Here is a 72,089-nt window from a genome sequence, read left to right as displayed (position 1 = left end):
TGAAACTGAAATTAAACTGGGATACCAATTTTATCCAATCAGGATAGAGAACACAGTCAGGATACAGATTAAACTAGAAATGCACTCTGCCGAGCTGCCAACTGGCGCTTTGCACACAAGTTGGCCATGAATGGCCTACTTGTGCGCAAGCAGAGTGCGCAACTTACCTCTGACTCTTGTCAACTTACCGTCCCTCCCCACCTTCTGTTCTGCCACCAGTGTGACAGACTGGTCTATAGAGCGTCGCAGTCCCGCCCCCTACCATGGACCAGGAAATGAATCCCAATGCATTTTTCCCATAGACATTTAAAAAAGTATTTATTTAAAGACGGTTACGCCACGGACAAAGCCAACTCGAGTCGTGACAACTCATGACAACACAAACAATATTTTGGACCAAACAAATAATTACAAAGAAGAAAAACAACAAAAAAAGTGTTGTAACCTGCCGTTTTTTTCTTCTTTCTAATTATTTGTTCGGCCCAAAAATTTGTGTTTGTTGTCATGATTTGTCACGACTCGAGTTGGCTTTGTCCGCGGCGTAAACGTCTTTAAATAAATACTTTCTGAAATGTCTATGAGGAAAATGAACGGAGAATCATTTCCTGGTCCATGGTAGGGGGCGGGACTGCGACGCTCTATTCTAGACCACACTACGTGCGAGCATGTCTTGCCTGTATACTGTATGTATGTTCTCCTTCCCATTGTAAATTGCAAGCTTCTTTAGCAAATGGGCAAATAGAAACAGACAGTATCAGCATCCATGCACTTTTTAATTTATGTCAAATCAATTTAATTTCCCATAAGCAGACAATGAAATTATTGAAACATCTGAGTTATATGTCTATAATTATCCCGTTCCAGATATCCACTACAACGGGTTCTAAATGTATTTTTTACGTGTCCGTTTGAAAGTCAAATTGGTTCCGTCATCCACATCGGTGTTGTCGCTCGGCCAATCAGGGTTTGTGTGTTTTTGGTGGCGTCGCTCGGGCCAATCGGATCGCTGCGTATGTCGGTGGCCCCCTCAGCCAATTGGATGGGCTCCGTATGTTGGTGCTGTCGCTCGGCCAATCGGGGATTGACTGATGACGTAACTATGTATGTTTATGTAAACACGGTGGTTCCTGATTGGCCGAGGGTGTCACCAAAAATAGGCTACACAATCCTTGATTGGCAGAGGGAGTCACCGACATACGCAGCTGAAAACAGTACTTGCTGGACTGGAAATTGGAACTGGAACATTATAGAAAATTGAGCTCATAACTAGCTACTCTCTCCTGATTGGTTGAACGTTTGTCACCTACCTGAAAACATATTTTCTGTTTATTAAAGAGCTGGAGAGACAGGGAGACCTCTGTTACTGAACAAACACTCTAGCAATGATTACTATCAGAATATAGTGATTTAACCTTTTGACTAAAAAACGTTTTGTTTTAACCACAATATCACTTTCCTATCAGATTCTACAAAATGCCTTCTAAATCCCAACAGTTTTCTGAAAGACCAGTGATGCAAATAGCCTGCATCCTTAGACTCACTAAATGGAGAAAGGACGCAATCATGTCACCCTCCGGGGGTCCAAGATTAAATACTGTACTCGGTACTGTACTCTAACGTCGTTGAAGTAGGACTCATAAAATGTCCCTGGCTGGGACCCATCTAAAAGACCACTCCTGGGTTCCGGGACCCATTTCATTGAAAACCTATTTACATCACTGAAAAACGTATGTTGCTCAATCAGTGGTGCTCAAACATTTTCATGTCAAGGACTCCCAAAATGATGATGTATGATCATGTATTTGGCCACCAACCCCCACGTCAAAATATTCTGTTCCAGGGACAGGGAATGAGTTTAAAACATGTTTCATCTTGTAATGTAATAACGGCATAAGATCGAAATAAACCATTCATTCATTCAGACCTCCTCCAGAATCTCTCTCTCTCTCTCTCTCTCTCTCTCTCTCTCTCTCTCTCTCTCTCTCTCTCCGTTCATTTTCCTCATAGACATTTCAGAAAGTATTTATTTAAAGACGTTTACGCCGCGGACAAAGCCAACTCGAGTCGTGACAAATCATGACAACAAACACAGTTTTTTGGGCCGAACAAATAATTAGAAAGAAGAAAAAAATGGCAGGTTACAACACTTTTGTTGTTTTTCTTCTTTGTAATTATTTGTTTGGTCCAAAATATTGTTTGTGTTGTCATGAGTTGTCACGACTCGAGTTGGCTTTGTCCGCGGCGTAACCGTCTTTAAATAAATACTTTTTGAAATGTCTATGGGAAAAATGCATTGGGATTCATTTCCTGGGCCATGGTAGGGGGCGGGACTGCGACGCTCTATAGGCCTATCTCACAGCATTTCCCCTCCCCCTTTCCACGCCCCCTTTTTGAGCTAGTGGTGTTATTGTTTCAGCGGTCCATAGGCTTCCATGTTAAAATGTTGTTATACCATTGTGTTTTATTCATATTATTATTGGTCTAATATCGGTTATCGGTTATCGGTTTCCTACATGTACATGTACATGTAGGAAATGTACTTAGATTCTCCAGAGAAAAAAAGTGTAAATGCTAATGGTTAAATAACACCACTAGCTCCAAAAGGGGGCATGGAAAGGGGGTGGGGAAATATGGGCCAACTTGTGAAAGCTGCATGCTTTTATTGTGAAGGGTCTCAGTTCATACAGCCTGCAAGCTCACAGCCTCACAGCCACAGTCTACGAGCTTGTAGATCAGCTATTTTCAGCATGGAACACGTGTACGACGAAGAATAAATCAGGCATCATTGCGCTTCTGTGGAGGGAGGGAGAAATTTTGTTGGCCGAACGAGGCGATCATGTATGGACAGTTGGACACATACAGTACGACATACCTCATCGACGCAAAAATAAAAAGCAATTGGAATCTATTTTTCTTGGCACATTATAAACAAGTTTACTTTACCTCCTCAGTGTTTGGGTCGGGACATGTAGGACTGTATGTGTCTGCTGTCTGCGTGCATATGCGCGCTGTGCGCTCCAGTGAAATTGTGCGGCTTGAGAAAGATTAGTTAATTTGTGTTGGATAAGGGCTTATTGGTGGGTTTTCCGCTATATTAAGGACTGGTTAGGGTGTGTTTTAGCGGGGGTTTCGCCTGGAAGGCTCACTCACTTTTGAACGAAGTTGAACGTGAGAAAGTGACGTTCACACACGCCAGAAATGAACGCGTTCACAATGACGTTCATCAGGCAGAAATACAGTACGTTCAGTTCACGTTCAGCTGAAATAGGAACGCGTTCGTGAACTATCGTTCTTTGAACGCGTTCGGGTACAACACTGTGTGTGTGTGTATGATTATTATGATTATTATTTAATTATTTGTATCATAGATTTATTAATTTTTGTATTTATATGGGTGGGTGGTGTTCAACAACACAGCCAATGCAAAATAGCATTGACAGCTTTAGTTTAGCAACTAGTTGCTAAACAATTTGGATTGGCATTGGACAATCGCTTTGCTTTTGGGGTGGGGGGTTTAGCAAAGGGTCCATTAAAAAGTGTTTCAAATCTTCTGATCTGCCTCTTCTACCTCAAGTAGGTGTCACTGTTTCCTTCATTTCATTCATTACGGGATGACTAACTGGGGGGGGATGTCCAGCCAGGCCATGCCTTGGTTTGCAGTGTCTTTAGGCCCTGTACTGGTCTAGATTAAGATGCCTTGGTCTGTAGTGTCTTAAGGCCCTGTACTGGGTCTAGATTAAGATGCCTTGGTCTGCAGTGTCTTAAGGCCCTGTACTGGATCTACTGGTCTAGATTAAGATGCCTTGGTCTGCAGTGTCTTAAGGCCCTGTACTGGATCTACTGGTCTAGATTAAGATGCCTTGGTCTGTAGTGTCTTAAGGCCCTGTACTGGGTCTAGATTAAGATGCCTTGGTCTGCAGTGTCTTTAGGCCCTGTACTGGGTCTAGATTAAGATGCCTTGGTCTGCAGTGTCTTTAGGCCCTGTACTGGGTCTAGATTAAGATGCCTTGGTCTGTAGTGTCTTAAGGCCCTGTACTGGGTCTAGATTAAGATGCCTTGGTCTGTAGTGTCTTTAGGCCCTGTACTGGTCTAGATTAAGATGCCTTGGTCTGCAGTGTCTTAAGGCCCTGTACTGGGTCTAGATTAAGATGCCTTGGTCTGTAGTGTCTTTAGGCCCTGTACTGGGTCTACTGGTCTAGATTAAGATGCCTTGGTCTGCAGTGTCTTTAGGCCCTGTACTGGGTCTACTGGTCTAGATTAAGATGCCTTGGTCTGCAGTGTCTTAAGGCCCTGTACTGGATCTACTGGGTCTAGATTAAGATGCCTTGGTCTGCAGTGTCTTTAGGCCCTGTACTGGGTCTAGATTAAGATGCCTTGGTCTGCAGTGTCTTAAGGCCCTGTACTGGGTCTAGATTAAGATGCCTTGGTCTGCAGTGTCTTTAGGCCCTGTACTGGGTCTAGATTAAGATGCCTTGGTCTGCAGTGTCTTAAGGCCCTGTACTGGATCTACTGGTCTAGATTAAGATGCCTTGGTCTGCAGTGTCTTTAGGCCCTGTACTGGATCTACTGGTCTAGATTAAGATGCCTTGGTCTGCAGTGTCTTTAGGCCCTGTACTGGGTCTAGATTAAGATGCCTTGGTCTGCAGTGTCTTAAGGCCCTGTACTGGGTCTAGATTAAGATGCCTTGGTCTGCAGTGTCTTTAGGCCCTGTACTGGATCTACTGGGTCTAGATTAAGATGCCTTGGTCTGCAGTGTTTTAAGGCCCTGTACTGGGTCTAGATTAAGATGCCTTGGTCTGCAGTGTCTTTAGGCCCTGTACTGGATCTACTGGGTCTAGATTAAGATGCCTTGGTCTGCAGTGTCTTAAGGCCCTGTACTGGGTCTAGATTAAGATGCCTTGGTCTGCAGTGTCTTAAGGCCCTGTACTGGGTCTAGATTAAGATGCCTTGGTCTGCAGTGTCTTTAGGCCCTGTACTGGGTCTAGATTAAGATGCCTTGGTCTGCAGTGTCTTTAGGCCCTGTACTGGGTCTAGATTAAGATGCCTTGGTCTGTAGTGTCTTAAGGCCCTGTACTGGGTCTAGATTAAGATGCCTTGGTCTGCAGTGTCTTAAGGCCCTGTACTGGGTCTAGATTAAGATGCCTTGGTCTGTAGTGTCTTAAGGCCCTGTACTGGGTCTAGATTAAGATGCCTTGGTCTGTAGTGTCTTAAGGCCCTGTACTGGGTCTAGATTAAGATGCCTTGGTCTGCAGTGTCTTAAGGCCCTGTACTGGGTCTAGATTAAGATGCCTTGGTCTGCAGTGTCTTTAGGCCCTGTACTGGGTCTAGATTAAGATGCCTTGGTCTGTAGTGTCTTAAGGCCCTGTACTGGGTCTAGATTAAGATGCCTTGGTCTGCAGTGTCTTTAGGCCCTGTACTGGTCTAGATTAAGATGCCTTGGTCTGCAGTGTCTTAAGGCCCTGTACTGGGTCTAGATTAAGATGCCTTGGTCTGCAGTGTCTTTAGGCCCTGTACTGGGTCTAGATTAAGATGCCTTGGTCTGCAGTGTCTTAAGGCCCTGTACTGGGTCTAGATTAAGATGCCTTGGTCTGCAGTGTCTTTAGGCCCTGTACTGGGTCTAGATTAAGATGCCTTGGTCTGCAGTGTCTTAAGGCCCTGTACTGGGTCTAGATTAAGATGCCTTGGTCTGCAGTGTCTTTAGGCCCTGTACTGGTCTAGATTAAGATGCCTTGGTCTGCAGTGTCTTTAGGCCCTGTACTGGGTCTAGATTAAGATGCCTTGGTCTGCAGTGTCTTTAGGCCCTGTACTGGGTCTAGATTAAGATGCCTTGGTCTGTAGTGTCTTAAGGCCCTGTACTGGTCTAGATTAAGATGCCTTGGTCTGCAGTGTCTTAAGGCCCTGTACTGGTCTAGATTAAGATGCCTTGGTCTGTAGTGTCTTAAGGCCCTGTACTGGGTCTAGATTAAGATGCCTTGGTCTGTAGTGTCTTAAGGCCCTGTACTGGGTCTAGATTAAGATGCCTTGGTCTGCAGTGTCTTTAGGCCCTGTACTGGGTCTACTGGGTCTAGATTAAGATGCCTTGGTCTGCAGTGTCTTTAGGCCCTGTACTGGATCTACTGGGTCTAGATTAAGATGCCTTGGTCTGTAGTGTCTTAAGGCCCTGTACTGGGTCTAGATTAAGATGCCTTGGTCTGCAGTGTCTTTAGGCCCTGTACTGGGTCTACTGGGTCTAGATTAAGATGCCTTGGTCTGCAGTGTCTTAAGGCCCTGTACTGGGTCTAGATTAAGATGCCTTGGTCTGCAGTGTCTTTAGGCCCTGTACTGGGTCTAGATTAAGATGCCTTGGTCTGCAGTGTCTTAAGGCCCTGTACTGGTCTAGATTAAGATGCCTTGGTCTGCAGTGTCTTTAGGCCCTGTACTGGGTCTAGATTAAGATGCCTTGGTCTGTAGTGTCTTAAGGCCCTGTACTGGGTCTACTGGGTCTAGATTAAGATGCCTTGGTCTGTAGTGTCTTAAGGCCCTGTACTGGGTCTAGATTAAGATGCCTTGGTCTGCAGTGTCTTTAGGCCCTGTACTGGGTCTAGATTAAGATGCCTTGGTCTGTAGTGTCTTAAGGCCCTGTACTGGGTCTAGATTAAGATGCCTTGGTCTGCAGTGTCTTTAGGCCCTGTACTGGGTCTAGATTAAGATGCCTTGGTCTGCAGTGTCTTTAGGCCCTGTACTGGGTCTAGATTAAGATGCCTTGGTCTGCAGTGTCTTAAGGCCCTGTACTGGGTCTAGATTAAGATGCCTTGGTCTGCAGTGTCTTTAGGCCCTGTACTGGATCTAGATTAAGATGCCTTGGTCTGCAGTGTCTTTAGGCCCTGTACTGGGTCTAGATTAAGATGCCTTGGTCTGCAGTGTCTTTAGGCCCTGTACTGGGTCTAGATTAAGATGCCTTGGTCTGCAGTGTCTTTAGGCCCTGTACTGGGTCTAGATTAAGATGCCTTGGTCTGCAGTGTCTTTAGGCCCTGTACTGGGTCTAGATTAAGATGCCTTGGTCTGCAGTGTCTTTAGGCCCTGTACTGGGTCTAGATTAAGATGCCTTGGTCTGCAGTGTCTTTAGGCCCTGTACTGGATCTAGATTAAGATGCCTTGGTCTGCAGTGTCTTTAGGCCCTGTACTGGGTCTAGATTAAGATGCCTTGGTCTGCAGTGTCTTTAGGCCCTGTACTGGGTCTAGATTAAGATGCCTTGGTCTGCAGTGTCTTTAGGCCCTGTACTGGGTCTAGATTAAGATGCCTTGGTCTGCAGTGTCTTTAGGCCCTGTACTGGGTCTAGATTAAGATGCCTTGGTCTGCAGTGTCTTAAGGCCCTGTACTGGATCTAGATTAAGATGCCTTGGTCTGCAGTGTTTTAAGGCCCTGTACTGGGTCTAGATTAAGATGCCTTGGTCTGTAGTGTCTTAAGGCCCTGTACTGGGTCTAGATTAAGATGCCTTGGTCTGTAGTGTCTTTAGGCCCTGTACTGGGTCTAGATTAAGATGCCTTGGTCTGTAGTGTCTTTAGGCCCTGTACTGGGTCTAGATTAAGATGCCTTGGTCTGTAGTGTCTTAAGGCCCTGTACTGGGTCTACTGGGTCTAGATTAAGATGCCTTGGTCTGCAGTGTCTTTAGGCCCTGTACTGGGTCTAGATTAAGATGCCTTGGTCTGCAGTGTCTTTAGGCCCTGTACTGGGTCTAGATTAAGATGCCTTGGTCTGTAGTGTCTTAAGGCCCTGTACTGGGTCTACTGGGTCTAGATTAAGATGCCTTGGTCTGTAGTGTCTTAAGGCCCTGTACTGGGTCTACTGGGTCTAGATTAAGATGCCTTGGTCTGCAGTGTCTTTAGGCCCTGTACTGGGTCTAGATTAAGATGCCTTGGTCTGTAGTGTCTTTAGGCCCTGTACTGGGTCTACTGGGTCTAGATTAAGATGCCTTGGTCTGCAGTGTCTTTAGGCCCTGTACTGGGTCTAGATTAAGATGCCTTGGTCTGCAGTGTCTTAAGGCCCTGTACTGGGTCTAGATTAAGATGCCTTGGTCTGTAGTGTCTTAAGGCCCTGTACTGGGTCTAGATTAAGATGCCTTGGTCTGTAGTGTCTTTAGGCCCTGTACTGGGTCTAGATTAAGATGCCTTGGTCTGCAGTGTCTTAAGGCCCTGTACTGGATCTACTGGGTCTAGATTAAGATGCCTTGGTCTGCAGTGTCTTAAGGCCCTGTACTGGGTCTACTGGGTCTAGATTAAGATGCCTTGGTCTGTAGTGTCTTTAGGCCCTGTACTGGGTCTACTGGGTCTAGATTAAGATGCCTTGGTCTGCAGTGTCTTTAGGCCCTGTACTGGGTCTAGATTAAGATGCCTTGGTCTGCAGTGTCTTAAGGCCCTGTACTGGGTCTAGATTAAGATGCCTTGGTCTGTAGTGTCTTTAGGCCCTGTACTGGGTCTAGATTAAGATGCCTTGGTCTGCAGTGTCTTAAGGCCCTGTACTGGATCTACTGGGTCTAGATTAAGATGCCTTGGTCTGCAGTGTCTTAAGGCCCTGTACTGGGTCTACTGGGTCTAGATTAAGATGCCTTGGTCTGCAGTGTCTTAAGGCCCTGTACTGGGTCTAGATTAAGATGCCTTGGTCTGTAGTGTCTTAAGGCCCTGTACTGGGTCTAGATTAAGATGCCTTGGTCTGCAGTGTCTTTAGGCCCTGTACTGGGTCTAGATTAAGATGCCTTGGTCTGTAGTGTCTTTAGGCCCTGTACTGGGTCTAGATTAAGATGCCTTGGTCTGTAGTGTCTTTAGGCCCTGTACTGGGTCTAGATTAAGATGCCTTGGTCTGTTGTGTTTTAAGGCCCTGTACTGGGTCTAGATTAAGATGCCTTGGTCTGTAGTGTCTTAAGGCCCTGTACTGGGTCTAGATTAAGATGCCTTGGTCTGTAGTGTCTTTAGGCCCTGTACTGGGTCTAGATTAAGATGCCTTGGTCTGTAGTGTCTTTAGGCCCTGTACTGGGTCTAGATTAAGATGCCTTGGTCTGTTGTGTCTTAAGGCCCTGTACTGGGTCTAGATTAAGATGCCTTGGTCTGTAGTGTCTTAAGGCCCTGTACTGGGTCTAGATTAAGATGCCTTGGTCTGTAGTGTCTTAAGGCCCTGTACTGGGTCTAGATTAAGATGCCTTGGTCTGCAGTGTCTTTAGGCCCTGTACTGGGTCTAGATTAAGATGCCTTGGTCTGTAGTGTCTTAAGGCCCTGTACTGGGTCTAGATTAAGATGCCTTGGTCTGCAGTGTCTTAAGGCCCTGTACTGGGTCTACTGGTCTAGATTAAGATGCCTTGGTCTGCAGTGTCTTTAGGCCCTGTACTGGGTCTAGATTAAGATGCCTTGGTCTGCAGTGTCTTTAGGCCCTGTACTGGGTCTAGATTAAGATGCCTTGGTCTGCAGTGTCTTTAGGCCCTGTACTGGATCTACTGGTCTAGATTAAGATGCCTTGGTCTGCAGTGTCTTTAGGCCCTGTACTGGGTCTAGATTAAGATGCCTTGGTCTGTAGTGTCTTTAGGCCCTGTACTGGGTCTAGATTAAGATGCCTTGGTCTGTAGTGTCTTAAGGCCCTGTACTGGGTCTAGATTAAGATGCCTTGGTCTGTAGTGTCTTAAGGCCCTGTACTGGTCTAGATTAAGATGCCTTGGTCTGCAGTGTCTTTAGGCCCTGTACTGGGTCTAGATTAAGATGCCTTGGTCTGCAGTGTTTTAAGGCCCTGTACTGGGTCTAGATTAAGATGCCTTGGTCTGCAGTGTTTTAAGGCCCTGTACTGGGTCTAGATTAAGATGCCTTGGTCTGCAGTGTCTTAAGGCCCTGTACTGGGTCTACTGGGTCTAGATTAAGATGCCTTGGTCTGTAGTGTCTTTAGGCCCTGTACTGGGTCTAGATTAAGATGCCTTGGTCTGCAGTGTCTTTAGGCCCTGTACTGGGTCTAGATTAAGATGCCTTGGTCTGCAGTGTCTTAAGGCCCTGTACTGGGTCTAGATTAAGATGCCTTGGTCTGCAGTGTCTTTAGGCCCTGTACTGGGTCTAGATTAAGATGCCTTGGTCTGTAGTGTCTTTAGGCCCTGTACTGGGTCTAGATTAAGATGCCTTGGTCTGCAGTGTCTTTAGGCCCTGTACTGGGTCTAGATTAAGATGCCTTGGTCTGCAGTGTCTTTAGGCCCTGTACTGGGTCTAGATTAAGATGCCTTGGTCTGCAGTGTCTTTAGGCCCTGTACTGGGTCTAGATTAAGATGCCTTGGTCTGCAGTGTCTTTAGGCCCTGTACTGGGTCTAGATTAAGATGCCTTGGTCTGCAGTGTCTTTAGGCCCTGTACTGGGTCTAGATTAAGATGCCTTGGTCTGCAGTGTCTTTAGGCCCTGTACTGGGTCTAGATTAAGATGCCTTGGTCTGTAGTGTCTTAAGGCCCTGTACTGGGTCTAGATTAAGATGCCTTGGTCTGTAGTGTCTTTAGGCCCTGTACTGGGTCTAGATTAAGATGCCTTGGTCTGTAGTGTCTTAAGGCCCTGTACTGGGTCTAGATTAAGATGCCTTGGTCTGCAGTGTCTTAAGGCCCTGTACTGGGTCTAGATTAAGATGCCTTGGTCTGCAGTGTTTTAAGGCCCTGTACTGGGTCTAGATTAAGATGCCTTGGTCTGCAGTGTCTTTAGGCCCTGTACTGGGTCTAGATTAAGATGCCTTGGTCTGCAGTGTCTTAAGGCCCTGTACTGGGTCTAGATTAAGATGCCTTGGTCTGTAGTGTCTTTAGGCCCTGTACTGGTCTAGATTAAGATGCCTTGGTCTGCAGTGTCTTTAGGCCCTGTACTGGGTCTAGATTAAGATGCCTTGGTCTGCAGTGTCTTTAGGCCCTGTACTGGGTCTAGATTAAGATGCCTTGGTCTGCAGTGTCTTAAGGCCCTGTACTGGGTCTAGATTAAGATGCCTTGGTCTGCAGTGTCTTAAGGCCCTGTACTGGTCTAGATTAAGATGCCTTGGTCTGCAGTGTCTTAAGGCCCTGTACTGGGTCTACTGGTCTAGATTAAGATGCCTTGGTCTGCAGTGTCTTTAGGCCCTGTACTGGGTCTAGATTAAAGCCAAAACCACACCAAAGGGTCGGGTTGGGACAACACTGTTTCTAAGGTAGACCACACCAATGCAATTCATTGCAACTCAATGAGTTGCATTGGCGTGGTTTACCTTAAAAACGTTTTGTCCCAACCCGACCCTTTGGTGTGGTTTGGGACCCGACCCTTCTCATCATCAGACAAGTCACAGAGTGTGCTGGTTCCTGTTGTCTGTTAGTGTTAGCGTTTCTGTACCGTCTGTCTAAATGACAAGGTCAACCCTGGATCTATCTTTGATGCCATGCCGGCTCAGAGTATCCCCATCTTCTGGGACCAGTACCCTTCCATCAAATATCAACAGTATCTCGTCTCGTTTGACCTGGAACCTTTTGGCTATCTCTGCTTTGAACTGTGCGACGGAGGCACCCTCCGAGATTACCATCAGTTCCGTATTTTTCAGGGTTTCGACAGTGACCACGATCTGCGCGGCTTGCGCGACGTCTTTATTGCCTTTAGAGTTCATGGTACGCTACCTTCGCCTGCGCTCTGCCACACTGTACAGTGAATTGATCACGGTAAACCGAACGGATCATATTTCCAAGCCACTACCAACTGTCTTTTATACTTAACAGTTCTACCTCTCTGACGCACCGTCATCATGAACAACTGTGATGACATCATCCACCTCAAATCCCTGTGATTGGCTGTGGTCAACCAGAGTTGATTCGGCTTTCAGCCAATGACATCAGTAGAGTTTGCAATATGCCTATATTTGGTGAACGTTAGTAGAGATTGCCGCTACTCATCATTAGTGACGTTCTTTAGATATTTGAATCCATTTTTGTCAGTATTAATGCCATCAGTACTGTTTATACAACAAGGGAGTGGCAGTATAAGAGTTGAAGAGTGTAGAACTGTGCTGTGAGGCGGAGCAGGAACACGAGCTACCGAAAGTCGCCGAGGACGCAAACAAGGTCCTGGAAAAGCTAGAGAGGAGATGCGAGGTGCCAAAGACAACGCTACCGGGCTGTACACGGCCTACGGGGAGGACCAGAAACAGCTGCAGTTGAAGCTCCTGGATGACATGGTGCAGGACCTGGAGGCCAAGGCTCCAATCTTTAGAGAACGGAGAGACGAAGACAAGAAGTTGCTGGAACGGGCCGTGAAGGAGGCGCACCGTCTGCAGAGGGAGACGGACGAGGCCAACAAACGCTCCTCCGTGCTGGAGAGGGACGTCCGGAGGTGTGAGCTGCTGCTGGCGGACATGGCTCGGCAGGTGCGCGTGCTCCTGCTGGAGCTGGAGGAGGCCCGCGGGAACCACGTGGTCCTGGAGGAGAAGCCGAGCCGGGCCGACGGCAACGGCACATCATCATCGGAGGTGATCACCCAGCACCTGGTGACCTTCCGCGGCGTGGAGGAGTTGCAGCAGCAGAACCAGCGCCTCCTGGTGGCCATCAGGGATCTCAGCGAAGCCCAGGAGCAAGAGGAGCTGGAGACCGCGGCAGACACCAAGTTCAGTGAGATGGAGCGCAGGCTGGAGAAGTCCCGATCTGAGCTGGAGAAAACCCAATCCGAGCTGGAGGCTCGCAAGGAGCAGTGTGACCGGCATATGCAGGTGGTCGAGTCCATTGGCAGGCAGAGGGACATGTGCCACCGAATACTTGTACAGGCAACCGGAGTGGGCTTCCCACAGCAAGGGACAGGACAACTGGAGCTGTCCCTGACCTTCCCCACTGGCCACTCACTGGCTACCACGCCAACCGCTGCCATGCTCACCGCACCGGTCTCCATGGCCACAGAGTCGGCTGTGGAGGCCAAGGCCGCCCTGCTGAAGTTACAGGAGGAGTTGTCCACCTACAAGAAGGAGTGCGCGGAGAGCGACAAGGCTCTGGCAGAGCAGAATGAGAAAATGAAGGCCCTCAGGGAGAAGGGACAGAAGACAGAGGAGACAATTCACACCATGACGCAAGACCTGAGGGCCGCACAGGACAAACTGACCATGGCTGAGGGTCGCGTTGAGAGCCTGCGTAAGGATAATGAGTCCAGACTGATGCAGGAGGAAACCGTCTGCAGCCAGCAGAGGGACCAGAATGTACTGCTCGCCAACCTCCAGACCATCCAGGCCACTCTGGAACGTTCAGAGACGGACACCCGACAGCGTCTCAACAGCTACGTGGAGAAGCAGGAGAGGGAGATCTCCCAGCTGGAGAAGAGGCTGGAGCACGAGTTGGAGCAGCACCGTGTGCTCAGCAAGAATCACGATATCCAGTTGAAGGATGCCAAGAAGCAGCTGGAGAGCGAACTGGCTCTTCACCAGGAGACCAGGGAGCTTCTCAACGCCACCCAGCTGGAGATCAACACCCTCAGGGAGCACCAAGGAAGTGGAGACACACGGCAGGTGTCGGACCAGGACAGCGAGGAGCTGCGCAGCCTCCTGCGGCAGGCCGAGACCCGGGCAGAGGAGCTGGCAGAGAGTCTGAAGGAGTCCAGCTCCAGCATAGAGCAGTACAGAGCCATGGAGGAGTCACTGAACAAAGAAAAGCAGCTGACAGAGCAGGTGCGCTGGTCTATGGAGGCCCGTGTGAAGGAGGGCGAGGAGCAGCGCATGCAACTGGACAGAAAGCTTCTGGAGGTGGAAAACGAGAAGCAGGAGGCGGAGGAGGAGAAGAGGAGCGCCCTGGCATCTGTGGAGGAGCAGATGAGCGAGCAGAGGAGGAGTCTGAGCCGTGTCGAGGCAGACCACCAGGAGGCATTGCAGAGAGCCGCCGTGGCCGAGGCCCGGCAGGCTAAGCTGGCATCTGAGGCCCAGGATAAATACGAGCGGGAGATGGAGGCCCTACAAGTAGCCAAGGCCCAGGCCCTGCAGGCGGCCGAGCTCAAGCAACAGCAGTCAGAAGGGAACGCCCAGAGAGCCATTGCACAGCTGCAGGCGGCCAGCGTGTCCTGGCAGGAGCAAGAGGGGAGCTTAACGGAAGAGATGTCGAAGCTGGAGGGCCGCTCTGAGGAGCTGCAGAGACGGAACACACTCCAACACGAGCAGATCCAGCAGCTCACAGAGGAGAACAGCCGCCTGGAAGCAGAGGTGTCCAGCAGCAGTGGTTCAGTGACCTCCCTGCAGAGCCAGGTGCAGAACCTGCATGAGAACATGGGCAAGGTGACCGAGGAGACCAACGACCTGAGGAAGGAGCTGGAGGCCAAGCATCAGGAGCTGCAGGACAAGGACAGTACCTTGACCCAGATCAAGACCCAGTATGACGAGCTCAAGATAGAACATGACAAGATGGTGACCGAGGCATCCCAGGACGTGGAGGCCCGTCAGGCCTCGGTCCAACAGGAGCTTCAGGGCCTGAGAGGTTCCCTGGCCCAGGCCGAAACCAGAACCAGAGAGCTACAGACACAGCTGGAGAACCTCAACATGGCACTGAGCGAACGTGACGCGGAGGTGCTTGCGTCCCAGGAGCAGTCGTCCCGGCTGCTGGCGGAGATGGGCACGGTGGGACAAGAGTTGCACGGGAAGGTTACCGATGACGACGCGCTGAGGCAGCAGATGGCCGACGGGGAGGAAAAGACCAGGAAAGCTTTAGTGGGCTTCAAGCAGCAGATGAATCGGCTCACAGCCACCAAGGACCTTTTACAGAAGGAAAATGAGGAGCTTAAGCAGCAGCGAGAGGAGCTGGAGGTGCAGATGAGCACGCTCAGATCCCAGTACGAGGACCATCTGGGCCAACAGGAGAGAGAGGTCCCAGAGCTCCCGGCCCATCTGGGCCGACAGGAGAGAGAGGTCCCAGAGCTCCCGGCCCATCTGGGCCGACAGGAGAGAGAGGTCCCAGAGCTCCCGGCCCATCTGGGCCGACAGAAGAGAGAGGTCCCAGAGCTCTCAGACCATCTGGGCCGACAGGAGAGAGAGGTCCCAGAGCTCCCGGCCCATCTGGGCCGACAGGAGAGAGAGGTCCCAGAGCTCCCGGCCCATCCGGGCCCCTCCTCCTCCTTCGTGTCCAAGAGGCCTCGCGAGGAGGAGGACCCGGCTGGTTCCTCGTTGGTCACCGACACGGAGCAGGAGGACCTCTCTAGACTCCCCGTTCCCAAGAAGTCACGCGTCACGGCCGCTACGGCCCGCAAGCAGCCTGTCAACCCAGGCGACAGGCCCGCCACAAGGGCCCGCGCCAGAGCCATGAACGCTCTCTCCACCCTGGCATCCGCCACCGCTGTCGTGCCCGCGACGCAGGTGGAGAACCATGAAGCCATGCAGTCCATCGAGGGTCCTCCAGTGGAGCATATTGTGGACGGCAGCGGCTTGGTGAGTTCCACCAGCCCCGACATCCAGAGCTCTCCGGCCGGCCCCATCCTGACGGCGCAGCAGAGCCCGGAGCACGTCATCACAGCGCGTGTTCAACCGATGGAACAGCAGAGGGAGCCTGACGCCCAGGAACAACCACCGCTCGTTGTGATGGAGGCTGAACCCAGCACCACCCAGGAGGCTGAACACAGCACCACCCAGGAGGCTGAACACAGCACCACCCAGGAGGCTGAACACAGCACCACCCAGGAGGCTGAACACAGCACCACCCAGGAGGCTGAACACAGCACCACCCAGGAGGCTGAACCCAGCACCTCCCAGGAACCACCGCCTGTTGTGATGGAGGCTGAACCCAGCACCACCCATGAGGCTGAACCCAGCACCACCCAGGAACCACCGCTCGTTGTGATGGAGGCTGGACCCAGCACCACCCAGGAGGCTGAACCCAGCACCACCCATGAGGCTGAACCCAGCACCACCCAGGAACCACCGCCTGTTGTGATGGAGGCTGAACCCAGCACCACCCATGAGGCTGAACCCAGCACCACCCAGGAACCACCGCTCGTTGTGATGGAGGCTGGACCCAGCACCACCCAGGAGGCTGAACCCAGCACCACCCATGAGGCTGAACCCAGCACCACCCAGGAACCACCGCCTGTTGTGATGGAGGCTGAACCCAGCACCACCCATGAGGCTGAACCCAGCACCACCCAGGAACCACCGCTCGTTGTGATGGAGGCTGAACCCAGCACCACCCATGAGGCTGAACCCAGCACCACCCAGGAGGCTGAACCCAGCACCACCCAGGAACCACCGCCTGTTGTGATGGAGGCTGAACCCAGCACCACCCAGGAGGCTGAACCCAGCACCACCCAGGAACCACCGCCTGTTGTGATGGAGGCTGAACCCAGCACCACCCATGAGGCTGAACCCAGCACCACCCAGGAGGCTGAACCCAGCACCACCCAGGAACCACCGCTCGTTGTGATGGAGGCTGAACCCAGCACCACCCAGGAGGCTGAACCCAGCACCACCCAGGAGGCTGAACACAGCACCACCCAGGAGGCTGAACCCAGCACCACCCAGGAGGCTGAACCCAGCACCACCCAGGAACCACCGCCTGTTGTGATGGAGGCTGGACCCAGCACCACCCAGGAGGCTGGACCCAGCACCACCCAGGAGGCTGAACCCAGCACCACCCAGGAGGCTGAACCCAGCACCACCCAGGAACCACCGCCTGTTGTGATGGAGGCTGGACCCAGCACCACCCAGGAGGCTGGACCCAGCACCACCCAGGAGGCTGGACCCAGCACCACCCAGGAGGCTGGACCCAGCACCACCCAGGAGGCTGGACCCAGCACCACCCAGAAACCACCGTCTGTTGTGATGGAGGCTGGACCCAGCACCTCCCAGGAGGCTGGACCCAGCACCACCCAGGAGGCTGGACCCAGCACCACCCAGGAGGCTGGACCCAGCACCACCCAGGAGGCTGGACCCAGCACCACCCAGGAGGCTGGACCCAGCACCACCCAGAAACCACCGTCCGTTGTGATGGAGGCTGAACCCAGCACCACCCAGGAGCCACAGCTCGTTGTGACGGACGCAGCACCCAGCGGCTCACCGCAGGTGGAGAAGCCTTCGACGTCCTCTGCTGCCGCGTTCGACACCGCTTCGGCTACGCCGGGCTCCTCCTCCTCCTTCGTGTCCAAGAGGCCTCACGAGGGGGAGGACCCGGCTGGTTCCTCGCTGGTCACCGACACGGAGCAGGAAGACCTCTCCGGATTCCCCGTTCCCAAGAAGTTACGGGTCATTCAGAGGGCGGGGCCTAAGGAGGAGAAGGTGCTGGATGAGGACAGTACTGAGGCCAGAGGGCGTGATGCCAAAGGAGGAGGGCGTGGCGCCAAAAGAGGGCCGGGAAGACCCGCCAAAAGACAGCCGGGAAGACCCAGGAAGACTGGGCGAAGGCGATAAGGAGGGGGCTTCTCGAGGGGCTATACATGGTACCGACATCCCACGTCTGAACAAACTTCTCATGGCCCTGCACAAGAAATAAGACCTTATTGACAAGACAGCTTCGATACTGCACACTTCCAACCGAACTGATCAGAGGAATCAGATGGAATTAATCACATCTGTGTGTAGTCTCGAGCCGCTGGAGCAAGTTTGTGTACATCTAGCGTGGTTTTTAGAGGGGCCTCCTATATACAGCTTTTGTCCCCACAATGAAAGGGGAATTCAGGTCAAATGTCCGCTAAATCTTGTCCCCACACGTCTCAATATTTGCCATTGACAATGAAAGGAGATTATTAGGTAAAATTTCCGCCACATATGACGTAAATTAAACATCAAAACATTAAACGCCATCGACAATGAAGGGAAAATCTACGTCGTATGCAGACGAGCAAATGGGCTAACCAATCACATGTCGGTGGGAACGCTTGGCCAATAAGGGACCACCATTCTTGATGATGATGTACGATGATGATGATGATGATGAGCGCCCCTCACTTCACACGGGTGTGATTTTTGTTTTGCTGTTCCTCACGACAGCTTGTGTGCCCAAAATAGTCTTATTGACGTCATTCTGCAGTAGTTAGAACCTAATTGAACTAGCCTGCATGTCAGTCTGTCCACATAATCATAACAACCAACACAGAGACAGAGGAAGAAATGCCACTTGAAAAAATTAAACTCAGCCTCATGGTGGCGCTATAACAGGCCAATTCATGTTTTCACCGGGTATAACTGCACCGATCTGTGTACAACTTTGTATGCGCATTACTAAACATTATGAATACACTGTTACGTGTTATATCTTTATTTTTATTGCCCTGTTACACAACCACCAGATGACAGATTATTTCAAAAATATTACTTCAAACATCACAAACGCTATTATCCTGGTGGAGTCTGACCTGTGCCCTGAGTTTTCTATTACTCCTTCAGCTTTTATCCAAATTTCACACAAATCGGTACGCATGATCTCTATAGTCATATGATTAATATGGGTTTGTTTGATTTCTCATATTCCATCCTGATTGGCTAAGATTGGCTTCCAAGGTTTTCAGGAGTGGCCTGTTTTGTACAAAATGCCAGCAAATCATCAACGCTGCGTCCGATTGCGGTGAAACTGTGCACGCACATTCCCACTAGGCTCGAGGCACAAATGCCACTTGACATTTTTCAAATCAGCCTGATGGTGGCGCTATAACCGGCCGAGTCGCGTCTTCACATAAAACTGCACGATCTGCGTAAAACTGTGTATGCACACTCCCCTGCAGCCCTTTCATTCCTTTTCGAGCAGCGCCACCAGGAGGCGCCACCAGGAGGCCCATTTATGTGCAACACTTTTTTATATTTTTGTTTTGTTTTGTGTAGCTTTTTCCAAAAATGTAATGAAATGTCTGGCATGTATTCTTAACCCCTCCTCATGAGACTGTAATCCCAAAGAGCTCAACGACATTCCGTTCTGAATAATGACTATTATATTATGCACTAGGCCTGTCACAATATAGGTTATAGATTAGGTGATTATTACATAATTATTACATAATCACCTAATCGCAATTAGTTGAGATATAATCGCAATTATTTTTGCATAATCGTTTCCATGTTGATATAAATGTCCATACATTTTGAAAACTAGCAGAAATAGCAGATCTACAAGCTTACAACACGTCACTTCAGATGTATGGAGAACCTGGATGACTGCATGCGACGATGGAGGGCTCGTCTGAGGACCACCTAGAGAGACTTCATGGGTCCCAGATGACAGTGAAGTAACAATTTAACGACATTTAATAGTAGACCCTTTAATACCTCAAAAATAAGAATCACACCCGTGTGAAGTGAGGGGGCTCTCTTATCTTTGCTCGGACACATATGATGTAAATTCTCCATCATTGTCAATGGGAATTTAATCTTTGTGTATAAAAATAGCCGATTTGCTCGTCCACATGTGACGTAAATTATCCATTCATTGTCAATGAAACAACAGATTATACTATATAAAAATCACACCTGTGTGAAGTGAGGGACGCTATTATATTAAAGTCTAACTCATGTTGATTAGGTGATGTAATGGTGATGTAAAACAAACACCACCATTAAACGCCATTAACAATAAAGAGACAATATGACGTAATGAGGCACATTATGACGTACATTTTCCCTTCATTGTCAATGTGTTTACAAAACAAACATTGAACTAAAGAGTCAAGACAAACATTAAACCTGTGTATAGGAGGGGCTAGCGCCCCTCAAAAACTGCTCAAACATTCGCCAAATTTCCAAATAATAGAAGAGGAAAAAACCACGAGGCATTGTGATCTTGTAGATCGGCTGTTTTCACAATATTTACGTATGTGTGCAACCGAGTCAAACTAAACGGAATGCCTCAACTCAACTTCTAACTTCCATGCTTGTCGGGGTGGGGGGGTCCCCAGGGGGGGGTCCCCAGTTCAAATATGATTATTTTGGTCTGTTCCCAGTTCAAATATGATTATTTTGGTCGGTTCCCAGTTCAAATATGATTATTATAGGTGCGGTAGGTCACATTAATGTTAATCAAAACCAGCGTGAGGACATCAATGTATATATAACATATTGATGTCAATGCTGGAACGTTTGAGGAATCTGTATACGCACAAAATACCCAAATATGAAGATGACATCATATTGATGAGGTCAGGCACCCGACATATGGAGCTTCACACATTTCCAGACTGGCTTCTGCAAGAACTGTGATATGCCCAAATACGTAGATGACTCCCATCATGCTGATGATGTCACAGTGATGCAGAAACATCCATCCGTTACTGTCGCAACATCAAATATGATGTCAGTCTTGCCCAAATAAGGAGTTCCACACGGTCCCAGACTGGCCACCAAATGGACACGTTAGCGAGCTCATTGGCTGAAGGCTGAATTGACTCTGGCTGACCGCAAGCCAATCACGGGGCGGGTTCGAGGCAGATGATGTCATCATGACGTGTCAGAGGCAGCCAATCATGGGGGGTTGTGAGGCAGATGATGTCATCATGACCTTTTAGAGGCAGCCAATCACAGGGGAGTTTGAGGCTCTATGATGTCATCATGACGTGTCAGAGGCAGCCAATCACGGGGGGTTTTGAGGCAGATGATGTCACCATGACGCGTCAGAGTGGCTGAAGTGTGAGGCATAAAAGACATGGCATTAGTAGCAGTGAATAACAGTGGCAAAGCGAACACCATGGATAGCATTCAGGGCAGCAACAACCAGGAGAACAACCAGGATGGACAACGTGCACAGATCACCGTCACGGTCAGAACCCAGAAGGAGAGACAACAGATCCCCATCCCGGAGGACGCCTCCGTCACCCAGTTCAAAGACGAGATCGCCAAGAGGTTCCAGGTCAAACAAGAGCAGGTCACGTTGATATTCGCCGGGAAGATCCTGAAAGACGGCGACACTCTGAGCCAGCACGGCATCAAAGATGGATTCAGCGTTCATCTCGTCCTGAGGAAGCCCCCCTCCTCTCCTTCCTCCGCCTCCTCATCATCATCTCAGGCCAGCAGCACCACTACTGGCTCAGCAGACACAACAACAGGACCCGCGCCGTTCGCAGCACCGCGCGGGACATCACTGGCCGGGTTCGGGCTCGGCGGCCTCAACCCCGTGGCCAGCATCTCCATCGCGGTAGGGGGCGCCGACGTGCTCGGCAGCCCCGCCATGCAGGGCGTGATGCAACAGCTCACACAACAGCTCACGCAGAACATGCAACAGCTGGCGCAGAACATGCAGCCCAACATGATGCATTCGTCCATGCCGCAGAATCCCAACCTGGCGTCCGGGGCGGCGACACTGAACCAACAACAGCCCCTGTTTGTGGGCAGCCCGCAGCAACTCCAGGACGTCCTTCAGGCGCTTCTGCCCCAGGTCCTTGCTCCCGCCGCAGGGGGCGGTGGTGGTGGCGCCCCCGCATTGGCTACGCATAATAACTTCTCTGCCGCAGCTCCAGGATCCAATCCGGCTTCGGCCACCGGTTCCCCCCAACAACAACAACAACAACAACAACTACCACAGCAGCTCATGCAGCAGATGCTACAAATGTTTGCCGGAGGCGTTCCGTCGGCGGCCCACCAGAGCGCCGGGGCCCACCAGAGCCCCGGGGGGGCCCAGAGCCCAGACGTACGCTTCCAGCAGCAGCTGGAGCAGCTCAACACCATGGGCTTTGTCAACCGCGAGGCCAACCTACAGGCGCTCATCACCACGGGAGGCGATATCAACGCCGCCATCGAGAGGCTCCTGGGATCCCATTAGGCCCTCTCTCGATCCCATTAGGCCCTCCCATTAGGCCCTCTCTCGATCCCATTAGGCCCTCTCTCGATCCCATTAGGCCCCTCCCTCTCTCTTCTTGGACACCACGATCCCCGAGCGTCTCCCATTTATACGTCGCGACACATTTTGTGAGCTCATAGATCGGTTATTTATTTTCGACTACAGGTTTTTGGTGTGGACGGACGGGGGAAAGAGAGAGAGAGAGGAAGAACATCCCTGACTACCTTTCCCGTAATCCACTGACATCCATATGCACTCGACAGTAATTGGAGTGACTTTACTTTTTTTCCCCCATTTCCCTCCCTCAGAGAGGGGACATTGTCTTTTTGTTTGTCTTTTTGTAATTTGTGTACAAAAATAATAATAAAAAATAATTTAGTACAAAAAAAATGGCGACTCCATATGAAATATGATTATGCCAGCCACCCAACCAAGTAGCCAGCTTTCTCACTGTGTCATTTTCTTTGAAAAACTTTAAAAAACTAGAGCAAAAATATCTAAGTGAAAAACAAACAAACAAACAAACAAAAATAATTATCAGGAAGAATGTTGTGCTGGTGCTACCCCACGGGTACAGATTACATGGCTTGGTGTAATGCTTGATTCTGATTGGTTAATCACTGATTCAGAGGTCTGTTATTTCTTAATAGCCCCGCTCTATAACCAGACCGATGTCTAATCAAAGCCTCGGAGCACCTGGTGCACTCCCCTTGATTTACTGCTGTTTTCAACATGACAGCCATGTAAACACACGCGCACACACGCACGCACACACATACACACATACACACACAATGTCATTTACAGCTAAACATTGCTCTCAAAAATGTTTTTGATAAGATTTGAGCGAGAAATAGACGAAGCAGTACCCGGAAATGGATTCTATTTGATCAACTCACTTCCTTGTTTTCCAACAGTGCTGCAGCTGGGCAGACGCCGGCCAGCACGACACTTATGGAATACTTTCATTACCGCAAGCAAGGAAATATCGTTTTGTTGTGTTTTGGGTCAATTTATTAATTTATGTATTAAAGCTGCTATAAGCAATAATATGTCAAAATGTTAACACTCCGACCTTTTTGACCTTTTTGACCTTTTTATTTTCATTTGTTTTGGTATTCAGACAGCCAGCAATCGGTAAAACGCTCCCCAAAACAATTTAGTCTCTGTGACACATCTAGGGGCCACAATCTGCATTCAAAGATTTTTCCTAGAAGCTTTGTCAATGGTCGATTTGCCTGTCTACTTCCTGATTGGTTACTCATTTCGACCTGGTTCTTTTTGACAAATGACAAAGCTTCTAGGAACATCTTTGAATGCAGATTGTGGCCCCTATGTGTCACAGAGACTACATTTCTTGGGGAGCGTTCTACTCATTGCTGGCTGTCTGAATACCAAAAAATAAATAGAAAACAAAGTCTTTACATTTTTGACATATTATTGCTTATAGCAGCTTTAAGTAGCCATGTAATAAGCGGGATAATATCTGCCTAGGCGGTCATTGTCGGGATATAATTCACCTTCAACGTGATTAACCACCGACGCGAAACCCTTCTGTGAATTATCTCCCGACAATGACCACCTATAGGCAGACATCATCCCTTACATATTCAGTCATCGCCAAACATGTTGCTTAGAATAATGATGACTCAAAAAAATAAAAGTAGGGTTTTTTTGGGGTCTAATACTCGGGGCTCGTTCCCACTCTTGGCCTGTACCTTGTCGTGGGGTCTAATACTCGGGGCTCGTTCCCACTCTTGGCCTGTACCTTGTCGTGGGGTCTAATACCTCGGGGCTCGTTCCCACTCTTGGCCTGTACCTTGTCGTGGGGTCTAATACTCGGGGCTCGTTCCCACTCTTGGCCTGTACCTTGTCGTGGGGTCTAATACTCGGGGCTCGTTCCCACTCTTGGCCTGTACCTTGTCGTGGGGTCTAATACCTCGGGGCTCGTTCCCACTCTTGGCCTGTACCTTGTCGTGGTGAGTGGGCTTTAAACCAAAACAGGCTGTAACTTTAGTTTTCTGCTCAGAGGCTGTAGTTTTTTGAGGGGCGCTATAGAGAGTCGCAGTCCCACCTCGTTCATTTTCCTCATAGACTTTTCAGAAGGTATTTATTTAAAGACGTTTACGCCGCGGACAAAGCCAACTCTTGTCATGACAAATCATGACAACAAACACAATTTTTCGGGCTGAACAAATAATTAGAAAGTAGAAAAAAACGGCAGGTTACACTTTTTGTTGTTTTTCTTCTTTGTAATTATTTGTTTGGTCCAAAATATTGTGTTGTCATGATTTGTCACTAATCGAGTTGGCTTCGTACGACGCTTAAAAGGTCTTTAAATAAATACTTTTTGAAATGTCTATGGGGAAAAATGCATTGGGAATTATTTCCTGGGCCTGGCGTCGTCATGAAAGGGGGTGGGCCTGGCGTCGTCATGAAAGGGGGCGGGCCTGGCATCGTCATGAAAGTTGGCAGGCCTGGCGTCGTCATGAAAGGGGGCGGGACTGAGCCTGGCGTCGTCATGAAAGGGGGCGGGCCTGGCGTCGTCATGGTAGGGGGCGGGACTGCAACGCTCTATAGCCCCTCCTTTATACAGCTTGTGTCCCCACCAGGGCCGGATTTAGCCAGCCCCACTCAGGTGGGCAGACAGAATTGTAAGGGGGGGCGACTCCGCCGGCGCGGGTGGGGTGTCAAACCCACATTGGGTGGGCAGGACGCACGTTTGGGTGGGCTATGCCCACCCCTGCCCCCCCCTAGAACCGGCCCTGGTCCCCACACGTCTCATATTTTGACCATGAAAGGAGAAGTTTAGGTCAAATGTCTGACAAATATGATGTAGATTTAACCAACCAATCACATAAATTCAGTTCACGAGATTATGTATAATGATAGATTATGTATAATGAAAGAGCGCTCCTCACTTCACACGGGTGTGATTTTTGTTCTCTGCTCAGGCATTGCAGCTAAGAACTGTGACAAGACACTCTGACCCCTTTTCCACCGGTTGGTTGTTCTTATAGTCCACGAGCCAGAGCTCCAACATTGGAACGTTACCTTATATTAAATTGTTTATAGGATCAATATAAGTAAATTAAGATATGATAACCCTTCCACAGTAGTAGCTTTTTCATATTTTCTATTTTTTGCATATTTTCCTATATAATGCATTTGCATATTTAACATTTAAAAATACAATAAATCATTGTCTTTGTGTAAGTAATCAACTGGGGAAGTTTCATGGTGATAATATGGGAATGTTTTTGCCCACTCAATTCATAATTAATTAACGTTCTCTGGCTCATGGACTAAGAACCACACAGAACTGAACCGGTTCCCATTGGGAACCAAGCGGTGGAAAAGGGGCCACAGTGAGTTGGAGAACCTCACCTGGCCTGAGTCTAACTATAACTGGACTCAGAGCTGGGTTGAGTCTAACTATAACTGGACTCAGAGCTGGCCTGAGTCTAACTATAACTGGACTCAGAGCTGGCCTGAGTCTAACTATAACTGGACTCAGAGCTGGGTTGAGTCTAACTATAACTGGACTCAGAGCTGGGTTGAGTCTAACTATAACTGGACTCAGAGCTGGGTTGAGTCTAACTATAACTGGACTCAGAGCTGGCCTGAGTCTAACTATAACTGGACTCAGAGCTGGGTTGGTCACCTGGCCTGAGTCTAACTATAACTGGACTCAGAGCTGGGTTGCTCTTGGTAGAAATAGGTCAACAATACAAATGAGGCTAGTTTTGTGGATTAATGTATTTTTAATGAGTGGTCCCCATGTGCCCCCCACCAAATGACCGGAACTACTTTTCACCAAAACCAGACCATTAACTCCCGCCACAGGACTCAGGCAATCAATGAATACCTTTACAACCACTACAGTTGGGTGCCACCGATATTGTCCCTTATCATTTGACCCATTTAGGCCTGACCTCAAAATTTTAAAAAATCCTTCTAAATCCTCCAGTTTTCTGAAATAAATATTTTCACGATTTAAAAAAAATAGCAGACCTACAAGCTCGTAGCGCGCCACTCGGTGGCGCGCTATGAGCTTGTAGATCTGCTATTTTTCAATAGCTAAATTATAACATAATGTTTAAAACACCAAAAGGGGTTCCCGCCCAAAATGGGTTAACTGTCCTTTTGCGCAGATCACGCAAACCTCAGCAAAAAGAAAAGGACAATATCGATGGCCTCCAACTGTATATTAATGACATGTATTTCATATTGCTTTAAGTCAAGTCAAACATCTGAACTAACCCTTAAAATCACACTTGTGTGAAGTGAGGGGCGCTCTTATCATCATACATCACATTCCATGCTCAGCCAATTAGCTGAGCACATTCCGTGCTCAAACGGATAGACACACAAAGCTGTGCATAGGAGGGGCTAGCGCCTCCTATGTGCATAGGAGGGGCTAGCGCCTCCTACAATGTGCATTACTTTAGTACTGCACAGTGCACACATGTACTTAGTTAGCCTTTGTTGTTTATTAATTACTTTATATGAATGATATTTATTTAATTCACATGCACACATTTCAACTATATACGTGTCTGTCTGTCTGTCTGTCTGACTGACTGACTGATTGACAGTGCTCAGCAGAGTAAAGACAGATTACACGTGTAGGAACGTTGGGCTCAAGTAGCTCTAGGGCTGGGTGCAATAACCGCAATATCGCCATACCGCCGGTATACAACGCATACCGCGGTATCGGGTTCGTTACCGCGGTCAAAAGTTCAGTTTTTTTTGTCCGTGCTGTTCTGGCGCCCTAGGTTCTAACCCTAACCCTAACCCTAGTTCTAACCCTAGGTTCTAGGCCTAAGTGCATATGGTTGATATGAAATAAAGTGTATCATAATAAACAGTGAGGCTCAGTCAGTCTAATCATATGCCAGCAACACCAGAGGGAGTTCAACAAACCATGTGCAACCCAGATTCGGCACAAACAAGTATTGATTGATTGATTGATTGAACTATTTATTAACAGTTTGCAGAATTACAGTAGCCTACATTTCAAGCACAACTCAATACAAAGACTGTTAACTGCGAGTGGACGACCCAATAAAGCATTACACTTGTTTACAAGAGGGTCCACCTAAATTAATTTCACTCCTATGCCACAAAAATGTGGAACGCCCTACCAACTGTCATTAAGACATGTAAATCCCTTGACTCCACCCACCCCCACCCACCCCTTTTCCCCCTCACTGTATATGTTTTTCCCCCTTTTTACCTCCTTTATGATGATTTCCTGTTTTTGGCTTTATAGAAGTGTATAGTGTACAAAATGTTATGATGAATTGAACAAGGTGGACCCTCTTGTAAACAAGTGTAATGCTTTATGGTGTCGTCCACTCACAGAGTAACAGTTAACAGTTTTTGTATTGAGTTGTGCAAATGTACTGTAAACTGTTAATACAAACTTAAATCAATCAATCAAGCAATAATGTTAACTCATGGCTTGGGGACTGGGGAGGCGCGCAGTTGCTGCGTGGTGTGGAGCGGCTGGAAGTTGAACCTTTCAATTCATCATATATTAAATCTATCAGTTAACTTGGAATTTGTTTAATATGTTTAAGATTTTAGGTTCCATGATGAGGGGACGTTTTTGAATGGTGGTGTTTGTTTCATGCGATGCGCTGCTGAGCGGGCATTTCATTGGAGTGAGAATGGTTGCCATTGCGATTCCAAGTGAGACAGTGTGCGGGATTCTTTTTTTCTCTACTTCTCAGTTCCAGTTATCCGACGCACCTGTCCATTGTAGGTGTGCAGAAGGACTTTTTCTTATAGTCAGTCAAAAGATAAAAACAGTTCTGTCCGTCCTGTCTGTACAGCTCTCTCTCTCTCTCTCTCTCTCTCTCTCTCTCCCTCTCTCTCTCTCTCTCTCTCCCTCCCTCTCCCCCTTTCTCTTCTCTCGCTGACAGACATCAATACAAAGTTGAAACCGTTACGATGCGCCCTTATCCATAGGCTACAGCCTAATGTCTCTCTCTCTCTCTCTCTCTCTCTCTCTCTCTCCCTTTCTCTTCTCGTCTCTCGCTGACAGACATCAATACAAAATTGAAACCTGTTACCTACGATGCGCCCTTATCCATAGGCTACACGTTTAGCCTAATCTTTCTCTCTCTCTCTCTGACGGTCTGAGCAATGCACGATGCACCTGGCTGTTACAATAGCGCGAGGTATTAATATTCTCTCAAAACAAAGTCGGACAATGTTTTAAATTAGGCTACTCCAAACCAGACCCACCTATAAATGTTGTCTGTTGTGACATCAATGGGATCGCAGGAAAAAGACGCTCAACACAACTTGTCTTGATCTGAAATGATGTGAAATCCGTTCGCTTTTTTATTTCTTTTTTTAACAGCGGGCTGCGGGAGATGTCTGACGCAGTTGATTTGATTGACACCCGAACACGTGTTGCGGCATTGACATGCCAATCTTGCATGGTTGAATGGTTATTTGGCCCAAAAGGATTTATATATATTAAAATCACACAATCAAAGTCCGGATCGTTTGCAGCTGGGGTTAATTGCCTCGCGCTGCGCAAGGGTCTTACTCTTCACAATAGCGCTGTTGTGGATTTAATTTTGGTAAACTGGATAACAACAGAAACACGTGGAAAAGCTATATGAGTCGTCTTGTCTGTTGTCTCTGCAACGGTGCCACTGTGTGTGTGTGTGTGTGTGTGTTTGTGAGCTGTGAGGGGAGGCCGCGCATGGAGGAATGACACTGGAACTGCACTAAAGACACACAGCTGCTCTATACATCTCCGTATACGGTGTTTTACCGGATTTTGCAGACCTGCTCTAACATCTCCATACACGGTTTTTTTCGCGCGGGGGGGGGGGGGGGGGGGGGGGATGCGGTAATTATCGCCATACCGGCGGTATGGGGGCCGACAATAACCGCGGTAATAAAAATCCCATACCGCCCCAGCCCTAAGTAGCTCCCAACTTGATGATGACGTATTGACCCACGTAATGTCACAGCCATGTAGCCAATGAAAATGGGGCGGCGGGGACACTCGAGCCCACAACAATTACAAAGACGAAACTTAACCCTTACTCACACATACACCGTATTATATCCACGTTACAGGCTCATTCATTGGCTGAAGGCTGAATCAACTCAGCCAATCGCAGGGATTTGGGGTGGGTGACGTCATCAAAGTTCTTCATGATGCTAGAAATGAGGACTATGAAAGCCATGGCTGGCCCGTATACGGTCACTATCTTATCAGCTACTGTATTCTAACCTAGATATCTCTTGTAGTTCTGCCAAAACGTATATATCTCAGCTGCCAAAATGATGGGAAGACCGGTCGTGGTGATGAACCAGAACATGAAGAGAGAGCCCGTCAGGAAGGTCCAAGCCGGGAACATCGCTGCGGCCAAGAACATCGCCGACGTCATCCGCACGTGCCTGGGGCCCCGAGCCATGCTGAAGATGCTGCTTGACCCCATGGGGGGCATCGTCATGACCAACGACGGCAACGCCATCCTCAGGGAGATTGAGGTGCAGCACCCGGCCGCCAAGTGCCTGATCGAGATCAGCCGGACGCAGGACGAGGAGGTCGGCGACGGGACCACGTCGGTCATCATACTGGCCGGCGAGATGATGTCCGTGGCGGAGCAGTTCCTGCAGCAGAAGATGCACCCGCGGGTCATCATCACCGCCTACAGGCAGGCGCTGGACGACATACTGGTCATCCTCAAGGAGATCGCCACTCCCGTGGACCCCAACGACCGCGCCATGATGCTGAAGATCGTCAACTCGGCCGTCAACACCAAAGCCCTGAACCGCTGGTCCGAGCTGGCCTGCAACATCGCCCTGGAGGCCGTCAAGACCGTGGAACGGGAGGAGAACGGACACAAGGAGATCGACATCAAGAACTACGCCAAGGTGGAGAAGGTCCCGGGCGGCATCATGGAGGAGTCCTGCGTCCTGAGGGGAGTCATGGTCAACAAGGACGTGACGCACGCCAGCATGAGACGCACCATCAGGAACCCCCGCATCCTGCTGCTGGACTGCTCCCTGGAGTACAAGAAGGGCGAGAGCCAGACGGACATCGAGATCACCAGAGAGGAGGACTTCGCCAGGATCCTCCAGATCGAGGAGGAGTACATCCAGCAGATGTGCAAGGACATCATCCGCCTCAAACCCGACCTGGTGTTCACCGAGAAGGGCATCTCGGACCTGGCCCTGCACTACCTGGTGAAGGCCAACGTCACGGCCATCCGCCGCGTCAGGAAGACGGACAACAACCGCATCGCGCGGGCCTGCGGCGCCCGCATCGCCAACCGCACCGACGAGCTGCGCGAGGAGGACGTGGGCACGGGCGCGGGCCTCTTCGAGGTGAAGAAGTTTGGCGACGAGTACTTTGCCTTCGTCACCGAGTGCCGGGAGCCCAAGGCCTGCACCATCCTGCTGCGGGGAGCCAGCAAGGACGTGCTGGCCGAGGTGGAACGCAACCTGCAGGACGCCATGCTGGTGTGCCGTAACATCCTGCTGGAGCCCTACCTGCTGCCCGGCGGCGGCGCCGTGGAGATGGCCGTGTCGCGGCGTCTGGCGGAGCGCTCGCGCGCCCTGGACGGCCTGGAGCAGTGGCCGTACCGCGCCGTGGCCCAGGCCCTGGAGGTCATCCCCAGGACGCTCATCCAGAACTGCGGGGCCTCCGTCATCCGGGTGCTCACGGCGCTGCGGGCCAAGCACGCCGAGGAGGGCTTCACCGCCTGGGGCGTCAACGGAGACACGGGAGCCCTGACCGACATGAGCGAGCTGGGCATCCTGGAGCCGCTGACCGTCAAGGCCCAGACCTACAAGACCGCCCTGGACACGGCCATCTTGCTGCTGCGCATCGACGACATCCTGAAGAAGAAGAAGGAGGAGCCGAGTGGAGGACAAGGAGCTGCCGAGTAGAGAGACGTTGGTTAAAGTCAAAGTCGTACACGTTAGTCACACACGTTACCGCAGTGAAATTTGTTCTCCGCATTTGACCCATCTCTTGGAGCGGTGAGCCGCAGCGTGCGCCGCGCTCGGGAATCATTCGTTGATTTGACCCCCAATCCAACCCTTTGATGCTGAGTGCCAGGCAGGGAGGCATTGGGTCCCATTTTGACAGTTTTTGGTATGACCCGGCCGGGGATCGAACCCCTGACCTCCCAGTTTCAGGGCGGACACTCTAACCACAAGGCCACTGTCTTGTTGGTAGAGACGTTGAAACAAACTGCAGCAGACTAATATGATGAGGTGTTGAACTCTGTCACCTTCAGGAAACACCCACACAACATAGAGGTGAATGAACACTGAATTGAAGCATGCTTTAGAAATGGATTGCCATGATTTTTGTATGTGTCTATGGAGTTAACATTACTCTAATAGACCCCCACGTGTGGTTATAATATTCAAATATGTATTATATTACATTATAAGCTGAAAGCCTTTGAGTCAAAAGTCCAATTTTAAATACACCACTTTAGTGACACACTACAATCATCCCCTCCCCTAACCCCTCCCTCATTATCATACAACAACAGCTGTGGGTGTGGCTTCAGTTCAGGTGGGTGGTGCTAAGGTGGAAACCAGGTATACTTAATGAACGGTGGCCACATAAAAATATAACACTATGTACACTTTTTGAAAAAAAGAAAAGAAAAAAAAATCTTCCTTCTAGTTTAATCACATGATGGTCATATTTTAGTGGGTAAAATTGTTCACAGCACTCCATCTTTAATGAGTGGACCTAGACAACGGAGTCACCTTTTTTATTTCTTCCTTTGGTATTTCCTTTAAATTCTGTAGCTTTTATGTTATCACAAGTATAAAAAAGTGTCCACCAGTGTTTTATTTCAAGGACCCCCAGTGGATCCCCATAAGAGTCATTTAGCTGCTAGGGGACCCCCTGGAACCCCTGAAGGGGACCCCCACATGACCATGACAGAGACCAGTCATTTAGCTGCTAGGGGACCCCCTGGAACCCCTGAAGGGGACCCCCACATGACCATGACAGAGACCAGTCATTTAGCTGCTAGGGGACCCCCTGGAACCCCTGAAGGGGATCCCCTGGAACCCCTGAAGGGGACCCCCACATGACCATGACAGAGACCAGTCATTTAGCTGCTAGGGGAACCCCTGAAGGGGATCCCCTGGAACCCCTGAAGGGGACCCCCACATGACCATGACAGAGACCAGTCATTTAGCTGCTAGGGGACCCCCTGGAACCCCTGAAGGGGACCCCCACATGACCATGACAGAGACCACAGCGCACGGGGGGAACTGTCAATAACTCAATTTGGTAGTGCCCCTCACTTCACACAAGTGTGATTTTTTTGTTTGACAAAATGAGAGGAACTGGAGGGGGGCTGTAGGCTACTGTACCTGGGCTGTACTGTACCTTGCTGTACTGTACTGTACCGTCCTTGCTGTGGGGAGTGTGTTTTGAACCAAACAGGCTGTTATCATGTTTTGATGGTCACCTCATCACCTAAAACTGTATGAACTGCAGGCCTTAAAGGGTGACCAATAAAGTGTAACTGGGACAGAAAGAACTGTAACTGGAGCCTTGTCCCCATTGGCGGTTAATGACAAATGATCCTGTAACAGAGTAGGTGTTTGTTCATGCATGTGAATACACAACAATACATGTACATTTATATTTGTTTGCATTTGTGGTGCCCCCTATAGAGCTTCGCAGTCCCGCCCCCTCAAGAGACCCAAGAAAAGAAATCCCCGTTCATTTTCCTCATAGACTTTTCAGAAAGTATTTATTTAAAGACGTTTACGCCGCGGACAAAGCTAACTCTTGTCGTGACAAATCATGACAATAAACACAATGTTTTGGGCCAAACAAAGAATTAGAAAGTAGAAAAAAACAGCAGGTTACAACACTTTTTTTGTTGTTTTCTTCTTTGTAATTATTTGTTTGGTCCAAAATATTGTGTTTGTTGTCATGATTTGTCACGACTCGAGTTGGCTTCGTACGACACTTAAAAGGTCTTTAAATACATACTTTTTGAAATGTCTATGGGAAAAATGCATTGGGATTAATTTCCTGGGCCTGGCGTCGTCATGAAAGGGGGCGGGACTGCGACACTCTATTGACGGAACATGAAGCACTTTTGGGGGCGTGCTGCCATAGAGGCCCCTCAATGTCACTCCAATTTGGGGTTAATTGAATGTTCCATATGGCAGTTTTTGTTAATTTGTTTTATTTGTTTATAGGTAGCCTGTTATAGTTATATAGTTAGTTTGATTGTTTCATAAAAAATAGAACCCTATACCCAGCACTCTTTAGCTAGTGGAGATGCAGGTGTAACGACATGGATTTCTAAAACAAATTTGTTCAGCTGAAAACACTGTGTTCAAGTTCAGGAGACTTCGGGGAAAAAAGGAATTCTCCTGAATGCTGCCTTCTGGCATGGCATGGAAAGGAGAGGAATAGGAGGGCATTTGCATTTCTTTCACCATCAGTAAACGCTGAATTCGTGGTCTGGAGAGGGCAGTTGTTTTACAGACGGGTAAAAGGGCTTTGATGTATTATGTGTGCACGTCCATGCCTGTTACAATTTGCTAGATAGATTGTTGCAGGGGTCAGGGGTCATATCACCATGTTGGCTTCATGGTGGACATTTTTGAGGGGCGCTGTCCAGCTCTCAAAGCTGGACAGCGTGATGGTTTGTGTAAACACAAACATTGTCCTAACACAAACATTGAATGCCATTGACAATGAATGGCCAGTTTTGAGGGTTTGTGTAAACATAAACATTGAAGACGAAGGTGCACAGGGATGCAAATTCTTATTGGCCGGAATGAGATGATGATCGACTAATCTAATATACAGCAACCTTCCCTGTGTTTCTTCACTAGTCCGATCCAGAAGAACACAGTTTGCCGGCCACTGCTACAGAGCTGACAATGAATGAGGTTATATCTTCCCTTCTTCTCTGGAGTCCTGCCTCAAACCAGACCAGAGGTAGAAAACTGTCCCTGATGTCATCGCTAGGGACACACCGGGAAGTCTGGCATGGCATTGTGAAATCCATGATCTCGACTGCGGTCGAAAAATGATGATGATGATGATAAGAGAGCCCGCCTCCTCACTTCACACGGGTGTGATTTTTTTTGTCACTCACAATGCCATTTTTGAGTGGCGCTAGCCCCTCCTATACACACGCCATTGACAATGAAGGGAAGATTTACGTCATAATGTGCCTCATTACGTCATATTGTCTCTTTATTGTTAATGGTGTTTAATGTTTGTGTTGGCACCGTTTGTTTTACATCACCATTACATAATATATTAGTGCCCCTCACTTCACATGGGTGTGATTTTTATTGGCACAAACATACAAAATTTGTATTACTAGAAACTAATGTTAATTAATAGCTGAAAATTCATCATTGGGCGGTTTTCTGTGAATGTAATGCTGTCTGTGCGCGCGTGGCCGAGTAACACACATGTGGGCCGGTTATAAAGAAATGTCCTCCCCACCTTGTCAGCCACAGAAACATCTCTGCTTTTGCATGTGATGTGCTTTTCCTTTCATTTTTTATTCCACATACAAAGATGCCATATTGTCTGGCCCTGTATCTCAAATGGTGAGATATGAATCGGTTAGGAATCTTGAATCTTTAGCCGGGGAGCCACATGCCCCAAAAGCTCAAGGAATGAAGATGTGATGTCATGACATACTTTTTATTTGTGTTTTTTCTATTCACTCAGTCATTAAGGTCCACATAATGAGAGGTCTGCTCTGCCGGAGATATCGCGAAAACAAAAGTTATGGACATTTTTGTATACCCCACCATAGACCGTAGCATGTGACATGTCAAACTAGGGGGTTGAATGATTCTGAATCCATTCCAAGCACGAAAAACACTCCTTGGCCTAAATTCGGCCATATCCACTTAATTCTTTTCCGGCAGAGCATTCTGTGGACCTTAATGACCAAATCAATAGAAAAAACACAAACAAAAGGTATGTCATGACAGGTCCTCAGTCACCCAAATTTTGGGTGACTGTCTCCCCAGCTACTTGAATTATATGTTTGGTTATGGGACAGGCAGCCAGCAGACTGGATTATGTAACAAGTATTTTTACTGAAATGTGCCACACTGTATTGAATGTATGGCAGCACTTAATACAGCCGTGCTCAACCTTTCCATGGCCCTGAGCCCCCAAAATAATCATATTTGAACCGGGGACTTAAAAGTCCTTGAATTGTCTCTTCACTGTCATCTGGGACACTCCCCCCCAAAATCACGTGGGGCGTCCCGACCCACAGGTTGAGAACCACTGACTTTTGGGGCTCCATTTTCGTCACCGCTAAACCCCTTATCCCTAAACTTCTTTGCCTTTTTTTTTTTACTATTTTGAAAAATATTTTTGAATAGTTAAACTAGCCAATCTACATTGACATGCTTGAAAATGGCCAGCTTGTAGACTGGCCATTTTAACGATTAAAAAATGTTTTGCAAAATAGTAAAAAAAGGCAAAGAAGTTTAGGGATAAGGGGTTTAGCGGTGATGGAAATGGAGCCCTTGGTGCACATTCAGCTGAATCAGATTGTGACAGGACAGCATGTGCTTTCTGAACCGGCACATTATAGCTTGAAGGACATTGTTTACCGTTGGCTGTAAACATAATAATAATATAATATAAAGATAAGCATTTAGCATTTATGTTTACAAACATATAATTAGCGAATGCTTTCTCTGAGACCAGACATGATTAATAAATGGTGTTTATTATGACATACATGATACAGTACACTGAGTACAGTAGTAAATCATCTGCAGACATCCAGTAGATCCTTAGTAATGGAGCATCGTCTGAGGAGATGAAATGACAAGAATGTTTTTAGTAAGTAAATGACAGTATTCACTCATTCATCAATTACGTCTGTCTGTCTGTCTGTCTGTCTGTCTGTCTGTCTGTCTGTCTGTCTGTCTGTCTGTCTGTCTGTCTGCCTGCCTGCCTGCCTGCCTGCCTGCCTGCCTGCCTGTCTGTCTGTCTGTCTGTCTGTCTGTCTGTCTGTCTGTCTGTCTGCCTGCCTGCCTGCCTGCCTGTCTGTCTGTCTGTCTGTCTGTCTGTCTGTCTGTCTGTCTGTCTGTCTGTCTGTCTGTCTGCCTGCCTGCCTGTCTGTCTGTCTGTCTGTCTGTCTGTCTGTCTGTCTGTCTGTACTGCACATGAACAGGTCAGGCGGTCTTACGTCGCTGAGCCAGGCGCTGAAGGCAGACACACGAGTGAAGACGGTCGGCCTCTTCTCTTTATTGCAGTTCTCGATGGACACGAAGCTGGTCGTCCCGTGGACGTACCACCGGCCGTCCCGTCCCTTACAGTTCAGCGGTCCCCCCGAGTCCCCCTGAGACAGAGGACAGAGGGATGGACACGAAGACGGACACACACACAGACAGGTCAGGTGTTGACGTTGACATGAAACCTTTTTGAGAGCATTTTGAGTTGAGCCCTTCTGGCTCCTAAACTATGGAATGCTTAATGCACTTCCCATTACAATCAGAACTGCAGCCTCACTCACAATCTTCCGCCATAGTCTGAAAACCCACCTCTTCAGACTCCATCAGGGCCTGTAGCACTTGCCCTAGCCCCAACGACCTTAGATAGCATTTTGTGTAGACTTATAGCATTTTATGTAGACATAGCACTATATAGTATATGCATAGTTTCATTACATAGATATTCCACTGTTACGTTCTTAGCTTACACATGATTCATGATAACTCCTTTTTTATGTATATGACATGTATTGCCATGCTTTTTGTTCTTGCTTAAAGGTATATTCAGTGATTTCACTATATTTCAAATATGTTTTTGTTTTGTTGTGATAATCCTCCCTACTATAGAGTGTGCTGACCATATAAGGAGTTCCTCCCTGTCCCCAGTTAACCCCTGGGTGTAAAAAAAAACGTAGGTTTCCTTTTTTGGCTAGGTGGCCCAACATTCATCCAATCAGGATAGAGAGGGGCCTTCTGCCAATCATGATCGAGCGGGGGCGGGCCTTGGTGTGCGTGCTGTTGGCCTGTCGCGTGTCCCCCCCACTCTAGTGCGTGCATGTGCACATCCTGTTACCGCGGCAGATCGGGGGGTTTTCCAAATCACCCAAATCACTGAATGCTCCTTTAAATGTAAGTCGCTCTGGATTCAGAGCGTCTGCTAAATGCCTAAATTGTAAATTGAGAAGCGACGTACTTGGCAGCCTGCCAGGACAGCTCCTCCCGCGCAGGTCATGGATGTCTTGACGGTGTCGCCCCACCACTCGCTGCTGCTGCACACACCGTGGTCCACCACCGGGAGCAAGGCCTGCTGCAGGATGTCAGGGAGCGGCCCGTTGGCTGCATGGGTGGGGAACACGCAGACATCACATGTTATTACACCATCCAACGCATGGGTGGGGAACACGCACACATCACATGTTATTACACCATCCAACGCATGGGTGGGGAACACACACACATCACATGTTATTACACCATCCAACGCATGGTGGGGAACACACACACATCACATGTTATTACACCATCCAACGCATGGTGGGGAACACACACACATCACATGTTATTACACCATCCAACGCATGGGTGGGGAACACACACACATCACATGTTATTACACCATCCAACGCATGGGTGGGGAACACACACACATCACATGTTATTACACCATCCAACGCATGGGTGGGGAACACACACACATCACATGTTATTACACCATCCAACGCATGGGTGGGGAACACACACACATCACATGTTATTACACCATCCAACGCATGGGTGGGGAACACACACACATCACATGTTATTACACCATCCAACGCATGGGTGGGGAACACACAGACATCACAACGATCACATCACCTGATGTTATTCCACCATCAAACGCAATAGAGCGTTGCAGTCCCGCCCCCGACGAGGGCCCAGGAAATAGCTCCACATAGACTTTTCAAAAAGTATTTATTTAAAGACGTTTGCGCCGCGGACAAAGCCAACTGGGCTCGTGACAAATCATGACAATACACACAATGTTTTGGGTAGATCAAATAATTAGAAAGTAAAGGTAAAACACTTTTTGTTTTGTTTTTCTTCTTACTAATTATTTGATCGGGACTGCGACGCTCTGTGCGTCTGATGTCACTGAGATGCAGTGGTGGAAAGTAACTAAGTACATTTAAGTACTAAGTACTTTTACTTTTTTTACTTTTACTCCACTACATCTCAAAATATTATTGTACATTTACAAAACATTTTTTTTTAATTATTTTTTTTATTATTATTACAATACATACAGCAACCACTTCAGCCCTGTATACATTTCGGCCATTTGAAAATAGCCGATGGGTTTTCACGTTGCGGCGTTCAGAGTATGGGTTTTATGCCGTTCAGACTATAAGTCTCCCATTGGCTTAGAGGCAGCCAATGATGAAAAGGTATGTACTACAGTCGCTAGTAGAGGCTGATCAACATGTTGTCCATTCAAATGACCATGTTACATAATGACCATGTTACATAATGCCCATGTTACATAATGACCATGTTACATAATGACCATGTTACATAATGGCCATGTTACATAATGACCATGTTACATAATGACCATGTTACATAATGACCATGTTACATAATGGCCATGTTACATAATGACCATGTTACATAATGACCATGTTACATAATGGCCATGTTACATAATGACCATGTTACATAATGACCATGTTACATAATGACCATGTTACATAATGACCATGTTACATAATGGCCATGTTACATAATGACCATGTTACATAATGACCATGTTACATAATGACCATGTTACATAATGACCATGTTACATAATGACCATGTTACATAATGACCATGTTACATAATGACCATGTTACATAATGGCCATGTTACATAATGACCATGTTACATAATGACCATGTTACATAATGGCCATGTTACATAATGACCATGTTACATAATGGCCATGTTACATAATGACCATGTTACATAATGACCATGTTACATAATGGAAGAGAAGGACACATTACTGTAAAGCCGCCCCCAGCCAGAGATGTAGCAGTCTGCCCCGTGGGCCAGCATCTCCCCCACTATGGGAACATACTTACTGTAAAGCCAGAGATGTAGCAGTCTGCCCCGTGGGCCAGCATCTCCCCCACTATGGGAACATACTTACTGTAAAGCCACAGATGTAGCAGTCAGCCCCGTGGGCCAGCATCTCCCCCACTATGGGAACATACTTACTGTAAAGCCAGAGATGTAGCAGTCTGCCCCATGGGTCAGCATCTCCCCCACTATGGGAACATACATACTGTAAAGCCACAGATGTAGCAGTCTGCCCCGTGGGCCAGCATCTCCCCCACTATGGGAACATACTTACTGTAAAGCCAGAGATGTAGCAGTCTGCCCCATGGGTCAGCATCTCCCCCACTATGGGAACATACTTACTGTAAAGCCAGAGATGTAGCAGTCTGCCCCGTGGGCCAGCATCTCCCCCACTATGGGAACATACTTACTGTAAAGCCACAGATGTAGCAGTCAGCCCCGTGGGTCAGCATCTCCCCCACTATGGGAACATACATACTGTAAAGCCACAGATGTAGCAGTCTGCCCCGTGGGCCAGCATCTCCCCCACTATGGGAACATACTTACTGTAAAGCCAGAGATGTAGCAGGCTGCCCCGTGGGTCAGCATCTCCCCCACTATGGGAACATACTTACTGTAAAGCCAGAGATGTAGCAGTCTGCCCCGTGGGTCAGCATCTCCCCCACTATGGGAACATACTTACTGTAAAGCCAGAGATGTAGCAGTCTGCCCCGTGGGTCAGCATCTCCCCCACTATGGGAACATACTTACTGTAAAGCCAGAGATGTAGCAGTCTGCCCCGTGGGTCAGCATCTCCCCCACTATGGGAACATACATACTGTAAAGCCAGAGATGTAGCAGTCAGCCCCGTGGGTCAGCATCTCCCCACTATGGGAACATACATACTGTAAAGCCAGAGATGTAGCAGTCTGCCCCGTGGGTCAGCATCTCCCCCACTATGGGAACATACTTACTGTAAAGCCAGAGATGTAGCAGTCTGCCCCGTGGGCCAGCATCTCCCCCACTATGGGAACATACATACTGTAAAGCCAGAGATGTAGCAGGCTGCCCCGTGGGTCAGCATCTCCCCCACTATGGGAACATATGTACTGTAAAGCCAGAGATGTAGCAGTCTGCCCCGTGGGTCAGCATCTCCCCCACTATGGGAACATACATACTGTAAAGCCAGAGATGTAGCAGTCTGCCCCGTGGGCCAGCATCTCCCCCACTATGGGAACATACATACTGTAAAGCCAGAGATGTAGCAGTCTGCCCCGTGGGTCAGCATCTCCCCCACTATGGGAACATACTTACTGTAAAGCCAGAGATGTAGCAGTCTGCCCCGTGGGTCAGCATCTCCCCACTATGGGAACATATGTACTGTAAAGCCAGAGATGTAGCAGTCTGCCCCGTGGGTCAGCATCTCCCCACTATGGGAACATACTTACTGTAAAGCCGGCCCCAGTCAGAGATGTAGCAGTCTGCCCCGTGGGTCAGCATCTCCCCACTATGGGAACATACATACTGTAAAGCCTGAGATGTAGCAGTCTGCCCTGTGGGTCAGCATCTCCCCCACTATGGGAACATACTTACTGTAAAGCCGGCCCCAGCCAGAGATGTAGCAGGCTGCCCCGTGGGTCAGCATCTCGTCGGCCTCTGGAAGACAGGCCACGCTAACGCTGTCCGTCATGAAGGGAGCCTTGTCCAGTTTCAGCAGGGCCAGGTCGTTGCTGTGTGGAAATTATTGATCACAATATCAATAGCTAAAATTTATATAGCGCTTTTCTAAATACCCAAAGCGCTTTACATAAGAACACTAGGAACAGACTTTATTCAGAAAAAGAAAAAAGCAAAACAGATACAATATCCACTAACTAGCAAGTTAGATGTCACCAGACTTAGCAGTTGGCAGAGATCTCTGAGTGTGTGTCTATGACAGAATATACGCGCTTTAACTCATGTGTTCATCTCCCAGCTGCAGCTATACAGGTGTTGTTGTTCTTGTTGTGGTTGTTGTAGTTGTACTGGGGTTAAGTTCCTGAATAGGGTTGGATTTTGGCACCGTTTAACTAAGGTTAGGAATAATGTTACATTTAACCGTTTAAGCATAATTTACTGAGGTTACTTTACAAATACCAGGCTGAGCAGTTCCGGCGCGAATTGGTAAAATGGCGACTTCGTTGGTATTTGTTGTTTCAGTTTCACCGTGAACAGAGATTCTAGTGCCTTTTTCAAAGTGATGCATCATTTCCAACAGGATTATTGCTATTGCACCTTCCACACACGTTAAATTATTGTGACAGTGTGGAACTGTCACAATAAAAACCATATCATAGGTTCTGTATCACCTCCTGATACGTAGATATTACGTAGACATAATCTACGATAGTTGGTAGTAGGTAGCAATCAAATCAAGGACAAACAAACAAACAGTTTACATCCCACAGCAATAATCACACTCCAATGCTCCTAAAACATAATCTCTTGCTCCTAAAACATAATCTCTTGCTGCAATCCTACATGTTTCAAGTGCAAATAACAGAGGCTATATGGTTGTGTGTATTTGTTGCGTATTAGTTATTTACTTTTAGCTTATTGTCTCCACCAGGCCGAAGGCATCGGGAGAGAGTATGTTTTGCACTCCGTCCGTGTGTGTGTGTGTGTTTGTCCGTGTACAGCTATTGCTAATCTCCGGTACCGTTAACCCGGTCGATGCAAAATTCTGCAAACACACTCCCTGGATGCCAACGATGAACCTCTGCCCCAAATCTTCCAGAACGGCCTGTTATAGCGCCACCAGGAGGCAGACTTTTGAAAAACACTTTTTTATATTACTCCTCCAGATTATTTCCAAAAATCCCGCAAATCATTGCTCAAGACGGATCTGTCCGATATTTTATAAATGTTTTAGCTTATTTATTGGCCTACATATTTATTAGTTATTGATTTGATGAACTGATCGGTTGGCACTTCCAATTTTGTTGTACATGTTACAATGACAATACAGATCTATTCTATTATATATTATATATTCCATTCTATTCTAGTATTGGATGTGGGGATAAAAAGACCCACCCACCCGTTGGACACGCGGTCGTCCCAGTCAGGGTGAATGATGGTGCGCAGGATGTCCCTGTTCTGTTCCGTTCCCTCCTGCTGGCTCAAGTTGTGCTCTCCCAAAACCACACGTTTGACCTGACCATCCCTGCAAAACAAAAACCACACGTTTGACCTGTCCGTCCCTGCAAAACAAAAACCACACGTTTGACCTGTCCATCCCTGCAAAACAAAAACCACACGTTTGACCTGTCCATCCCTGCAAAACAAAAACCACACGTTTGACCTGTCCATCCCTGCAAAACAAAAACCACACGTTTGACCTGTCCATCCCTGCAAAACAAAAACCACACGTTTGACCTGTCCGTCCCTGCAAAACAAAAACCACACGTTTGACCTGTCCATCCCTGCAAAACAAAAACCACACGTTTGACCTGTCCATCCCTGCAAAACAAAAACCACACGTTTGACCTGTCCATCCCTGCAAAACAAAAACCACATGTTTGACCTGTCCGTCCCTGCAAAACAAAAACCACACGTTTGACCTGTCCGTCCCTGCAAAACAAAAACCACACGTTTGACCTGTCCGTCCCTGCAAAACAAAAACCACACGTTTGACCTGTCCGTCCCTGCAAAACAAAAACCACACGTTTGACCTGTCCGTCCCTGCAAAACAAAAACCACACGTTTGACCTGTCCATCCCTGCAAAACAAAAACCACACGTTTGACCTGTCCATCCCTGCAAAACAAAAACCACACATTTGACCTGTCCATCCCTGCAACACAAAAACCACACGTTTGACCTGTCCGTCCCTGCAAAACAAAAACCACATGTTTGACCTGTCCATCCCTGCAAAACAAAAACCACACGTTTGACCTGTCCATCCCTGCAAAACAAAAACCACACGTTTGACCTGTCCATCCCTGCAAAACAAAAACCACACGTTTGACCTGTCCATCCCTGCAAAACAAAAACCACATGTTTGACCTGTCCATCCCTGCAAAACAAAAACCACACGTTTGACCTGTCCATCCCTGCAAAACAAAAACCACACGTTTGACCTGTCCATCCCTGCAAAACAAAAACCACACGTTTGACCTGTCCATCCCTGCAAAACAAAAACCACACGTTTGACCTGTCCATCCCTGCAAAACAAAAACCACACGTTTGACCTGTCCATCCCTGCAAAACAAAAACCACACGTTTGACCTGTCCGTCCCTGCAAAACAAAAACCACACGTTTGACCTGTCCGTCCCTGCAAAACAAAAACCACACGTTTGACCTGTCCATCCCTGCAAAACAAAAACCACATGTTTCACCTGTCCATCCCTGCAAAACAAAAACCACACGTTTGACCTGTCCATCCCTGCAAAACAAAAACCACACGTTTGACCTGTCCATCCCTGCAAAACAAAAACCACACGTTTGACCTGTCCATCCCTGCAAAACAAAAACCACATGTTTGACCTGTCCATCCCTGCAAAACAAAAACCACACGTTTGACCTGTCCATCCCTGCAAAACAAAAACCACACGTTTGACCTGTCCATCCCTGCAAAACAAAAACCACACGTTTGACCTGTCCATCCCTGCAAAACAAAAACCACACGTTTGACCTGTCCATCCCTGCAAAACAAAAACCACACGTTTGACCTGTCCATCCCTGCAAAACAAAAACCACACGTTTGACCTGTCCGTCCCTGCAAAACAAAAACCACACGTTTGACCTGTCCGTCCCTGCAAAACAAAAACCACACGTTTGACCTGTCCATCCCTGCAAAACAAAAACCACACGTTTCACCTGTCCATCCCTGCAAAACAAGCAAAACCTCATATCTTTGTTTCCCGCGGTGCTAGAGAGCCAGACATTAGACTGCTCTCCCTTTTCACCACTGATACACCGGTAAGACGTACTGTATGGAATGTCAGAACAGGTGAGCTTCATATATGGAGATCTAAGGGTGGCAGTGGGGGCAGTGTCTTGAGTGTACAGGGTTTGATGAGGTCTGGCTTATATGGATCGTGTCCTGAGTGTACAGGGTTTGATGAGGTCAGATCAACATATGGAATGTCAGAACAGGTCAGCTCCATATATGGAGATCTAAGGGTGGCAACGAGGGCAGTGTCTTTAGTGTACAGGGTTTGAGGAGTGCCCAGGTAGGGCCAGGCCTTAATTTCCGGGCCTGATGAGAACTCTAGTTTAGAGTTTGAATAGACATTAGATAATTGACACTGGGTGAAAAAATGGGTTGCATGATAGACCGCAGCTCTGTGAGGTTTAATGTTTGTAACGTGTGACTCACAGAATGCAGTGTGCAGCCGTCAGGACCCAGCGAGGAGCGATCAGAGTGCCTCCACATATGTGATTGAAGCGGCTTCCACGTTTCACCTGCAGGGAGATCTGAGACGAGAAAAAACAAGCGCACTCCGTTACTGCGGTAAGTAAGTTAAACCGAACGAGGTGTCAAAAAAACACGAGATGAGAACATAGATGGTGAGAGTGCGTCTGCAGCAAGCAGTGGTTCTCAGTAGGGATGTTAACAATTTATCGAAAATCGATTAATCACCGTTAAATACATTCTTCAATTAACAGTTAATGAATTGACAATGCTGCTGTTCCATCATTGGGCAGTGTTCTGTGAATGTAATGCTGTCTGCACGCACGCCCGGCTGAGGAACATGTGGGCCGGTTTAAAGAAAATGTCCCCTCCCGCCTTGGTAGCCACACAGAAACAGAAACGTCTGCTTTTGCATGTGATGTGACAGACAAGACAGTGCACTTTTCATTTAATTTTAGTCTATGGACTTTAATGTTTGTTTAGGGCACTAAATGAGTATGGCAACGTTGTGTGGCCGATATAAATAAAGACATCTTGTAACTCATTGTGTTTCATACAAGAAGCAAGCCAAGATGTCGCCATGCCGCCCCACACATGACACCTTAACCCATTTAGACCTGAGGACGATTCTACAAATGCCTTCTAAATCGTGACAAACCTCGTGAAAAACCTCATATTTCTATGTCAGTCGTTCTCAAACATTTTCATGTCAAGGACCCCCAAAAATATATGTAATTGGACACGGACCTCCATCTGAAAATATGTTGTTCCAGGGACCCTCCCAGAAGCAAAGATTTGTGTTAAAAAAATGTTCGCTCTGAAAGAATATATATTCAAAGATTTGCGCCACATTTTCCTGATTTTTCAAAAATAGCAGATCTACAAGCTCACATTTTCACAAGTTTGATGAGCTACGAGCTTGTAGATCTGCTATTTTTCAATAGCTAAAGCATAACATAATGCTTACATCACCAAAAGGGGTTCCCGTCCGAAGTCTGCCACCTCGTCATGTAGCAGCCAAGTCTATGGACCCTCCATGGGACGTACAAAAGCGTAAAAAAAGCGCCCACACGAGTGGGATTTCTATAATAGTTTGATGACTGTTGATGCAGTCGGTTGTTTTAGGTATTAGAAGGGTCTTAAAAGTTACTTTACTGTAATCTGAGGACCCCTCCCCCCCAATGCATAAATAAATGAATAAATCGCGTGGGTCCTGACCCACAGGTTGAGAACCCCTGGTCTACGGTACCTGCCAAGGCCAGCTGTGAGGACGGGCATCCTGTCCGTTCACCACCCGGCTGGCATCAGGCTCAAACGTGGGGCTGCCACACCCACACGCTGTAGGAGAGAAAACCATAGAGTTATGTATATGTGGCCAAATTTGACTGAGGGACTTTTTAGAATTTTCGTTTTCTAATGTCATGTGAAAGCAGGGAATCATAGCTTCAAATTGACATATTGTTTGTTCAGTTTGACCCACCAGTTTTGGAGATATGGCTTATAGAGTAATGTCTTGCAGAGAAACAGTGAGTTGAGAAAACAGGCTTGAAAGGTTCACTTCTGTGGTCTCTAGCATTACACCTATAGCTACACGTTTAAGCATTTATTTCATATTTACATGTCTTCTGTGGTCTCTAACATTACACCTAGCTACACGTTTAAGCATTTATTTCATATTTACATGTCTTCTGTGGTCTCTAACATTACACCTAGCTACATGTTTAAGCATTTATTTCATATTTACATGTCTTCTGTGGTCTCTAGCATTACACCTAGCTACACGTTTAAGCATTTATTTCATATTTACATGTCTTCTGTGGTCTCTAACATTACACCTAGCTACATGTTTAAGCATTTATTTCATATTTACATGTCGATTTCAGCTCTGACACTTATTTCAGACATACTCTAGTTAGTCTAGTATGCGAGTCTGCCTGTGCTATTAACTCATTTTGGATAAAATGTAAATAAATTCAGTTTTTCTTCTCTGGTGAAAAGCTGGAGGTTGCACGATGGCAGGCTCTCAGTCAAATCTGGTCACATATATAAGCTAGAGAGCGGAGGACAGCCCCGCCCCCACTTATTCATTCCAATGGAATTTGCTCAGTGGTCGTTTGAAGGACCCGGAAGAACGCTTTACTTCCACATTCTTTTCGATTTGGACACCAACATTTGGTGTTAAATTTGCGTTAATTGTTTGCCACCCAGTAGGCGTTCCCGCAGAACTTCCAGGTATGATGATGATGATGTCACACACATACCTTCTATACTAACTCATAAATCCTGAAACTATGCTTTATGTTAGTGCTGTTATGTACAGTACCATTAGGTTTGATTCAAGATTCAATATTTATATCGTGTACACGGCAAGTACACAACAATAAATGTATTTGGTTTCAGTTCCTTAAAGGAGCATTCAGTGATTTGGGTGATTTGGAAAACCACCCAGTCCGCCCTGGTAACAAAATGTGCACATGCACGCTCTACAGTGGGGGGAAGTGCAACAGGCCAACAGCATGTGCACCAAGGCCCGCCCCCACTCGATCATGATTGGAGGAAGGCCCCTCTCATCCTGATTGGATGAAGGCTTTGCCACCCGCCACCAAAACTAAAACTAGGGTTTTTTGACTCCAGGGGCTCACTGGGGACAGGGAGGAACTCCTTATATGGTCAGCACACTCTATAGTAGGGAGGATTATCCAGAAAAAAAGAAAAAATAAGTGATATTTGAATTAAGTCAAATCACTGAATATACCTTTAACATTGCTTCAGCAATTATAACAATAACATAATAAATAAATAAGAATAACAACTAGTAGTACACTAAGTATGTAGGCTACATGCTCATTAAATGTAGAGTAAGTGATTTTCTTTGGTTAAAATGAGTGTTAAATAGCTTTATATTCTGATAATACTCATTAACGTGTTCGTTCAGTAACAGTCTCCATGTCTCTCCAGCTCTTTATTAAACAAAACAATGCATTTTCAAGTCAGGATACCAATTGTATCCAGTTTAGAGAGAACTCAGACAGTCACAGGATACAGAAGTAATTGTAATTCAAGTGATGACTCAAAGAAATGAGCAGACAGAATTGGAGCTGCACACTATAGAAATGAAGCTGATAAATAGCTACTCTCCCCTATCAGGATTGGCTGATAATTTGTCACCCACCTGAAAATGCATTGTAGAGCTCGAGAGACAGACCCCTGTTACTGAACAAACACTATATACCGGTAGCAATAGAGCACTGACTTCACTCACTCATCCCCTGGTTCTGCCTGGTTCATGGAAGTAATTTCTCTATGGAGAATAACATGGGGTCATCATAAAATTGTTTCATAAAAGCGCTGTGGTCCAAAAATAAACAAGCTGTCTCGGTTACCCTACCTTGAATCATAGCACATTGCACTACTTTCTTAGTACCATGTCAGTGGTCAAACGGAGGCCTGCTTACCCACCGTATGCCACCAGAAGCAGCACTGAAGCCAGTCCCTGTAGCAGCAGCATGGTTGATCAGTCAGTACGTCTTGTCTGTCACACAGTTCTAACTCTCTAGTTATACCCCCAGACCCTCTGTCTGTCTGTCACACAGTTCTAACTCTCTAGTTATACCCCCAGACCCTCTGTATGTCTGTCACACAGTTCAAACTCTCTAGTTATACCCCCAGACCCAGACCCTCTGTATGTCTGTCACACAGTTCAAACTCTCTAGTTATACCCCCAGACCCAGACCCTCTGTATGTCTGTCACACAGTTCTAACTCTCTAGTTATACCCCCAGACCCAGACCCTCTTTCACCCTCAGAGCACAGACCAAAGGTTATCTATAGCTGACAACATTGGCTGGGAAGAACTTCCCGTGCCACAGATGTGTGTTTCTCTGTACCATGATGACTCTGTAGTACATGCAGCACTGGGAGCCATGTGACACTGTGTGGAGTATAGTAACTTACCGGTAGTACATTTACTCAAGTACTGTGCTTAAGTATTTCCAATTTTCAATACCTTTACTTCTATACTCCAATACGTCTCAGAGGCAAATATTGTACTTTTACTCCACTACAATTACAGTATGTGAAAACTTTAGTTACTAGTTACTTTTTAGATTCAGATTATAAAACATATAGCCTGCATTAACCACTTCAGCCCTACAGTATATACATATATAGGGCCTACTGATATTTTCAAGAGATCTTTAGACATTTTATACATTTGAGAACATAGAGTACTTTCTATTTTTGGTACTTGATGCCAATACTTTAGTACTTTCACTCAAGTGAAAATGTCAATCCCGGACTGTTGCTTGTAACAGTAACTTGTTCTTGCCCTGAAGTGGGAACCAAAGTGGGCGTGACACTATTCAGGTTGGAAGATGCAGATGTCATATAAACCATCATGAAAATAATCACACCTGTGTGAAGTGAGGGGCGCTCTGATCATCGTACATCATAATTTGCTCACTATGACACTATGTCCATGACGTACAATTCTCCATTCATTGCCAATGGGAATTTAATGTTTGTGTAGGACAAAGTTTGTGGACATGCACCAAAAGCTTGATATAGGAGGCCCTCAAATAATAAAGAATGGAACCAGTTCTAGAACCAAAGTTATTTTGGTGGAAAAGGGTTAGGTGTGTATTGTATTGTAGGACATGTGTGGGGGAATTCAAGGAAATCAAGGAAGGAATTTGATAATCATACTGGAAAAGAAAGGCTTGCAGTGTGCCCCTCTGACCAGCAGAGAGCAGTGTCTTCATTTGTTACACTGTAGTATGAAATTTATACAAGTTCCACAGTTAACTATACTTACTAACTGAACAGCAGGCTGTGTCCACAGAGTGTGGCCAGTACTGACTCCACAGTACTGGCCACAGTACTGTGGCCAGTACTGACTCCACAGTACTGACTCCACAGTACTGACTCCACAGTACTGTGGCCAGTACTGACTCCACAGTACTGACTCCACAGTACTGTGGACAGTACTGACTCCACAGTACTGTGGCCAGTACTGACTCCACAGTACTGTGGACAGTACTGACTCCACAGTAATGTGGACAGTACTGACTCCACAGTACTGTGGACAGTACTGACTCCACAGTACTGTGGACAGTACTGACTCCACAGTACTGTGGACAGTACTGACTCCACAGTACTGTGGACAGTACTGACTCCACAGTACTGACTCCACAGTACTGACTCCACAGTACTGTGGACAGTACTGACTCCACAGTACTGACTCCACAGTACTGAATACACAGTACTGTGGACAGTACTGACTCCACAGTACTGTGGACAGTACTGACTCCACAGTACTGTGGACAGTACTGACTCCACAGTACTGACTCCACAGTACTGTGGACAGTACTGACTCCACAGTACTGAATACACAGTACTGTGGACAGTACTGACTCCACAGTACTGTGGACAGTACTGACTCCACAGTACTGACTCCACAGTACTGTGGACAGTACTGACTCCACAGTAATGTGGACAGTACTGACTCCACAGTACTGACTCCACAGTACTGTGGACAGTACTGACTCCACAGTACTGACTCCACAGTACTGAATCCACAGTACTGTGGACAGTACTGACTCCACAGTACTGTGGACAGTACTGACTCCACAGTACTGACTCCACAGACAGTACTGACTCCACAGTACTGTGGACAGTACTGTCCACACTGTGGACAGTACTGACTACTACTCGCTATACTGTATATATATATACACTACGTATATCATATATATATATATATATATATATATATCGCTAGCCCCTCCTATACAGGTTTAAAGTTTGTTTTGGTGGAAGACGATAACAGCGCCCCTCACTTCACACAGGTGTGATGTTATATAAACCCAATATGCCCATTTATAGGCATGTCACTGTGACTCAGACATACTGTAACTATACAAACCGGATATGCCCATATATAGGCATATAAGCTCATGTAAATATATGGGAGCGGCCCAAGGGCTCCATATGACCAAATATGGGCATGCCAATGTATGGGAGCGGCCCAAGGGCTCCATATGACCAAATATGGGCATCCCAATATCAGAGATCTCCAAATATGGGCATGACATTGACATGGGCTGTCAGACGCAGACATCTCCATATATAGAGGGTCCATGTTTGTTGAATTTACTTTGGTTACCATAGCAACCTAAATGCAGTCACATGTTTGTTGAATTTACTTTGGTTACCATAGCAACCTAAATGCAGTCAGAGTAACTGTAACCCAGTCTGACATCATAGACTCCATATTTGGGCATGGCTGACATCAGGACTCCATATATGGTTATGAGTGACTCATCGTGACATCACCGTGATGACAGCAGCCGACAGCATAAAAGGAGCAGAACACAATACAATACAATACATCATCATTCAATGCAACCAGCAGCTCTCGGATTCTCCCAAAAGAAACTAACGGCTTCCAGATGAATTTGTCCGCCATGTTCCTCCTGTTTATCGCCCTGCTCGTCGGCCCCGGGACGCTTGCTCCGGTGTGGGGCACGGAGACGGTCATCGGCATCTACGGAGAGACCACCGTGGTGCCCTGCGATGACAGCACCCCCGCCTGGGACAAGCTGGTTCTCACCATGTGGAGATACGTGCAGGGCGACGGCACCGCGCTCGTGTTGACCAAACACTTCGACAAGGACACCACCCACGTTGAGCTGGCGCCGACAGACAGCCACGACTTCGATAAGGACACCCATCACACTGACGCCGCAAGCCGTGTCAGCATCAACCACAGATCCGGCCTGGTCATCGAACGGAGCGCGCTGGCGGACCGCGGAGTCTACACCTGCGTGGTGATTTCCCAGTACAACGTGCGGGTGCGCAGCATCAACGTCGAGGTCTACACAACGGTCCAGCCCGAGATCGTGGACAAAGCGAAACGCCTGGAGAAGGATATGCTCGTGCCGTTGGGAACGTGCGTGGTGAGGGGCGCCCACCCTGCCGCCCAGATCACGTGGCAGAGGAACGGCCTTCCGCTGATAGCCGACGGGACACGCGTGGTCGTGGTCTCCACCGTGACGACGGACCCCGGAACGGGTCTGTCCACCACCTCCTCCTCTCTGCGCTACGCGGCCACCAGGGGGGACGTGGGAGCACGCTTCAACTGCCGCTCCGACCACAAGCTGGGTCCGGTGGAGTCTGACGAGACGCTGACCTTTCCTCTCCTCTACCCGACGGAGAGGCTGAGTCTGACGGCGACGCCCGAAGGACCCGCGGTCGCAGAGGGGGATGCCGTGACGCTGACGTGCCACGCGGACGGAAATCCCGCTCCCACCGGCTACAACTTCCACCTCCCGGGCGGCCGGACGGTTTCGGTGGAGAACTCGAACACCTACACCTTGCCGGCCATCACGCGAGACGCCGCTGGTGAATACAAGTGTTCGCTGGTCGACGACGGGACGATGGAAGCCTCGCGACACATCGCCGTCAGCTATTTTGACCTGAGCCCCACGGGGAAAGTTCTGAAGACGGTAGGGGACGCCCTGGTGGTGGAGATGGAGATGGACGACGCCTCTGACGATGCCAAAGTGTCGTGGACCAAGGACGGCGAGAAGACGGAAGCGCCCCTGTTCAGGAAGCTGACGTACGCACACGCAGGCCTGTACGTGTGTGAGGTCTCCGTGGCCGGCCTCACGACGCGTCGCCGCTCCTTTGAACTGGGCGTGGAAGGCGCACCCGTTATCACCGGTCTTCATAGCGCGCCGGTGAACGGTGATCACGTCCAGAACGGTGGTGGTGTCTGGGGTCTGGTCTGCGAGGCACAGGGAGTACCAGAACCCCGGTTCACGTGGAACGTCAACGGCACAGACGAGGCGACCGTTTCCTACGACGAGAAGACCGGCACGGCCACCAGCCTTATCCACGTGGCACAGACCGTAGATACAGAGAACCTGACCTCCGTAACGTGCAGCGTGAGCAACAGGCTGGGAGAGGATGCCAGGACTCTCCCCGTGCGCTGGGCCTCCCTCTGGGACGAGGCAGTGGTCCTACTCTCAGTCGTAGCTGTCGTGGTGCTGGCAGGGATCTTGTACGTGATCTTCGGGATAATAAAACGCCGCTGCTGCACGACTGATGAGAACAACAACCTCCCCACGGTGTGAAAAGAACTCTCAATTCAATTCAATTCAATCCAATTTGATTAAAGTGTCAAATCACTACAAGTTGTCTCATAAGACACTTTACATGCAGAGCAAAGGACCGACAGGGATCCCACCCAGAGCAAGCAATGTTGCGACAGTGGTAACGAAAAAACTCCCCCTTAGGAAGAAACCGACTCTAGGGTCGGCTCCTCGACCGTGTCAGGGGAGAGAGAGAGAGAAGAATTGAGAGAGGAGAGACAATGAGAGTTCTAGCAATAGCAATAAGAATAAATGTATGTTATGTTATGTTATGTTATGTTATGTTATGTTATGTTATGTTATGTTATGTTATGTTATGTTATGTTATGTTATGTTATGTTATGTTATGTTATGTTGAAGAAAAACCAATACAAATAAATATTAAAAAAGTATAGTGTCAGTTATAGTGGTATAAGAATCTTAAGATAAAAATACAGTGTAGTATAATATAATATAATCTTGGCGCGTCAAGTTGGTCAGATATAGGCGGTTGTGAAGAACTGCCGATTCCAACCAATATGCCCGTATACGCCCACATTGATGACATCAGGGATCTCCATATATGGAGCCAGATCTGGGCATAAAAGGTTCACGGTCAGAGAGACCGATACAGAGAACTCCATATATGGGCCTAAAAGGTTCACGGTCAGAGAGACCGATACAGATAACTCCATATATGGGCCTAAAAGGTTCACGGTCAGAGAGACCGATACAGAGAACTCCATATATGGGCCTAAAAGGTTCACGGTCAGAGATACCGATACAGAGAACTCCATATATGGGCCTAAAAGGTTCACGGTCAGAGAGACCGATACAGAGAGCTCCATATATGGGCCTAAAAGGTTCACGGTCAGAGAGACCGATACAGAGAACTCCATATATGGGCCTAAAAGGTTCACGAGAGAACTCCATATATGGGCCTAAAAGGTTCACGGTCAGAGAGACCGATACAGATAACTCCATATATGGGCCTAAAAGGTTCACGGTCAGAGAGACCGATACAGATATCTCCATATATGGGCATGGCGTACAGACAGGTAGAGATCTCCATCGCTGAGTCACTCGGACGCCTGTTGGAAGTATTAATATATTTTTAAAAATAATAATAATTTCATGTCAAGGGCCCCCAGAATTACCTTTATTTGGCTGTGGACCCCCATCTGAAAATATGTAGTTCCAGGGACCTCCCAGAAGCAAACATTTGAGTTAAAAATGTTCGCTCTGAAAGAATATATATTCATTCTTGCGCCACATTTTCACGATTTTTCTAAAAAAGCAGATCTACAAGCTCATAGCGCGGCACCAAGTGCCGCGCTATGAGCTTGTAGATCTGCTTTTTTTCAATAGCTAAAGTATAACATAATGACACCAAAGGGGGTTCCCGTACAGAATGGGTTAAGTAGCCTACAATTTTGAGGTATTTTGTTTTACTTTACTTGAATATTTCGAATTTCCAATACTTTTACTTCTACTCCACTACATCTCAGAGGCAAATATTGTAGCCTACTTTTACTCCACTAAATGTTACTATAGTTACTTTGTCGATCCGGATTATTATTATTACAAAACATACAGTATAATAAGAGAAAATTAGCTTAAGTTATGGCAAATCTGGAGAAAAAAAAGCTTACCACTAGCTTTCTTCACAGATCACAGAAAGATATGTTCCAACCCATAGATATATATAAACTCTAGATGGCTCAAGGCGGAGTTTCTGACGTCGTTCACCCGGCGGCCATCTTGCTTCGGGGCTACAGTACAGTATGTTCAATGGCAGCTCAAACAGAAACAGTCATAACTCGCTCAAATCTTGACGGATTTACAACGCTTATCTGCTTAATGTATTTATTTTATATGAACGTCGTATAAAAGCATATAAGTATGCGGACGTCTCTGACGTTTATAACAAACCAAACCGTTTGAAAATCGGTTGAAAATTGAGCAAGTTATGGTCATTTAAGAGTACATGCCCCATAGACACAATGTTATGTGGCCCGAGGTAAGATGGCCGCCACGTAACGACGTCGCTCTCCATTGGCCAACAGCGCGGGTGAGCTATCTAGAGTTTATATATATCTATGTTCCAACCCAACTCCCTTGGGAAACTTTGTGACAGCTGCTGAAAGTTGGGGTACCATTATCAACCAATATAAGGCAAAGAATTCCAAATGTCATTATACTTTAAGTAGCATGTGACATGTCAAACTAGGGGGTTTTCATGATGCTGAATCCATTGCAAGCATTAGTTTTGCACAAAAAACACTCCTTTGCCTAAAAATGCCCATAGCCGTCATCACAGATGTGATGAGGTCAGCACATTTGGGCACATTTGGGCAAGTGGCTATGGCCAGAGCCTATATGTATGTGGCATGCGCCTGGACCGCTAGGCCTGCGGGCGCCCATGCAACAACACAAATCGTGTAGGCTATTGGGGGGGTGGGGGGGGGGGGTTCCCCAGGCACAAATACTTTTTAATGTAGGGGTCCTTTTACATGGAAATGAGGGGGGGGGGGGGGGTCCTCCACTTGTCTCTCGTCCTCATGGCTATGTTTACAATAGACATACCATGCCTGGAGCTGTCTGCCTCTAAAGTTTCACCAAAACGATCTGAGCAGGACCACGCGCGTGCGTGCGTGCGTACGTGCGTGCGTGCGTGCGTGCGCATGTGTGTGCGTGTTTGTGTCTACAGTACGTGTGGGTGCGTCCATGTGTGTGTGCGAGGGTCTATATCTCAAACTTTGCTCTTTGTTTACGTTCCCCCCCCCCCCCCCCCCCCACCCCCAGTATTCCGGGTACCGCAGACATGCTGCTCCCTGATTGGATAAAGGGATGAAGTTGGAGGCTGACACGCTGCACCCTTATTGGATAATGAGGGGGATAGTTAGACGCTGACACGACATTGGCTCGTCACTCACGTCCTCTTTCATCTGCTTTCAATTGTGGCTCCTTAAAGTTTAGCCCCTCCAATCCACGAGATATCAGTGGAGAGCTGAGGGAGATGGGTGCGTGTGCGTGTGTGCGTGCGCGCACGAGTGCATTTGTGCGCAAGTGCGTGTGAGTGAGTGAGACAGAGAGATGGACAGAGAGAATTGAATTGTAACGAGAAAGTGAAATAGAAAGATAGATATGGGTGTGAGAGAGAGAGAGAGGTTCTCTTTGACTTCGCGCAGGCTGCATCATTGGTATATTCTCATTTATAAAGCCATTCTTGGTGTTTTGCCCCCTTATATCCAAATTTAATTTTGTAAAAAATGGTCTAAACCTCAGATCAAATGCCGCACGCAAACCAGGCTTTTCTCTGAGGTGAAAGGTCTTGTGACGCGAAGGTACACAACATCAGCTCCCCGACTCTATTTGACCAGACTTGAACAGAGTATCATCAGTAACACCTGTGAAGGCAGTAGGTAGATTTATTCTGTGTGCAACTAGTCTCTCGTTGCTAGACTGTTGCCTCCTCGCAATTCTCAAATGCTTCCATCATACAGTCTGGAGCAACGGAATGAAGTGCTATCACGAGTAAAATGTAAAGCGGAAGTGGAGCCTCCTCCCAATTCCGTTCCGTCTTTACAGTTTGCACAAATGTATCCTAATGTAAATATAAATCATCTAACCTAATATAGCTTGCTGCTGAGCAGAAATGGAAAGGAAAAAATAAGCTCTAAAGATATTTTAAAATATATTTTCGTGAACGGAAATGACGAAAGGTGTAGTTCCAGACTCTTATATAGCATCTGAAATGACGAAAGGTGTAGTTCCAGACTCTTATATAGCATCTGAAGATTGAATAGTTGTCTGGCTACACAAGACTAGTGTGCAACAAACAAACAAACCTGTAGTGCTTTTTGTGATATCCTTTGACCATCATTGTATAATAACTGTAACCTCTGTACCTTTTTTGCAAACTGTTTATATAAAGTATTCAATCAATCAAAAATCCACCCGAACTCCTGTCTCAGGGGGATATGCTTTAGTAGCTCGACTGTTTTTCAAGCCGTAACTCCGAGAGTGTCCATTTGGTTCCATTTGTATGCTCTTTGAGTACACACACACACACGCACACACACACACACACACACACACACACACACACAGGAATTTGCTGACGGTCTGTCCACCGCACTAATAGTGTCCTGAGACTTGTTGTTTTTTTTCGCCCACATACCATAACTCCCTCCCTCCCTTCCTCCATCACACCCTCCCTCCCTCCCTCCCTCCCTCCCTCCCTTCCTCCATCACACCCTCCCACCGTCCCCCCTGACCTGTAGCCTCCCCTCTCCTCCTTCCACTCTATATCTGCTTGTTGCTTAACTTTTATTTTCATTCTTTGGGGGGGAAGTCATAGTTGTATATTAACTAGACTCAGTGCTCACTGGCGTTTGAAGCACCCGGAAGAAGATCACTCTACGTCTGCATTTTCTCAATTTGGGGCATCAAAATGTGGTGTCCAAAAAAAATGATTACGTTAAAACCACAGCTGCGCAACTCTTTTGCTCGTGCCGCATGCACGAGCAAAAACCGCAGTTCCAGCTTCAGCCAGTAGGCTAGCGTGGCTTCAACGTTTCCCCAGCCGTTCTGGGGGGGCTTGCAGGTCCACATGGCCCAGTGTTCACTAATCCCCCTGCATGTGGAGGCCGGGCTATGATCCATGGTGTGTAATGTATGGTGTTTATCTGTGCCTATAAAGTTGTCCACATTTACAATACCATACCCCGGCGAGGGACCCCTGGGGGTCCACCGGTCCGGACCCCACTTTGGAGAAGCAGCACCGAGTGCAAAGAACTTTGCGGCATGCATCTTAACGAGAGATTGCGTCTTAACCCATTCTGGGCGGGAACCCCCTTTGGTGTTTTAAGGATTATGTTATACTTTAGCCATTGAAAAATAGCAGATCTAAAAGCTCATAGCGCGGCACCGAGTGCCGCGCTATGAGCTTGTAGATCTGCTATTTTTTTTTAATCTTGAAAATGTGGCGCAAGTTTTTCCCTCAACTCTTTGCTTCTGGGGGGTTCCTGGAATGACATATTTTCAGATGGGGGTCGGCGGCCAATTACATATCATTTTTGGTGTCTTTGACATTGAAATATTGAGCACCACTGATGTAGAAACATAGGTATTTTAGAAAACTGTCAGGAGTTTGAAGACATTTTTTAAATTTCGACATTAGGCCTTAACACCCTCCGCGCCATTGCCGACGATTAAAGTCAATTAAACATTAATTTTGATACTGGCGCTTAACGCCATTGCCGACGGCCTTCGGCAATTGAGCTTTTATAGCGCGTTCGATTGCTCGAGCCAAAATGCTACTCACGTTAGCCGGTTAGCTAGCTGTGTTGTTAGCACAGCGCTGGATCGCCCATCTTAGATCGTCGTCGCCATAAGCATCCATTCTATCCATTTCTTTCAATCGCCTGTATCTCCTATTCCTTGTCCCGGATGGCATTTTTGGTCAAAACAGCGTTTCTTTGACGGCACAGAGCTGACAATCTAGAGCTCTCCGGAGCTCCGGCCTGGATTCACATTGTAAACAAGGCCCATCCAGCTGTGTGAAAACTCCTAACTTAAGACTACCGGTTGTGGACCGGAAATGGCGGCTTTTCAAAATAAGAGCTCAAATTTAAAAAATGCTGGCGTGAATTAGATCCTAATTTTTCAATAAATGATAGCGGTCTAAGTGTTAACAAAGCAGGTCAGCTAAACGTCTGACCTGCTGTCCACGATGAACAAACACAGCCGGCCTCCCTCTGACAGCAGCATGACTCACACACACACACACACACACACACACACACACACACACACACACACACACACACACACACACTGATAAGCAGCCATTCATCAGGGATGCGTTGGGGATGAGCAGCAGTCTAACCTTGATTTGCGCTCTGTGTTGAAAGCACTGGGAACGTCTCCTTTTTACTGTTGACATTCCTCTTAAATGGTCACATATATATATTATACGTTTTGAGTCTGAGAGGCTAAATCTCATCAAATGGTGGTCCGTGGCTCAAATGCTGAATAAATAATGGACCTTGATATGAAAAGAGTTTAGTTGTAAACCACTGCTTTACACGGTCAGATGGCTGGGCTCGGTGCATATTCTACTTGATCCAAGCCTGCCCCAAGGCTTGGATCACACACACACACACACACACACATGCACACACACACACACACACACACACACACACACACACACACACACACACACACACACACACACACACACACACACACACTCACAAGCCCCAAGGCTTGGATCAAGGAGGATTTGGAGCTATTCACTATTTTGTATTTCACATGTATTTGTTGGATTTGTTTGGTAGAATTATTGCATGCATTATTATTTCAGTCTATTTGTGTTCCAGTTAAAAGCTTTTATTTTTAAGGTGTTGGGCAATATTGGGTGTGCACAGGTGAATTTATTTAACTGTCATCTCGACAGGCACTCGTTCAGATGTCAGTTTGGCACTGGAAAGGTGCACACGTTTATACCAGGGTGACAGACATATTTCCATCATGTTTGCCATATTTGTCTGTGAAGGAAATGGAATAAGATCTGTTTGGGACATTGGACTCATTTATCCCTGCGTAAGATCCACTATACTCAGTGTATCTTCTATTTATAGTGACTCTATGTGACAACCAGGTATAGTCTGGTGACCACCGGAGAGACGGGTGACAGCCGGAATGTAGACGGCGCCCGGGTGAGCAGTATGGGTTAGCGCCCCAGCCTGTGTCCTCCGTGAGGAGGAAGCCCAACAACCCTCGGTGAGGCCTTTAGGAGGGCCATGCAAGCAGCAAGCGGAACCGCAGCACCATGTCCCTGCGGAACCATTGCCCACCACTCCTGAATGAACTGTCTGGTGCTGGGACTCTGGTGGAACGCACAGGTCCTGAGCCTGGTGAGAGCAGGAGTGGACCTGGTGAGACGTAGGAGGGGCCCGGACAGGAGACAACCCACAGAGCCTAGTCCCTCCATGCGCCAGAAGTGTACCTCCCAGCCCTGGCAGAGTAGTTCTGGAGTAGTTCCAACGGATTGTGTGCCCCTGGTTTTTCCCTAGTGGGACTGATTGAGGGTAGCTACTGGGACGTAAGTCGGGACTTGATCACTCCCGGCTGGGTCGCCTGAGTGAGGGGTATGTTGTTGAGAGACCCGAAACCCCGTTGACTTCAGGATACATCACTGAGGATACGTCCCAGGTGCATCCATGCAATGTTTTTTAGTTATAGCATGTGAGAAATTACAAGTGACCTTATATAACCATTCAGCCATCTTGAGTAAACAAATTAGGAGGGGTCCAGGTAATATTAACATATCTATGGCCAAGTTGCCAACACAGTTTTACACATTTCTTCAGAAGTTTAACACACACACACACACACACACACACACACACACACACACACACACACACACACACACAGACACACACACACACACCGAAAGTGCCCGAAAGTGAAGACAGCTCACCCCCGAAAGTGAAGACATCTCACCGGGGAGAGATGTCTGGTGAGTTGTCCGGACTTTCGGGGTGAGATGTCCGGACAACTCACTTGGAGGTGCAAAAAGGGTGAGTTGTCTTGTTACCATATGATCAGCCATGGTAAGGATATTATTACATGTGATGCGATACGATGCAGCTTATGGATCGTTTTATGGCCGGGTCCGGGTTGAAGAGAAAAACTAATTATACGTTAGTACCCGGGCCGGCTGGGCGCTGGCTATGCGCTATGGTTGTTGTGAACTTGTGGCTGGTGCTCACTGGCCGAGTCTCTCTCAAACTCAGTGCAGCAGTGCCCACTTGGTTGTAACGTGTGCGCTGCGCTGCGCTGCGCTGCGGAGCTCTCTCTCTCTCTCTGTGCTGTTTAGTCCCCCGGTGACAGGTTGACACTTGACAGGCAGCAGCTTATTATTGTTTGTGTGCTTTCGTTGTTCCAGACTTCCAGTATCATAACGTTCACGTTGATGTGCATTGTTACGCTGTTGTGTGTGTGTGTGTGTGTGTGTGTGTGGGGGGGGGGGTGGTTCGTGCATGCGCGTGGCCGTTCCGCGACCGTCCCAAACGGTGTCTAGATTGTAGAAGGCCTAGTTCATTTCAGCACGGACCGCCACTGCCTTTAAGTCATTGTCGCTTCTCACCCTCAGGCGTCTTACTGGTATTTGTATTATTTTTTATTGTCCTCCTTTATCGTGGGCACGCTTTTATGTTGTCTTTGGTTGTCATGGCTGCCAGTTCCCACCTGACGTCGTGTGGGAGTTCTGATTGGCCCACACCGTACTGAATAACTGCTAGCTTACATAAGGTCTTAAGACTAGGACTCAAGTCTAAGATGAACAGCTCATCAGAGGGTGTGTAGTATCCGTTGTATCCTCCAAAGAGGATGATATGACCTCCCACAATGCAACAGCACATACCACGCATTGAACATGGTCCTTTCCCCTTGGGCTCAACCTTCTTCCAGGAGAATGTCTCTGGACTGAATTTCCACACATCATTGAAGTCCTTACCGTTCCCGCCACCAAATATGTACAGCTCTCCATTGTAGGTAAAGGCTGAATGACACCTGCGTCTTTCTGGAAGAAGCTGTGCAGAAGGTGTGTTGAGCCAGTGGTTGGTCTCTGTGTCAAACACTCTGATGGCGTTGTAGTGGCCCCTCTGGAACCCCCCATGGCCCCCAAATACAAACATCTTTGTCCCGATGATGGTAGCAGAGTGACAATATGAAGCAGGAGGTGGAGTTCCTCTGGTGTTAACTACAGACCAGACCATTGTGCTGGTGTCCAACTTGTACATGTCATTAGTGTATCCAGACAGCTTGGTGTTTCCTCCATGGATAAACATGACCTTCTCCAACACACAGGCTGAGTGGTAGTACCTCTCCTCTGGAACAGTCCCAGAAACACTGGGTTTTAACCAGCTGTGGGCGTCGACATCTAATGTATAAAGCACATTGTAGAACTCCCACCTCCAGTATCCTCCCCAGATGTAGACTGCATATTCTATCAACACAGCTGTGTGGCCGTAGCGCCTGGCTGGAACCTCTAGGTGGCATCCTCCTCTTCCAGGGGTCACTGGGGTCAACTTCCTCCAGCATAAAGACACTGTGTTGAATACGTGAACATCAATGTGATCACTGACTCCTCCAAAGCAGTACAGCTTGTCCTGCAGCACCACAGCTGCATGGAGACATCTCTTTGCTCCTCCTTTCAGATGGACGGTCCAGCGGATCATTCTAACGTCACAATGTTCTGGGTTCTCTGTCCCACAATGCAGTTCTGTCTCTCTCTGTCCCACAATGCAGTTCTGTCTCTCTCTGTCCCACAATGCAGTTCTGTCTCTCTCTGTCCCACAATGCAGTTCTGTCACCACACACCATCCTCTTATATCGCTACAGCGGTACAAACGTCACGTGAAGCCTACGGCCAATCCGTGGAGACGACGTGTTGCGTCAGCCAATGAGGGAAGCCGATGGATGAGCTGTCGATGTGATTGGTGTAAAAGCACTGGTTCTCAACATATTCCCTTTGACAATGAATGGAGAATTGACGTCATGTGTGGACGAGCAAATGGACTTGTTACGTCATGATGATGTCTGATGATAAGAGCCCCTCACTTCACATGTTTTATTCGTCTGTCTGTGTCCCTTTTGTGCAAATCCGCAAAACGTGTGACATCAGATAGATATCTTTAGATCCATATCTTTATTGTCATTCAGCATAAATACATAAAATAAGAGAATAAGAGAACGAAATGTCGTTTCACTGGCTTCCAATCTGCTAGTTAAAAGAAAACTAAAATGTAGTTTTCTTTTAACTAGCCGATTGGATTAATTACTATTAAATATATTAAAATCTTAAATCTTTTAAATCAAATTAAAAAACACCATTAGTTCATTGAGAGACATATATTGCACGATAGGAGTCCTATGGGGGTAAAGCTCCACCAGAGTGCTCCAGACTTCCCTCTCCAGAGCAACAAAAGCGACGACGTCCTGGGGGATCCCGAGTCGTTCCAAGGCCAGTGAGTCGATGTGTTTCCTCCAACTGCCCCGGGGTCTCCTCCCAGTGGGACGTGATCCTTGGTCTGCCCCGGGGTCTCCTCCCAGTGGGACGTGATCCTTGGTCTGCCCCGGGTTCTCCTCCCAGTGGGACATGATCCTTGGTCTTCCGCAGGGTCTCTTCCCAGTGGGACGTGATCCTTGGTCTGCCCCGAGGTCTACTCCCAGTGGGACGTGATCCTTGGTCTGCCCCGGGGTCTCCTCCCAGTGGGACGTGATCCTTGGTCTGCCCCGGGGTCTCCTCCCAGTGGGACGTGATCCTTGGTCTGCCCCGGGGTCTCCTCCCAGTGGGACGTGATCCTTGGTCTTCCGCAGGGTCTCCTCCCAGTGGGACGTGATCCTTGGTCTGCCCCGGGGTCTCCTCCCAGTGGGACGTGATCCTTGGTCTGCCCCGGGGTCTCCTCCCAGTGGGACGTGATCCTTGGTCTGCCCCGAGGTCTACTCCCAGTGGGACGTGATCCTTGGTCTGCCCCGGGGTCTCCTCCCAGTGGGACGTGATCCTTGGTCTGCCCCGGGGTCTCCTCCCAGTGGGACGTGATCCTTGGTCTGCCCCGAGGTCTACTCCCAGTGGGACGTGATCCTTGGTCTGCCCCGGGGTCTCCTCCCAGTGGGACATGATCCTTGGTCTGCCCCGGGGTTTCCTCCCAGTGGGACGTGATCCTTGGTCTGCCCCGGGGTCTCCTCCCAGTGGGACGTGATCCTTGGTCTCCCCCTGGGGTCTCCTCCCAGTGGGACGTGATCCTTGGTCTTCCGCAGGGTCTCCTCCCAGTGGGACGTGATCCTTGGTCTGCCCCGGGGTCTCCTCCCAGTGGGACGTGATCCTTGGTCTGCCCCGGGGTCTCCTCCCAGTGGGACGTGATCCTTGGTCTGCCCCGGGGTCTCCTCCCAGTGGGACGTGATCCTTGGTCTGCCCCGAGGTCTACTCCCAGTGGGACGTGATCCTTGGTCTGCCCCGGGGTCTCCTCCCAGTGGGACGTGATCCTTGGTCTGCCCCGAGGTCTCCTCCCAGTGGGACGTGATCCTTGGTCTGCCCCGGGGTCTCCTCCCAGTGGGACGTGATCCTTGGTCTGCCCCGGGGTCTCCTCCCAGTGCGACGTGATCCTTGGTCTGCCCCGGGGTTTCCTCCCAGTGGGACGTGATCCTTGGTCTGCCCCGGGGTCTCCTCCCAGTGGGACGTGATCCTTGGTCTGCCCCGAGGTCTCCTCCCAGTGGGACGTGATCCTTGGTCTGCCCCGGGGTCTCCTCCCAGTGGGACGTGATCCTTGGTCTGCCCCGGGGTCTCCTCCCAGTGGGACGTGATCCTTGGTCTTCCCGAGTTCTCCTCCCAGTGGGACGTGATCCTTGGTCTGCCCCGGGGTCTCCTCCCAGTGGGACGTGCGTCGAGGACCAGCGCTGGCCCCAAGCTGCAATGATAGTCAACGGACCAGCGCTGGCCCCAAGCTGCAATGATAGTCAACGGACCAGCGCTGGCCCCAAGCTGCAATGATAGTCAACGGACCAGCGCTGGCCCCAAGCTGCAATGATAGTCAACGGACCAGCGCTGGCCCCAAGCTGCAATGATAGTCAACGGACCAGCGCTGGCCCCAAGCTGCAATGATAGTCAACGGACCAGCGCTGGCCCCAAGCTGCAATGATAGTCAACGGACCAGCGCTGGCCCCAAGCTGCAATGATAGTCAACGGACCAGCGCTGGCCCCAAGCTGCAATGATAGTCAACGGACCAGCGTTGGCCCCAAGCTGCAATGATAGTCAACGGACCAGCGCTGGCCCCAAGCTGCAATGATAGTCTACGGACCAGCGCTGGCCCCAAGCTTCAATGATAGTCAACGGACCAGCGCTGGCCCCAAGCTGCAATGATAGTCAACGGACCAGCGCTGGCCCCAAGCTGCAATGATAGTCAACGGACCAGCGCTGGCCCCAAGCTGCAATGATAGTCAACGGACCAGCGCTGGCCCCAAGCTGCAATGATAGTCAACGGACCAGCGCTGGCCCCAAGCTGCAATGATAGTCAACGGACCAGCGCTGGCCCCAAGCTGCAATGATAGTCAACGGACCAGCGCTGGCCCCAAGCTGCAATGATAGTCAACGGACCAGCGCTGGCCCCAAGCTGCAATGATAGTCAACGGACCAGCGCTGGCCCCAAGCTGCAATGATAGTCAACGGACCAGCGCTGGCCCCAAGCTGCAATGATAGTCAACGGACCAGCGCTGGCCCCAAGCTGCAATGATAGTCAACGGACCAGCGCTGGCCCCAAGCTGCAATGATAGTCAACGGACCAGCGCTGGCCCCAAGCTGCAATGATAGTCAACGGACCAGCGCTGGCCCCAAGCTGCAATGATAGTCAACGGACCAGCGCTGGCCCCAAGCTGCAATGATAGTCAACGGACCAGCGCTGGCCCCAAGCTGCAATGATAGTCAACGGACCAGCGCTGGCCCCAAGCTGCAATGATAGTCAACGGACCAGCGCTGGCCCCAAGCTGCAATGATAGTCAACGGACCAGCGCTGGCCCCAAGCTGCAATGATAGTCAACGGACCAGCGCTGGCCCCAAGCTGCAATGATAGTCAACGGACCAGCGCTGGCCCCAAGCTGCAATGATAGTCAACGGACCAGCGCTGGCCCCAAGCTGCAATGATAGTCTACGGACCAGCGCTGGCCCCAAGCTTCAATGATAGTCAACGGACCAGCGCTGGCCCCAAGCTGCAATGATAGTCAACGGACCAGCGCTGGCCCCAAGCTGCAATGATAGTCAACGGACCAGCGCTGGCCCCAAGCTGCAATGATAGTCAACGGACCAGCGCTGGCCCCAAGCTGCAATGATAGTCAATGGACCAGCGCTGGCCCCAAGCTGCAATGATAGTCAACGGACCAGCGCTGGCCCCAAGCTGCAATGATAGTCAACGGACCAGCGCTGGCCCCAAGCTGCAATGATAGTCAACGGACCAGCGCTGGCCCCAAGCTGCAATGATAGTCAACGGACCAGCGCTGGCCCCAAGCTGCAATGATAGTCAACGGACCAGCGCTGGCCCCAAGCTGCAATGATAGTCAACGGACCAGCGCTGGCCCCAAGCTGCAATGATAGTCAACGGACCAGCGCTGGCCCCAAGCTGCAATGATAGTCAACGGACAAGCGCTGGCCCCAAGCTGCAATGATAGTCAACGGACCAGCGCTGGCCCCAAGCTGCAATGATAGTCAACGGACCAGCGCTGGCCCCAAGCTGCAATGATAGTCAACGGACCAGCGCTGGCCCCAAGCTGCAATGATAGTCAACGGACCAGCGCTGGCCCCAAGCTGCAATGATAGTCAACGGACCAGCGCTGGCCCCAAGCTGCAATGATAGTCAACGGACCAGCGCTGGCCCCAAGCTGCAATGATAGTCAACGGACCAGCGCTGGCCCCAAGCTGCAATGATAGTCAACGGACCAGCGCTGGCCCCAAGCTGCAATGATAGTCAACGGACCAGCGCTGGCCCCAAGCTGCAATGATAGTCAACGGACCAGCGCTGGCCCCAAGCTGCAATGATAGTCAACGGACCAGCGCTGGCCCCAAGCTGCAATGATAGTCAACGGACCAGCGCTGGCCCCAAGCTGCAATGATAGTCAACGGACCAGCGCTGGCCCCAAGCTGCAATGATAGTCAACGGACCAGCGCTGGCCCCAAGCTGCAATGATAGTCAACGGACCAGCGCTGGCCCCAAGCTGCAATGATAGTCAACGGACCAGCGCTGGCCCCAAGCTGCAATGATAGTCAACGGACCAGCGCTGGCCCCAAGCTGCAATGATAGTCAACGGACCAGCGCTGGCCCCAAGCTGCAATGATAGTCAACGGACCAGCGCTGGCCCCAAGCTGCAATGATAGTCAACGGACCAGCGCTGGCCCCAAGCTGCAATGATAGTCAACGGACCAGCGCTGGCCCCAAGCTGCAATGATAGTCAACGGACCAGCGCTGGCCCCAAGCTGCAATGATAGTCAACGGACCAGCGCTGGCCCCAAGCTGCAATGATAGTCAACGGACCAGCGCTGGCCCCAAGCTGCAATGATAGTCAACGGACCAGCGCTGGCCCCAAGCTGCAATGATAGTCAACGGACCAGCGCTGGCCCCAAGCTGCAATGATAGTCAACGGACCAGCGCTGGCCCCAAGCTGCAATGATAGTCAACGGACCAGCGCTGGCCCCAAGCTGCAATGATAGTCAACGGACCAGCGCTGGCCCCAAGCTGCAATGATAGTCAACGGACCAGCGCTGGCCCCAAGCTGCAATGATAGTCAACGGACCAGCGCTGGCCCCAAGCTGAAATGATAGTCAACGGACCAGCGCTGGCCCCAAGCTGCAATGATAGTCAACGGACCAGCGCTGGCCCCAAGCTGCAATGATAGTCAACGGACCAGCGCTGGCCCCAAGCTGCAATGATAGTCAACGGACCAGCGCTGGCCCCAAGCTGCAATGATAGTCAACGGACCAGCGCTGGCCCCAAGCTGCAATGATAGTCAACGGACCAGCGCTGGCCCCAAGCTGCAATGATAGTCAACGGACCAGCGCTGGCCCCAAGCTGCAATGATAGTCAACGGACCAGCGCTGGCCCCAAGCTGCAATGATAGTCAACGGACCAGCGCTGGCCCCAAGCTGCAATGATAGTCAACGGACCAGCGCTGGCCCCAAGCTGCAATGATAGTCAACGGACCAGCGCTGGCCCCAAGCTGCAATGATAGTCAACGGACCAGCGCTGGCCCCAAGCTGCAATGATAGTCAACGGACCAGCGCTGGCCCCAAGCTGCAATGATAGTCAACGGACCAGCGCTGGCCCCAAGCTGCAATGATAGTCAACGGACCAGCGCTGGCCCCAAGCTGCAATGATAGTCAACGGACCAGCGCTGGCCCCAAGCTGCAATGATAGTCAACGGACCAGCGCTGGCCCCAAGCTGCAATGATAGTCAACGGACCAGCGCTGGCCCCAAGCTGCAATGATAGTCAACGGACCAGCGCTGGCCCCAAGCTGCAATGATAGTCAACGGACCAGCGCTGGCCCCAAGCTGCAATGATAGTCAACGGACCAGCGCTGGCCCCAAGCTGCAATGATAGTCAACGGACCAGCGCTGGCCCCAAGCTGCAATGATAGTCAACGGACCAGCGCTGGCCCCAAGCTGCAATGATAGTCAACGGACCAGCGCTGGCCCCAAGCTGCAATGATAGTCAACGGACCAGCGCTGGCCCCAAGCTGCAATGATAGTCAACGGACCAGCGCTGGCCCCAAGCTGCAATGATAGTCAACGGACCAGCGCTGGCCCCAAGCTGCAATGATAGTCAACGGACCAGCGCTGGCCCCAAGCTGCAATGATAGTCAACGGACCAGCGCTGGCCCCAAGCTGCAATGATAGTCAGCGGACCAGCGCTGGCCCCAAGCTGCAATGATAGTCAACGGACCAGCGCTGGCCCCAAGCTGCAATGATAGTCAACGGACCAGCGCTGGCCCCAAGCTGCAATGATAGTCAACGGACCAGCGCTGGCCCCAAGCTGCAATGATAGTCAACGGACCAGCGCTGGCCCCAAGCTGCAATGATAGTCAACGGACCAGCGCTGGCCCCAAGCTGCAATGATAGTCAACGGACCAGCGCTGGCCCCAAGCTGCAATGATAGTCAACGGACCAGCGCTGGCCCCAAGCTGCAATGATAGTCAACGGACCAGCGCTGGCCCCAAGCTGCAATGATAGTCAACGGACCAGCGCTGGCCCCAAGCTGCAATGATAGTCAACGGACCAGCGCTGGCCCCAAGCTGCAATGATAGTCAACGGACCAGCGCTGGCCCCAAGCTGCAATGATAGTCAACGGACCAGCGCTGGCCCCAAGCTGCAATGACAAATTCGGCCACTATGTCCATTTGGCCTCAGGGTTTCCTCCCGGTGCCGTCTATCTATTAATATATACTCTGGCCTGGGCCGTGGCTCAGTGGTCCAGGCACCTTGGCTGGCAATCCAGTCTGGCAGTGTGCCGCGGGTTCGACTCCCGATCCCGACGGCCTTTACTGCATGTCTTCCCCCCCCCATCTCTCTCCCCATTTCCTGTCAGCCTACTGTCTGTCCCTCCATAAAAAAAATAATAAAATAAAGGCGAAAGCCACAAAAAAAACCATTTAACAGCTTCCGCGCCATTGCCGACGATTAAAGTCAATTGAAGCTTAATTTTGATACTGGCGCTTAACGCCATTGCCGACGGCCTCCGGCAATTGAGCTTTTATAGCGCGTTCGATTGCTCGAGCCAAAATGCTACTCACGTTAGCCGGTTAGCTAGCTGTGTTGTTAGCACAGGACTGGATCGCCCATCTTAGATCGTCGTCGCCATAAGCATCCATTCTATCCATTTCTTTCAATCGCCTGTAACTCCTATTCCTTGTCCCAGATGGCATTTTGGGTCAAAACAGCGTTTCTTTGACGGCACAGAGCTGACAATCTAGAGCTCTCCGGAGCTCCGGCCTGGATATACATTGTAAACAAGGCCCATCCAGCTGTGTGAAAACTCCTAACTTAGGACTACCGGTTGTGGACCGGAAATGGCGGCTTTTCAAAATAAGAGCTCAAATTAAAAAAATGCTGGCGTGAATTAGATCCTAATTTTTCAATAAATAATAGCGGTCTAAGTGTTAATATATACTCTAAGCCCTGTACCGCGGTTGTGAGGAAATAGAACGGAAGTGGTTCTTGTACGTTATGTAGCTTCTTGTCATTTCAACGACATCAAGGCCCGCCAAAATACATTTTAGTCGACTAAATCAACTGTAGATTTAGTCGACTAAAATCTTATTACATTTAGTCGACTAAGACCAGACTAACACTAAAACATTCCAGGTGACTAAAATGTGACTTAAAAACTAAATGAAAACTATTCAAGAGACTACGACTAAAACTAAAATCAAAGTTTGCTGCTAAAAACAACACTGCTCTGTACAACTTTGTTTTGATGGTGTACGTTGGTACATGTATACGTACAGTTGGGTGCCACCGATATTGTCCCTTATCATTTGACCCATTTAGGCCTGACCTCAAAATTGTAAAAAAATCCTTCTAAATCCTCCAGTTTTCTGAAATAAATATTTTCACGATTTTTCAAAGATAGCAGACCTACAAGCTCGTAGCGCGCCACTCGGTGGCGCGCTATGAGCTTGTAGATCTGCTATTTTTCAATAGCTAAATTATAACATAATGTTTAAAACACCAAAAGGGGTTTCCCCTGTCCTTTTGCGCAGATCACGCAAACACATACCGGTACATGTTGAGTACAGTACGAGTAGGCCTACAGTACAGTACAGTACAGTACAGTACAGTACAGTACAGTACAGTACAGTACAGTACAGTACAGTACAGTACAGTACAGTACACCAGGGTGTGAACGAACGAAGGTCCATCTTTCTCTTCTTTCCTGTGTTTTAGTGCCCTGGCATCATGGCGGGCAGTGCACACACACACACACACACACACACACACACACACACACACACACACACACACACACAAACTGAACAGGCCTTATGTGCTCAAAGTGTCAGACGGCGTGTACTGTGTACTTTTCCAGCCAGTCTGTGAATATGAGATATGCTTGTTCTCTGCACGCTGGTGGGGAAGGGGGAGGGGTGTGAACCCCCCCCCCCCCTTCTCTCCTCGACCTTCTATCTGCAGTAAATTGTCTCTAGTGTGGATTCATTTTCAACATTCTGGCATGTAGCTGAAGTGTGTGTGCGCGTGCATGCATGCATGTTAGTGTGTGTATGTGTGATTGGGTGTTGCTGTGTGTGTGTGTGCATGTGTGTGTGTGTGTGTGCGTGCGTGTGTGCGTGCGTGTGTGCCTGCATGTGTGTGCGCATGCGTGTGTGTGTGAGTGAGAGAGAGACAATATTTTGAAGTGTGTGAGAGAATGTGTGGTGGTATGAATGATTTCTTGCTGATGATGCGTGCGTGCGTGCGTGCACATGTTATTATTATTTTTTCCTGAGTCCATGTCCCTAGATAGGATTGGTTTTCAGTGTTCTAGACTGGTGTGTAGATGGATGTGTGCGTGCGTGCGTGCGTGCGTGCGTGCGTGCGTGCGTGCGTGCGTGCGTGCGTGCGTGCGTGCGTGCGTGTTCTGGTGTGTCTGCAGAGCAGATTGATATGGCATCTATTTAAATAAATCTGGGGGATGTGAAAGCCACAGGAGCCTAATGTCGCTGATCCTGCTTTTTTTCTCTCTGCCGAAGGAGGGATTCACTTCAGACTGTTCTTATTGCATTGTCTGCCGGGCCATTCTCCATTTACTCAAGTACTGTACTGTCGAAAACTGTCGAAATTTAAAAAAAATGTCTTCTAAATCCTGACAGTTTTCTGAAATAGTGGTTCTCAATATTTCATGTCAAGGACCTCAAAATGATATGTAATTGGCCACCGACCCCCATCTGAAAATATGTAGTTCCAGGGGACCCCCCCCCCCTAGAAGCAAAGGTTTGAGTTAAGAACGTTCGCTCTGAAAGAATATATATTCAAAGATTTGCACTACATTTTCATGATTTTTAAAAAATAGCAGATCTACAAGCTCGTAGCGCGGCACCGAGTGCCGCGCTACGAGCTTGTAGATCTGCTATTTTTCAATAGCTAAAGTGGAACATAAAGCTTAAGACACCTAAAGGGGTTCCTGCTTAGAATGGGTTAAGTACAATTTTGAGATATTTGTACTTTTCAATTTCCGGTACTTTTTACTTCTACTCCACTACATCTCTAGAGTCAAATAGTGTACGTTCTGTCTCTCCACACCTCATGTATTTATTGTTTATATTGTACATTGTGTATCTCTGTGCACAATGTTGTGCCCTGTTACTCAAAGTGTAACAGAGATCCATGTTGGATGTTACTGTGTGTGTGTGTGTGTGTGTGTGTGTGTGTGTGTGTGTGTGTGTGTGTGTGTGTGTGTGTGTGTGTGTGTGTGTGTGTGTGTGTGTGTGTGTGTGTGTGTGTGTGTGTGTGTGTGTGTGTGCGCGCCAAAGAAACAGTTGCACACATCTTAAATGGCTGCAGCCACTATAAAGGACTGTACATTGTCAGACATGACCGTCTGGTGGACCTGGTCTCAGACAAGATCAGAGGAGTACAGGACAGGACAACAAGAATGTATAAACACAGCACTGTAAACATAGACTGGTTTGATCACAATGACACACATGTCAATTCACTACAAGATATTCCAAATACCCCAGATATTGTGTTCATCAATGAAATTAGAAGAACTGTCACTATATTTGAAATTGGCTGCCCATTTGATTTGTATATTGACACTTGTTTTACATCCAAACTTATGAAATATCAGCTTCTGGTGGAACGTATTATGGCCTTGGGATATAACTGTCAACTTATTGTCCTTGTATTTGGAAGTCTGGGCCATGTCCATAAACTTGTGCTCAGGGGTCTGCAATTGGGTGGATTGCAAAAGACAAATGCAAAAAAGCTGGCTAAATACTGTTCTGTTTCAGCTATTATGGGCAGTCTGTCTATCTGGAGAAGGCGCTGTTTCATTTATCCCTAGGTGGCCTAAAAAAACAAACAAAAAAAACATCCTGTCTAGTAGGCCTAGTGTCAAGTAATAGTATGTCATCAATGTGCTATATTATTTTTTTCCCTCTGTGTTAAGCATGTGCAGCAGCTATATCTGGTTGGACC

The 72,089-nt window shown here is 48.5% G+C and overlaps 3 protein-coding genes across 3 annotated transcripts; 2 read left to right on the top strand and 1 right to left on the bottom strand.

The window, feature by feature from the left end:
* Window positions 1-29,012: 29,012 nt before the first annotated feature.
* LOC306927345 (T-complex protein 1 subunit gamma-like) lies at window positions 29,013-30,626 on the top strand (the record flags this gene model as incomplete). Its single annotated transcript, XM_079507056.1, has 1 exon — window positions 29,013-30,626. The coding sequence occupies one exon, from the start codon at window positions 29,013-29,015 to the stop codon at window positions 30,624-30,626; it is 1,614 nt and encodes a 537-aa protein (XP_079363182.1).
* Window positions 30,627-35,519: 4,893 nt separating this feature from the next.
* LOC306927344 (chymotrypsin-like elastase family member 3B) lies at window positions 35,520-47,710 on the bottom strand (the record flags this gene model as incomplete). Its single annotated transcript, XM_079507055.1, has 8 exons — window positions 35,520-35,537; window positions 35,918-36,070; window positions 36,916-37,058; window positions 40,398-40,534; window positions 41,884-42,009; window positions 44,167-44,264; window positions 45,452-45,540; window positions 47,662-47,710. The coding sequence occupies 8 exons, from the start codon at window positions 47,708-47,710 to the stop codon at window positions 35,520-35,522; spliced, it is 813 nt and encodes a 270-aa protein (XP_079363181.1).
* A 2,955-nt stretch (window positions 47,711-50,665) lies between these two features.
* Window positions 50,666-52,336, top strand: LOC306927343 (CD166 antigen homolog; the record flags this gene model as incomplete). Its single annotated transcript, XM_079507054.1, has 1 exon — window positions 50,666-52,336. The coding sequence occupies one exon, from the start codon at window positions 50,666-50,668 to the stop codon at window positions 52,334-52,336; it is 1,671 nt and encodes a 556-aa protein (XP_079363180.1).
* Window positions 52,337-72,089: the final 19,753 nt, after the last annotated feature.

Source organism: Electrona antarctica, assembly GCF_951216825.1.
Source record: "Electrona antarctica genome assembly, chromosome: 7".
In the NCBI taxonomy this organism is placed as follows: Eukaryota; Metazoa; Chordata; class Actinopteri; order Myctophiformes; family Myctophidae; genus Electrona; species Electrona antarctica.
Note: the sequence above shows the minus strand (reverse complement) of the source record. Positions and strands in the feature narration are given on the sequence as shown.